At 48.0% G+C, this 72,089-nt stretch overlaps 1 pseudogene; it reads left to right on the forward strand.

Moving 5' to 3' along the window:
• The first annotated feature begins 39,186 nt into the window (after positions 1–39,186).
• Positions 39,187–41,701, forward strand: LOC131096526 (serine/threonine-protein kinase pim-1-like; annotated as a pseudogene).
• The last annotated feature ends 30,388 nt before the right edge of the window (positions 41,702–72,089 follow it).

Raw genomic sequence — 72,089 nt, forward strand, 5'->3', positions numbered from 1 at the left:
GCCAGAGAGGCACATTCCATGTTTCACCAAAATGCAAAGGGCCTCCATAGAGAATTTCAGATATCTATGGACAAGGCACGGGCAATAGTCAAAGCCTGTCCCATATGTAGTCATCATAATGGGGGCTGCGGGTTAGGTCTGAGAGTTAACCCAAGAGGGTTGAGTACAAATGAGACCTGGCAAATGGATGTCACACGTGTTGCTGAGTTTGGTAGGATGAAGTATGTGCATGTTACTATTGACACCTATAGTCATTTTATATGGGCCGCAGCACAGACTGGTGAGAAAGCCGGGCAAGTGGAGAGGCATCTCAGCAGCTGCTTTGGTGTAATGGAAGTGCCACGGTGTATTAAGAGAGATAACGGGCCTGCCTGCCGCAGCAAAAAAATAAAGTAGTTCATGCAAATGTGGGGGATAGAACATGTGACAGGCTTTCCTAATTCCCCAACAGGGCAAGCAATCATAGAAAGAGCTAATTGTACCTTGAAAAGATATCTAGGTAAATACAAGGATATTAGAGAACCACAAGAAAGACTCTTAAAGTGTTTATTTGTTTTAAATCACTTGTGTGTTTTTGGGGAAAGCACCGTTCCTGGTGTAATTCGCCGCTATGTACAGGAGAAAGAAAAAGGAGGACGTATGGGTAAAATACAGAGATCCCAAAACAGGACAATGGCAAGGTCCTGCTAAGGTGTTATATTGGGGCAGAGGATATCTTTGTGTCTCTACCCCTACAGGATCCTTATGGGTACCTGCTGAATGGACCTGAGCAGCTGTGTTAGATGGAACCACCAGAACTCGAGCAACTGAGCACAGAAGACCGTCAGCGAGTAGAGACGAAGCTGTTGATCATCCTTCGACCAATACTTCTTAAGCTGAAAGGACAGTGTAGTTTGGCTATCGACCGAGCGGTTGATCAGTGTAAATCCTTAGATTATATACTAAGCCTGCTTCCAGCGCTTTCTACATTTCAATTTAGAGGGCCTAGGAACCTACTTGTACTGATTGTCATAATAGACAGTGTGCTGCATGGGTATTGTTTTTCTGTGGGGGCTGTCAGCAAACTAAGTGGATACATCAGACTCAATTACCTGACTTGTGGTGCAGGATCTGTGGATTTTATTGGCAGTTGGGCTCCTGGCAAGCAGAACTTCAGGCCTTTACAGGATTGCCTGGCTACCAAGGGTTACAGTTGTATGAATCACCAGAACAGAAAATTATTGCATGGTTTAGGTGGGAAACCCAGCATTTAGTTAAACATGCTTTGAGACAGTCCAAGTTGCATATTTTACAGACTAAGTGTGGTAGGGGTATTCCCCTTTCACAAAAAAGTATAATAGGTCCATTTTCTGCAGATCAAGGTCCCAACCAAGCGTGGGACAATTGTCTGAGAGACCTAAAGAGGTTAAATCTGGGCAGATCAAGGAGAAAGAAGGGGAAAGGAAAGAAGAGACATTCTTAACGACTTGTGAGAAACATGTTTATCTCCCAAATGTCTGGGTGGTTCAAAGCAGCGCCTGGGGAGACCAGGGTGATGTGGCACATTTATGCTGTTACCTTACTAATCCTCACCCTCTTAGCAGACAGTGCAGATGCTGCCAGAAAAGTGAAAGCTCATCATGCATGCGCCCCACCTCAGCCTAAGACTAACATTTGGGTCACCCTGGCAAACTTAACTAACCAGGAGGCTATTTGCCTGTCATTATCTTGTCCTGGCAATCCATTTACAACTTGCTTGGTTGGGCTACCAGCAGATCCCTGGCCATGTCCCTCAGGTGTATACCCACCTGCAAAACTGACAATCCCAGGACAAGTGTAGATAATTGGGACCAATGGGTTTCTCACTTCCCCATAGCACCACAGGAACCCCAAGAATTGGAGCTGCTAGGTTCAGCGATGGCAGACGCATGCATTAATTTTAACCATAGAAGCAAGCTTTTCAGCCAAGAACCATTCCATTATTGTAACTTCCAGCATGGCTGTGTATCGTAATGCAACAGCTTGGTGCAATTATACCACAGGGACAGTGTCAATCTCATCAAATGACCCTATTCAAGTGCCAGCAGGTTACTTCTTAATATGTGGGGACCATGCTTGGCCTGGTGTCCCATCAATGCTGTGTGGGGGGACATGTACAATAGGATGGCTGTCTCTGCTTACACCCAATACGTCCATGATATTAAACATGAGCCGCCACCGTTATCGACATAAGAGAATGATCCATGCATTTACTGCTGACTGTAAGGACAATGTAAAATTTTGGTCCCCAGGGGCCATAATTGCAGCATCCTTTCTGACTCCAGGGGTGGCAGCTGCAGGTGCCCATGGTGCCCTAAATAAGTTGGGATGCTGGCTTGCAAAGCAAACCAATGCCACCTCTTTGGCACTTTCTAGCCTTTTGCTTGATGTTGATTCTATTTGTCATGCAATGCTTCAAAATAGAGCTGCGATTGACTTTCTTTTACTTGCACAAGGCCAGGGCTGTGAAGAATTTGAGGGCATGTGTTGTATGAATCTTTCTGACCATTCGCAGTCCATCCATGCCCAGCTCGCTTAATTGCGAAGGTTAACTGGAAACTTACAGGTAGAATCAGGTTTCGGTATTGATGGATGGCTCTCATCGTTAGGCCTGGGGTCATGGTTACGTTTTGTTGTAAAGTTAGCATTATAGTGGGCATTATAGCTCTGTTAGTAGTGTTAATTTTGCCGTGTTTTTGCATGTGCTTACAGTACATGGTGCAAAGGATGATATCTGCTGCATTTAATCAGACTATGCTTGTCCAACAGAAAAATGGGGGAAGTGTGGAGAGCTTTGTGGACAGTTGGTTAGCTGAAAAAGGTCACATCAACATAATGCTGCTGGTTAAGCTTGAAGGGGACAAGTATAGGAGTCAGCAGTCAGTGTCCAATAACAGGCAAGGACATTGTGCCCTTGGTGCAACAACAGGATAGGGAAGAAGATCTTAGGCAGAAATATGAAGAATAGTTTCAATAAAATATCCACCAGAATGCAGAAGTAGGCGTAGCTGGCTGATAAGTAACTAACCAATAGTGAGCTCGCCTTTGCAATATGTATGAGCCTCATTAACACCGACATAAAGATGTGTACCTATCAAGAAAGTTTGAGATTTGCTGATCACTCATATTGCGTGCCGCATTTCTCCCGCCGATCCCAACAAGGAACTGCTAAGATCAGAAATGTTTTGAGGCAGAGCATGTTTATGTTGGGTTTGGGTGTCTCTGCAATAAAGAAAGCAGGGAAAAAACCCTTGGAACAATGAAGCAGAGTAAAAGTGGAAAATTTGGATGTTCAATTTGTTCCCTACAGCTATCAGCCAGCTGAATTAGGGGGTCATCTACTGGGTAATGCAAAGCTTCTTTTACTTCCACCGCCTGGTGTCATTTTTTGTGTCCCAGTACTTGGTTTGATGTGAAGAGAATTAAACAAAATCCCACACAACAAGCTGCAACTCAGAACTCAGTGGGAATTACAGAAATAAAGGCCTTGAAAAGTAGCTTTGGAAAGGGTCTCCTTCCTAGACAGTGTGAAATGCTCAGGCTTGGCCCAGCTGGGCTTAGGGCCGGCTGCCCTTGGGAAGGGAATGGAAGGGGATGGAGTTGGGCTGGGGTTTTGCAGCCATGGAAACGAGAACCATGGTGAGCGTGTCACAAAGGGGCAGCCCCACGCTGGGCTGGTGCAGGTTGTGCTGGACACGGCCCCAGTGGCAGCAGACGCGTCTGGCTCTGCCTCTCTGTGCCGAGCGCCAGCGATTGAAGTCACCTGGCCTTGTCCAAAAGCTGGGACTGAGCTCCCGGCGCTGACTGCTCTGAGAGCGTTCCCAAAGTCAAACCCAGACACTTCTGCCAGGCAGAAGCACGGGTTCAAACATGGATTTTACTGGAAAAGGAAAGACCCCTGAAGGAAAAGGTGAGGATAGGAAGGAGCTAAAAGGCCGGAGTCAAATGGAAAAAAAAATCCCCCCAGATTTCAGAGAAAACTGGTGCATGGTGGTCAGTGCTGTCTCTGTGTCAGAGTAGGTGGCTAACAGCTACAGGTGATCCTGCAAGGACGCCCATGTCATCACAACATTCTGTCATTAGTTTACTCAGTTTTCTCCATTTTGACAGTAGCCAAATCACTCATACAGTCAGCCAGAACAGGGACTGTGGCCACAGCTGACCACAGATTGGACATGGTCATGAGATGGAAGTCCTCTTGCTTTCTTTGCCATCTTAGTGAGCATTGGGCCTCACTACAGATAAATTTCCCATTCTTCCTCTGTTCGCTGATCGAGTCCAACACTGAAGGTGGGATTATGGTGCTATAGAAGCACCAATAAGGCCTGCCTGCTTGCTGAGAGGTCTTTGGGGTTTTCAGAAATAACAGTCACAGCTGTGTGGGTTTTTTTCTGTGGATTAACAGCCCAGACTTAAGAAAGAATCTTTATTCCCCTCTTATCATTGGACCCTTCTATCTTTCCCTTCAGACTTGCTAACTCAATACTGCTCAGAGGAATTAAATGCAGGCTAATTCCATAAGAAATAAAATAAAATTTCTCAAGAATTAAAAATTATTCCCCTTGTGTGCCACACCCATAAGATGTGTTGGTGATAAAGGTGGGAGTTCACTTAACTCACTTCTTCCCTTTAAGCATGGCTCAGCCTCGCATAGAGGTGAGATTGGATGTGAGCTATTCTCTGGTGGGAGGAAGGGTCTTGTGGCAGCCTGGAGAGGCTGTGCACATTGCCAGGGAACAGCTGTGCCCTGCATGTGCCCCTGCAATGAGCTGTGCTGCTGCCAGTGCCCCTGGAGCTGTAGGGCTGCTGAGCTATGGGGCAGGCAGAGGAGCAGGAGGGTGCATGTGCAACTGAACCATTCCTGGGGAGCACAGGGCTCTGGGCTCCCTGCTGTCCCAGGGCAGCCCAGAGGCCAGGCTGTGCCTGTGCCAGCTCTGGGCAAACGGCTCAGGGTTTTGCCCTGGCCTGCCTCAAGTGTCTGCCAGCAGGAGAATGTTTAGCTGTGCAACTGTTTAGAAGTTTGCAGAAAATGTCCCATGAAATATGGAGCTTCAGATGCTTTAGGTTTGCATGGAGGCCTCTGTTAAACTTTGTGTCTCCATTTTGCAGATCTGGCTGGTTACAGTCTTACCGAGAAGTTTTCTCCGGACACTTCCGATGTTCCCTCACCCACAAAGTCCTTGTCTTCCATCCAGAAGAGCTCTCTTTCCTCCAAGCTCAGGAAGAAGCTGCCGCCTGTATGGAGAGTGTTTGAAGAATAGGATTGACGTGTTAGGCTTGATAGTTACAGATGTACATATGTTCTGATCTTTAAATGTAGTTTTGAATTGATGTCTTTTGATTCTGTCTTTAAGTTTTGATGACATATTTTTAATTGTATATATTTTATTTTGATGATGAAAAAAAAGTAAAAAATTAATAACATTTAAATAAACCAGGAGGAGAATGTGAGACCAGGACCTGCTAGCCTAGAGATTATGGGAGTGCAGCTCACTTGATGTGCCAATGTCTTACTACAACCTTTCCTCATTGGGCCTCTCCTCTTCCTCTTTGGCCATGTTTTCTTTGTGTCGTTTGTGCTGCTCTTTGTTACTTGGCATTACAACAGTCACCTGTTGACCTGTTTGGAAATAATGGATCCAAAAGATTCTGTATAGTCAATAGTTTTCTACCTAGGTGTGTTCTGTGCTCACCAACGGCCTGAGCAAAGAAACCAAGAGAAGTGCGCCCAAATCCCAAAGCTTTGCTCCTTTACAACCTCCCACAGATCTGGATCACAGGTGTCTTCAATCACAATTCCATAGGTAAGAAGAAGTCATGTATTTCACTGGGAAATGATGCACTGCTTTGGCAAGGTCACCTGTATGTATATTTATCCGGGACAGCAGTGCAGCTGTGTTGTTTGCACCTTGTTTGCAGAAGGATGAGTGCCCTGGGAGGCCAATAACAAGTGACAAGGGTTCCTCAAATCTGCACTGCAGCCTGGCTGCCATTCAGCCCAGAGCTAGGGGATCATTTGTTCCCATGGACCAGTGCTTGCCAGTGGAATGAATTCCTGCACAGCTGGAAGAAGCAAATCTGGATTCAGCTCCAGCTCTTGGTGGGCTGCATTATCATTGACAATGCTGCCTTTCCAGAAATTATTCTGCAGTTTCCTTTCATAGTCATTTGAAGCTTTGAAATTTTACATTTCAATTTGCTTTGCCTTAGGGAAAAACACTTCTGGGCCCAGTGCAAGCTGTAACCTTTTGACAGCGAAGTCCCCATGGTTGCCAGCTTCTGATGTTACACAAAGTCACCTGGCTGCATGTGTTTGCTTAGCTCTGTGTCTAGTCCCAGCCTAGCAAAGCCCAGGCAGGGTGGAACGTTGCAGGGAAAACTGGTCCATGAGCTTATGGGGTTGCCATCAGCAGCAGAGTGAATGTGCCCTTTGGGGATTCCTCTGGAGACAAAATTAGGGACCTACTCCATGCCACAATATTCTCTTAGATCTTTCTAAAATATCCTAGAAAAGGCCGTGAAACTTCACATCTCCTTGCACACCCACTGTTTGAACAGGGGCATTTTTGTCCCTCCTCAAAGTCATTGCTCTTGCACATCAGAAACATGAACATCCACCAACAGGAATGATGCATGGTCCTGCTGCTGCTGCTGCAGAGCGCTGGGCAGGGCAGACCTGGGTATTACCAATATGAGCACTTAATTTCCATTTCATGCTCCTTCAAGCTGTCCAGATCTCAGGGCTCTTTGTTTCAAAGCAGCCACTGCACCATCTCTAGGGAAGAACAGGAACTGGGAAACAGCGACTGCCAGCCTTGCAGGGGTGTGGGGGAAAACCTAAAGTGTCTGCATCAAAAGATGAATGGGAAGAGTGTAATTACCAAAGCAAACGCTTTGTTAGGATAGCAGGAGAAGTTCTTTACTGCATGCTTGCATGAAGATCATTTGGGATCTCCTTTTTGTGTCTCATGCAGAAAAGGAGCTCTTAATAATACCATGCTACTTAAACCAGATTGGGTTGCAGCTCTGTAGTGGTTCACAATGAAGCAGACTGCCTGCTGTGTCACTGCCAGCCCTGCTGAGCCTGCGAGGGACTGTAGTGTATCCCATGCCTGTTTTGCCTCCAAGCAGAGCTTGGTTTTCCTCATTAGTGTGGAGTAAATACAAGAGTAATAAAATGGACAATTAGATTGGCCACTTTGGAGGATATGCTCATGCTTTCGCATGTCAGTCCTGCACCTCATGCTCCCAAGTCTTGTTACTCATCAAAAAGTATTTTAACAAAAAAACCTCAGCTCTCATGTTACATCTGAATAAAATTGCACAAGATCATCGAGAATTCTGCTGGCACGAACAAGACAAGAGCCTCTTGACACTCACTTGCAGCTGTCCTGGATTTCTGCAGCCCTTTCTGAAAAGCTGCTGCAGACAGAGTGCTTGGAGTTGGTTTGGGCCTTTATGAAAGATCTGTGGAGCAGTGTGCAGGGCTCTCCTGGCAGGAAACTGTTTGTCCAAGCCCAGGGACACGGTGCCGGCAGGAGCGGAGCGGCCCCGCTCCCAGCCTGAGAGTCTGTGAGCTGAGCCATGCCAGGGAGAAAAGGCAGCGAGGGGCTCCAGCCCAGCTGCTTCACTGCCCTGCCCGCTCCATGGAGCTCTGCCGTGGGAGAAAGCCGACACCGGACGAGCCCCCGAGCTTCCATCAGCTGCTGGAACTGCTCCATGACAGCTCCTGTTGTTCTGAGAGAGACTCCGGCGCCTTCTTGTGACGCATGTCATGGGGGGATTCTGTTTGATAATAAACTGTTGGGGGTTTTCCACTTTCATCTCTCAGTAAAAATTTCCTATTGCTGGAAATTAGTTGTTGGAACCCTTTCGAGGAGACGACTTATTGCACAATATCCTGTTTGAAGCTGTCTGAAACTGTGTGAGACAGATGGCTTCACACAGGAGCATCCCCAAGGCTGCTGAGGGGAAGGCACAGAGGAAGACAAACCCAGTATTTCTGAGGGAAACTCCTTTACACCAAACCAACCTGAGTTGTCAAACAGCAGATCTGATGTTTCGAGACATGGGCCAAAGGGGAAACCTTTCAGTGTGTTTGGTCCAGGCTGGGCTATGCTCGAGGCAAAGGTGTGTCAGTGTGTTGGATAATACTCTTTTCTTGACCTAGAGATGGTGACACTGAGAGGTGTTTTAAAAACTTTTATTCCATTTTCAGTCTCATGAGAAGGGTGAGACAATACAGATGTTATAATTCACGCCATCACAATCAGAAGCCAACTATTTTCTAATTATAATACATTATAGGCATTTCTCGGTCTATCAGCCTTTTTGCCATGCCATGTTGTAGATGCCTTAAAGCCAATTATTTGAAGCTACTCCTCGTGGGTCCCACTACAATGCATCTTTCATAGCTCTGTTTTTCCAAAGTCTTATTTGCAAGGTGTGGTGGTTTGACCAGGAAGAAGTGGGAATTCTGGGATGTTGTGGTCAAACCAATGGGTGCTTGGATTTTGATATTGGCACCTGGTGTAGCCAGTGGGCTTTTGGACACACCTCTGAGAACACACAGGGGTTAAAAGCAGAGCTTCAGCCCTGGGAGGTTCTCTTGGGACTTCGAGGAACGGAGGTCGGATCTGTCCTCCGTCCAGCCGCTGCTGCTGGGCAGGGGAGGGGCAGCCATGCGGTAGGCCTGGGCCTGGACAGAGATGGGAGGTGAGGAGGCCTTGGAGGATGGAAGGGTGGAGAGCCCCAAGAGACATCGGGCAGCCATTCCCCCCCGCCCCCCCCCCGCCTCCCCTTGGAGACAGACAGAGAGAGAGAGAGTGCAGCCTGTGTCGTTAACTTGAAATTCAGTAAATATGTGCTGGCAGCAGGCAGCCCGGCTGAGGAGATGGGGGGGGGGGGGGGGTGCAGCCAGGAGTCCAGCCACTTGGAGGAGTTTTTAACCCTTTTTTGGACATTGAAAGCCTTACAGAACATTAACCCTTCCTAGACGAGTGATAAGAGTGGACGAGGACGAAGGAAATGAACGAGTGATGGAGGTCTGGACCAGAGAGATAGAGAGAGTGAGAGATGTTGAAAGAATGGAGAAGATGGAGTGGCATTTTATGCTGGACTCTTTTGTGTAGCCATGGACAGAGCCATGTTTCCGTGTGATACAGAGACTGAGTCCAGGGGGAAAAATGTCCCAGTGCCAAAGAAGATTCAGTGTGGGTACCCCTCGGCCCCAGGGGTATATAAAATATGGGGGGGATAGATGTCCCAAAGGTGGGAAGGTGAGATACTGTGCTTTTCTGGAACTGGACAAAGCATCCTTAAAAAGACAACCCTGGAAGCAGTCCTGATCCCTTTTCGGTGGTGAGAGCACCGGAACAAGGACGGAAAAGGCCACTACGACACATGGAAGGACTCCCTCTCCTCTTGAGGAACTGAAAGTTTGAGCAATCTAAAGGGTGGTGTTGGACCCAGAACTGGTGATTTTGGAGGATGTATTGTATTGGGAATTTAGGGGGGAGGAGGGGGAGAGTGTTTTTTGTGAGGTTTTCATTTTCCTCATGGTTTTTTTTTCTTTTGTGTGTAGTTTAGTAATTGTTTGTGTGTAGTTTAGTTAATAAATTTTTCTTTATGTTTAAGCTGGAGCCTGCTTTGCTTATTCCTGGTCACATCTCACAGCAGACACCGGGGAGAAGGTGTACTCATGGGGGCTCTGGCTTTGCCAGGCCAAAACCATAAAACAAGGCCATCTTTTGAAACTTTTATCTAGCTCCATTTCTCTCTCAACAATATCTGTCCTATTCCATGGAAATTTTTAAGTTACCATTTCTTGTCTCAAGATTTATATACAGATTCATACTGTGTGGGCCTTCTATTAGGCTCTAAAAACTTCCTACAAAACCATTCCCCACATCAGTGCACTTGGCTCCTTCTCTCCTCATTGTGCCTGGCAAGCACAGGAGCCCAGAGCTCCTGCAGAACCCATCCCAGCACTCAGTGGGTGTCGACGGAAGGAGACCAGGACATCAATTAGATCATCACAGGCCCAATTTTATTGATCAGTATGGCGGGTTAAATACAGTTCATAATGAGCTTCATACATATTGCAAAAGTTGAGCTCAGGATTGGTCAGTTACATATCAGCACCTACGCCTACTTCTGCATTCCTATGGTTCTACTTTTGATACTTTCTACATATTCTCAGGATATATTCAGGAATGATCTCTACTCCCTATCCTCATGTTGCAGCAAGGTCACTGCTAACCTCTCCTTTCAGCTTGCTGACTGCTGACTTTCCTCCTTCAGCTTAACCAGCGGCATTATGTCAGTATGGCCTTTCTCAGCTAACCAATTATTAATAATACTCTCCACATTTCCCCTGTTTTCTTCTTGAGCAAGGAGATTAGTTTGCCATGTTTTTGCTATTATACGGCTGACCATGTTTTGAATACAGTTAAAGATACAAGGCAAAATAAGCAAAAACAGTAAAATTACACCCAGAAGTCCTATAGCATAGATCACAAGGTTCCTCAGTCATGGTCCAAGTCCTAAGCCTTTAAGCCATTCATCAATTCCTAAACCTTCTTCTGTTTTGCGGAGAAAAGAAGAAACCTCACAACTTTATAAAAGTTGTAAAGCTCGGTATGCTTTTATTACGACGCGCGCCGGACGCAAGTCCCCCAACAAGGCATGCGTACCTCTGAAGACCTCAGGTCGTCCTTTATCCCCCTCCCAAATGCATATGCATACAGTTTCACAATAAGTTCATACATATTCATTCCGCGTGACATTTAGCACTAGTTCTTCTTTATCAGAGGAATTCCTAGGTCTGGGGCAGATCGACCTTGCAGTAATTTCTGTTTTTCTTTCTCTGTCTCCTTGCTGTCTCTGGAATGCGGCCTTTCCTTCAGCTTTGGCCCTACAGACCTCTCACCTCTCCCAGGCACTTCACCTAATTCAGAATGGATCCCCACTCCGTCTCATTCCCCCCTTTCCTAGGAAATAAGTAAATTCTTTTACTTAATGAAAACCTTCACAACAGTAAGTGTCTTTTAGTGCTTCACCGTGTGCTTTTGACAAAGATGTTAGTACAGCTATTTGTTGTAGCATTCTCCAGTACCAAATTAACAATATAATAGATAGTCCTAAACTTATCCCAACTAATATTAGTAAGACTACAATGGGGTGACACAACTTATTAAAGATTCCATTCGCATTTGGTGATCACCCAAAGATCACATCCAATAATCTTAACAAAATTACATATACAGAGATTATAATGGTTTCTACTAGACACAATAACATCATTGCTATCAATTTGTACAGCAGCACAAGCAGTTCTCAAGCATACCCCCTTTTCCAGTATATACGAGCACAGTTTTCTGGTCAGTGACTGGATGGACTTTGAAGTGACAAATACTCTGTTCAGTGTCCAAACACACATCCTGAGCATTAATAGCATTGCTTTCGCAAATGAATCCCATCTGTTCTCTAGTAATGCAGGATTCTAAGTTTACTATCTGCCACTTTCCATTCATCTTTCGTGCCCACACTCCATGTTCTGAAGGATAGAGTATTGTTTTTTCATTATTTGATCCTAGAGCAATGATGGGATGGACAACATAAACAGTGGCATTATGTATGGTAAGCACAAAGGCAGTTGCCACATTAGAAACAGGATCATAGGTGAAATTCACCATAGTCTGCCAGGTTTGAAACTTCCTTTCAACATCAATTGCATTATCCCACACAATTTCTTGAATTTCAGCTGGAAAATTACCTTCACCCCTTTCCCATATGATCAGAACTGCTGTTGCTTGTATCTATCACTGTGCTTGTATACAACTGAAAGCTAAAGACACATTATCTTCAACTATACTAAGTGCTTCTACTATCAACTTGTGGTCTTGGTCCCCGGCCTTTTCATACTTCCTTACTTTGGCAGTACTTTTGAAATCTGTCACTGGCTAGTTCCCAATGCCAATAGAGATTACTGTAAAGGCTGCTTCAATTTTGTTAGGCCACCTGCTGCAGTGGCCAGTTTATTCACCAGTATTTCTGAATCAATTCCATTTAAAACTCCTAATCTTGTCCCTAATATGCCAGTTAGATGTTTGTTATGGGGAACAGGAACTGCTTTCTGTTTATGACCATCCCTCCCTGCCAGAGGGATGTGCTGGGCTCACACTGCCAATTCAGACACACTTCACAAGTGTATCTGACAGAGGTTTAGGTCATATTTGAGGCAGATGTTTGTTCTGAAATGTAGAGACCTCAGGAATCTCCTTCCCCCTCCAGAGCACCTGATTTCCCAGATGTGTGGCAAGCAGGAATGTCTCTCCTGGTCTACGAAACCTCATCCACCTTGCCCCTAGCTTCAGGTCCAAGCCTCAAGTAAATAATGAAGGGGAAGTCTAAGAGAAGAGCCTAAATTCATTGCAGTGCCTCAGAAGAAACTGGGATCAGGTTTCTGCTACTTGAAACACTCAGCACAAAAGTGATGCTTAAAATCCTACATCCTGTTGCTGAGCTCTGAGGGGGGTCTCTCTCTACCTCTTTTAAGCAGAATCCAACTGCCTCAGACTGGGACAATCACTGATCCAAATCTCAGTAGGAAAAGGGATAGCTATAAATAAAGAAAATCACCTTCCTTGCTTGGGTTAATTCACCACCTGCAGTTCAGCACCCTTTACCAGCCATTGCCTGGGTGTTCAGCCAACCGGCTTGGAAAATGACTTAAGGAGCTGTTGTTCAGTCACACTCTTTACTACGTTAGGTTCAAGTTTGGAGTTTGGGTAGAGTCTGAACTAGTATGGGGTGTATAAGGCCCTGCTGTGGTAAAAAGTGCAGAGTCCACTTTGAATTCAAATGAAAATCTGATAGTAATTCGAGCTCAAAGGCAGGTCACTTCTACAGGCTGTATCAAGGTGAAATTACACCAACAGTCTGATTCACTTAGGTTACCACAGACTTCCTGGTGTTCATATACACAGGGGAGGTTCAGACACTAATTACATCTGGTCTCTCATAAGCTACCCTATTGATGACCTGGCACCCTACTTTGATTTCTTCTCCTCTGATTCCTTGAAGAGTCCACAGTTCCTGTTCTTGCCATTCTTGCTCCTCACATACCTGATTCTCGTGGATTACTACAGTAGATATGTTTAAATCTTTTATCTCAGAAGGTTTTCCTATGGATCCAGTATACTGATTAAATGCCAGGGACCAAGGCCATTTAGCATTACTTTGAACAGAGGTACTCTCAAGTTCTGAAACTTCAGTTATGATTACACACAAAACAATTCTACAAACGAAAATATGAGCTACTCCCGACCGCAATATACTCAGTTTGCCCGAGTAAGTTTTAATCTCAGTTCATTGTCTCCTGGCGTCACTCCTTAAGGGGTTTCTGGGCCTTCTTCACCCGAGAGTGATGGATCCAGGCATTCTGCTCCTTGATTTTGATTGCAGTGAAGGTGATGAGAAGTACTCGCAGTGGTCTGTCCCACTGTGGTTCCGAAGTCTTCTCTGTAAGAGACTTAACATATACATCAACCCCAGGCTATCTAACTCCCTGCTCCGAGTTCCAGCCACATGTTTCTCAATTACTCTGAGCTGTTTGCTTAATGCCATCATGTAGGTGAACATTCTGGACATTCCCTTCGTATTCTATATGGTCTTCTATAAGGCATTCCAAAAGGACTCAGCATTCCTTTAGCTCAAGGTTTAGTTTGAATTTGCAATAGTGCTACTGGAAGAGCTTGGGCTAGGGTAGATTAACTTCTTGCCCCAGTCTTATGATTTGCTGCTTAATCAAATGATTCATTCTCTCCACCTGGCCGCTTGATTGGGGTGGTATGGGGTGCGAAGTTCCTGATCTATGCCCAGATGGCTACTAATCTGTTGCACTATTTTGGAAATGAAATGTGATTCTTTATCTGAGGATATCGTGGCTGGAACTCTGAAGTGTGGTATTATTCCTTATAAAAATAATCTGGTCACCTCTTGAGCTTTGACAGTTCTGGTGGGGAATGTTTCTGGCCATCCTGAAAATGTATCTATCAATATCAGTAAATACTGATACCCCCCTTTCCTTGGGAGTTCTGAAAAGTTAATTTGCCACTGCTGTACAGGCTCATGGCCTCTCCCAGTCTGACCGAGTTTTGGCCGGGGGGTATTTTGGGGTTAGTCTGGAGGCAAGGATCACATTGTCGGCTTACCTGAGTGATAGTGGCATATAAATTCCTGACAACGATACAACGATTGTTTCAATCAGATGTGTGTTCTAGAAAGCCTGTGGAAATTACTGCTTCAAAGTCAACACTTCATTTCAATGCACTCTGTATCACTCGCAGCCTCGGTCATTTTGAGAAAGGAGCCAAACTCTATAAAAGGCTTTTAAGTAGTTAGGCCCTAGTGTGTTTTCTAGTGCCCTTCCTTCACTAGTAACCACGAAAATGGGAAGGGATTCCTAGCTCTCTTTCAATGGTAGTCCATCCCTTGCAGTTGTACGTCTCTTTTGGTTAGTATTATTGTATTATGGCTTACCTTCGAGGAAAATCTGTACCTCACCCTTTGCTGCTTTCTTTGCCTCTCCATCTGCCAGCTCATTTCTTTCCTCCAATTTTAAGCTCACTCTCTAGTGTGCCTTAATATGCCTTTTCAGGTAGCTGAAATTCAGCTGGATTGTCTCTTCTTTCCCTGTGAGGTCAGCAGTCCCTTCTCTTTCCAGATGGCTCCATGTGCATGTATGACTCCAAATGCATTCCTTGGGTCTATGTAGATGGTTATTCTCCTCCCTTTTGTCCTTTCCAGGGCACAGGTCAGGGCAATTATCTCAGCCTTCTGCACAGAGGTCCCTGTTGGTAAGGGTCCAGACTCGATTACCTCTCTGCAGGTAGTCACCGTGAACTTTGCAATGTTGCTTTCCTGTCAGTGAACCAGGTCTCTGCATCGTCTGGAGGAGTGTCCCTTAAGTCTGGGCGGCGGGAGTAGGTAGCTTCGGTGGTCTCTAGGCAACTATGGTGTCCACTGAGAAAAGAAGCTGAGTTGACAATATTAGTCACCACTATCTCTACATCGTCTTGCTCTACCATGATGGCCTGGTATTTCAGAAACCTCTGTGGTGAGAGCCGGTGGCCACCCTTTACTTCCAGTGCTGCAGACACTGTGTGGGAGACTAGCACAGTCATTTTTTGTCCCAGGGTAAACTTGCATGCCTCTTGAATATTCAGCACAACTGCTGCTACAGCTCTGAGGCAACCTGGCCATCCTTTGGCTGTTGCATCTAATTGCTTAGAGAAGTAAGCAACTGCCCTTCAGTAAGGGCCCAAGTCCTGAGCCAATATTCCCTGGGCAATTCCTTGCATGGGAAAAATAGAAAGAATGGTTTACTTACATCTGGAAGTTTCAAAGCTGGAGCTGACATGAGGGCTCTCTCTCTAGCTGGCGAAAGGCCCATGTGGTGTCTTGTGTCCACTGGAGATCTCTGTTTCCATTGGCAATAAGAGCATAGAGGGGTCTGGCGAGCAGTCCATAATTATAAACCCACAGCTGGCACTACCCTGCCATGCCTAAGAGGGTTCGGAGTTCTTTCATTGTCTGGGGTTTCAGGGTTTGGCATAGGGCTTCCCTGCCTTAAAGTCTGCTGCTCAGCACTCACTTCTTACCCCAGGCAGATTACTTTCTGTTTCACTACCTGTGCCTTTTCTTTGAGACTCTGCATCCTTGGAGTTCTAGGAAATTCAAAAGGCTTACCGTCCAGGCTTCTCTCGCTTCCCTCATCCGAGTGGCTACTAGAAGATCGTCCACGTACTGCAACAGCCTCCTTTCCTCTTGTGGAGCTTCCTGGGACTCTGGGTCTTTGCAAGCTGTTCTCCAATCGGAGTGGGGAATCTTGAAGCCTTCAGGCACATGGACCATGTGAGCTGTGTTTGAATGCAAAAATTTCCTGGCTGGCTTCGTGGATAGGGAGGCAAAAGAAGGCATCTCTTAGGCCTAAAACAGTGAACCAGGTTAGCTCAGGTGTTAAACAAGTCAGTAAGGTATATGGATTTGCTACCACAGGGTATAAATTCTGTGTTATCTTATTGACAGCCCTTAATCCAATACTATCAGTTATTGGGCTGATTCCTTCCTTATTTTCCTTTTGAGAGTTCTCACTAGTTGTGTTCTTTCCTTAAACTTGATGCTCATGGGGGAGCATCTTTCACTCTCCCTGGTACAGCAGAGGCCCATACCCTTGAAAACACTTGTTTACTTATTCTAATATCTCCTTACTAATGTCTTTCTTAATTTCAGGGTCTGTTAATGTTAAGTCTAACATCTTTATATCATTTGCCTCCAGAGTAACCTTTCTCATTTGAGAATGTTTAGCAAATTGAGCAAATTGTACAAAAGCTTTTAGGTACACATAGTACACATATTACTTTAAAGGTTTGCACAAGGATGCCTTCTCAGACTGGCCAGTTGTTCAGTTGTTCCCCACACTGCAACATAAACATTCTCCACAGGTACTAAAGTTTTATTTAAAACTGAATATATGGCTCTTGTGTCAACAAAAATTCTTCCCTTTTGGGGAGGTCATCTTTACCCTTCCTCCCTTACCTTGGGAGGAGCCTTTAGCAAATCATATGTACTCATTTTGTGAACTGTGATTGCTTTGCATTTCAGCACGATAATCCTTGCCTGATTTCATACGTTGCTATCTTATGCTGCATGCTGAACAACATGTTTGATTTGCGTTCTCTTTGCCTTGTTTTCTTTTTTCAAGAAATCTGGGTGATTTCTTAAAACACAAAGACATTTCAGCATACAAAACTCTATCCCATTTATCCTCCTATTTTAAAAAAGTACTAACAGCAATGAAGTATTATAAATCTTTTTATTTTCTGAGCTGCTCCTACTGGCAGCCTTCTCCCAGTGAGCCCCTCCCAAAAGGGGCTAATTTAGGAACCTTTTTGCTCTGGTCAGTTCTCATTATTTATTTCTCCTTGCCCTATCTCGCTTCCACTCAAACCTTTTTACAGACCTTCACAGTAGTTTCTCAACTTTCCTCCTATACACACAGCTCCAGGTGGCAGGTATGAGATGTGGTTCCCACACACAAGTTCTAAGACCTTAGGTTCTGAATCCGCTTGACCAGAAACCTCTAATTTACATGTGCCCTGACACTTATTAGAACAGCAAAACCAGTGTTTCTCATAAACACCGCACTGCAATAATAACTGCACATCCAGCTTTTGCTCACAGGCCATTCCCATGTTCCCTGGGGAGACGGCCAGAGCTGTCCCTGTGCCCAGGGGATAGCCACTGTCACATCACACAGCATGCTAATCAAAAACGTGATATAGACACTATATTCTGATCAAACAAAATATCAGTCTTTTCTAGTTCTCTTCTTGCACAATCTAATTAAGCCCTGTGTCTACGTACACTTGTTTTACTGCTTTGCAAAAAGGCTGTGCTAGTCACAGCCAAAACTCTGACACAAACACTCGCACCCGCACCCCCCCTTTATCTCAAATTTGCTAGAGCCAAGGCTTGAATTGCTGTGAGGGGGGGGGAATTCTTGGAATTCCTTTAACTCTATCGTAGTTAAGCATAAATCACCGTACTATAGTTCTCCTATGTAAAATGCCACTCTTGTTGCAACAAAATCTTAAAATCTCCACAAACACTACTATACAATCTGAGAATAAAATTACCACAATGCAGCGGAAGAAAATCACCACACAAAACCACTGGGAAAGGGCATATCTCTCAAAGTGCTCGCTTTTCTCAACACAACACAGCATACCATAATTCAGCATTTACTCACATCAATTTTCTTGGACACAATCAAAATCAAACATCCAAGGCAAAGGAACTCCCTGAGCTCATACTCATACTCACGGTTAAAATGTACCAGATCTACACAAATCACTACATTTAAACACGATAAATACCATCACTGACATTCTTCCACTCGCTTCTCTGCGAGGCACTTCTGTCCCTGCCCCCGCAGCCTGCTGCAGCCGGCGCCTCAGGCCTCACTCGGCTGCTTCAAACACGGGTAGTACTGACCCCCCCGCATTGTAGATTTATTCTCTTTTATACACCATACACTTATACACTTGCACAATTAGAAACACAGTACACCGACCACACAATGCACACATTAACCATACAGCAACACAATGTCCGGACATCACACACACACAAACAAAGCACACACGGGCTCAACAGTTCTGCTCTATCAGAACTATGGACCCCCAACACACATATACGGGTTCACCCGGCTCACCCCCAGAGCCTCTAGCGGTTCTGCTCTATCAGAACTATGAACCCCCAACACACATACACGGGTTCACCCGGCTCACCCCCAGAGCCGCTTGCGGTCTGCTCTATCAGAACTATGAACCCCCAACACACATACACGGGTTCACCCGGCTCACCCCAAGAGCCGCTTGCGGTCTGCTCTATCAGAACGATGAACCCCGTCTCTAATACAGCTACTCTATCAGCTATACCCAGACATCTCTGGGTGGTTTACTCCTTTGCTCTCCTTTCTCTCCCCCGGGGGCCCCTCAGTACATACCGTATCTTCCTCCGCAGGCCAGCAGGTCGTTGTCTGTCCTCGCAGGTGGCAAGTTGAGATGAGCGGAGCCCCACCAGGAAAAAATCCTAGGGTGCGCCTTGGGGGTCCGTCTATCCCCCCTGCCCCTGCGGGGACAGAGAACTCCTGACTTGGCTCGCCATAATGTTTCGCGGAGAAAAGAAGAAACCTCACAACTTTATAAAAGTTGTAAAGCCCGGTATGCTTTTATTACGATGCGTGCCGGACGCAAGTCCCCCAACAAGGCATGCGTACCTCTGAAGACCTCAGGTCGTCTTTTATCCCCCTCCCAAATGCATATGCATACAGTTTCACAATAAGTTCATACATATTCATTCCGCGTGACATTTAGCACTAGTTCTTCTTTATCAGAGGAATTCCTAGGTCTGGGGCAGATCGACCTTGCAGTAATTTCTGTTTTTCTTTCTCTGTCTCCTTGCTGTCTCTGGAATGCGGCCTTTCCTTCAGCTTTGGCCCTACAGACCTCTCACCTCTCCCAGGCACTTCACCTAATTCAGAATGGATCCCCACTCCGTCTCACTTCTTCCTTATGTTTGTGAAGTCCCTGTTGCAATTCTTTTATCTTAGTGTGAATGGACACCGAATGAGCAGACAGATTCATGCAACACATTCCCTCGAATTCTTCACATCCATGCCCTTGTGCTAAGATCAAAAAATCTACAGCAGCTCTATTTTGCAAAACAGCATGGTTGACACTTTGAACATCTGCAGTTAACATGTCTAGAATTTGTGATGTCTTGTTCAGCTCATCCTTTGTCCAGCATCCTAATTGTTTTGCTAAATTCATGGCTTTATTGGCAGATCCTCCTGGCAAGATAGTTGAAACTACCACTTGTTTGAATGCACCCCAAAACTGTGGATCTCCTATCTGACTGCAGTCTAAGTCATGTATGCTAGGTCTTTTCCTGTTTGAATTTTGACTCAGCTGCATTAGCAAGGATACATTAGGGTGAAACAATGACAATTTTCCCAAATAACAGGGTCCACCCTGTGGTTTAGCTGGTATACCATTCCATGCCCTGTCTCCACAAATCAAAAATATTCCTGTGGGTAATTTCATTGGTGCTGTGATATTTGTGCCGTTACATTGACTGTAATGCTGTGGGGAGAATTTACTCACATTCAGGGATGAATCTAGGGTGGCCCATGTTTCTTTAGGTTGGTTTAAATTCTGAGCATCTGAAAATTTGAAGCTAAACCATCCGCCAGCTGTAGTGTTAGACATACTGGCATTTGTACTTCCAAAAAGATCCAATTCCTCAGGAGGAGAATGCAAAGAGGGGTTAAGTGATTGGATTAGTAAGCATTGACGATAGCCATCACTCTGACCTGCAGTATACCCTTGTTGCACTGGCAATGTGATGTTTGACATGTTAGACATACATAAGGTTTGATTGTTTATCAAACTGCAAAATTCTCCAGGAGACCACACCGGAAGTCCCACCAGGCATGTTTGAAATGGGTTAGTGACTCCTCCAAGACTAAGACAAAGTGATGATTGGTTAGTTTGATTAGCAAGTGTCACCCATAAATTTTCCCTTCGTTGACTAAAGTGTGTTATTCCTACTGCTTCACTTGCTACAGCATTGAACAGTATAACAAGAACAAACCTCATTTTTCTTTCTGCTTGCTTTGCTTCTCCTTTCTTTCCTTTTGCTTGCTTTGTTTTTCCTTTCTTCGCTGTCTTTTCCCTGGTTTGCTAGATTGTCTATTGTAAGGCTGAGTCAATTTTTGAATATACTGATCTAATTCTAAATCGGCATCCTTGCTCACAAGTATAGCATGAAATAAGTTTGAAGGCAAATCAGCTTTACAGCGAGCTGCTATGATGGGTGAGGCTTTATTAATGAAGCCCTAAAGCAGATAGCCTTCCAGAAGTAATGGGTTAAAACATGGAATGAGAAGCATGTAAAGAAGGGCCTAGCACTAGAACACACGGAGAAAGCACAGCACTAGGAAAACAGAGCAACAAATTAGATAAGAGGTAGAGCATCATGACAGGGGAAGAGATAGGTATAGGAGAAACTAATGGGCTAAGCAGGTTTAGAGCCAGTAATGTCGAAACGACCCTAAGGGTTTTGCCAAGCCACGGGATCTAAGCCAAATACACCGGGAATTGACCAAATTAGGAAAGGAGTTCAAAAGTTTAAAGAGGAAGACTCATCGGAAAGACCCCGTCTAGGATGAAGGCAACAGGAACGACCACCTGAAGATTCCCCAAAAGAGATGTCTCCACCTACGCTCCGCCCACGCCCCGCCTACATCACGCCCCATATGAATATGCATGATTATGTATCTGATCTGATGTAATCCTATACCCAAAATTGTATATAAGGCTTGCTTTTGCTATGTGAACTCAGAAATCCATTTTGTGATTTCTCCGACGCGTCGTTAATAAAATACCTCCTGCTTAATTGACTTAAGCTGAGTCTGATTAAGCAGTCACTCTGCCTGTTTGGGGCAAAATTCGGCATCATTTCTGGCGAGCCAGCCAGGAGAAATGGCACCAGACAGGAGATCCGAGCCTTAAGGGTCCTCTCCCGAGCCGGGTCCGGGGCCGGGGTCTTCTGGGCGCCCCTGACGGCTTTTCGTCGGGAGAAGCTCCTTCCCTGGACCGGTGCTCTCAGATGGACGCTGGCTGCATCTCCTGCTCAATTAAGAGGTATTTTAATTGCCTATTGGCTTTAAGAGGTATTTGAATTGTTTGTTGGTTTTAGGATAAAGCGCTTTGTTTGAGAAACGAGGGTCAGACGTGACCGCTCGCAGGGTAAGCGGAGGGACGCCTCGGTAAAAAATCCCTGATTTTACGGGTTAAAGTCCCGTAGATACGGGTTAAAGTCCCGTAAATGCGGGTTAAAGTCCCGTAGATGCAGGTTAAAGTCCTGCTACTGGGTTAGAGTCCCAGAAATAGAGATGCAAGTTAAAGTCCTGCTACTGGGTTAGAGTCCCAGAAATAGAGATGCAGGTTAAAGTCCTGCTACTGGGTTAGAGTCCCAGAAATAGAGATGCAGGTTAAAGTCCTGCTACTGGGTTAGAGTCCCAGCTACTGGGTTAGAGTCCCAGCATTTGGTTTTGTGAACGTAAAAAGAAAAAATAAAAAAGGAAACAAAAAGAGAAAAAAAAAAAAAAAAAAAAAAAGCAAGGAAAAGAGAAAACGCAGGTTAAAGTCCTGCTGGAAAGTGTATTTGTTTATCTTGGTACCTTTGGTCTGTTTTTACTGTGTGGGCAACTGTTTTCAATATTGTATTTAATGTTATAATACTGTGGATTAAGGGTTAAAAACTAAGATTGCTCTCTGAGAGGTCTGTCAGCCAGTGATCCTTTTGCGTCTGTTCTATGTGTCTGTTGCAAAATTTTACAGGAAACACCTTGCCGCTCTCTCTGTACTTTTTTAGAAGAGAATAAGTTGATAAACATCTGGAAGAAAATTGTTACCCCCTGCAATTGTTATACTGTCTACGGTTACGATTGCATGAATCTGGCAAACCGGTATCTCACGGTCTGTAAGCGACCTTCCGTGACCAAGCCTGGTAAAACAGTCTGTTCTGATATAGACCATAAGGTAGGAATTATTTCATAAAGGTGTGTGGGTATGGCTGAGAGTGAATGAGACGCAGGTAGTATCGCTGCGAAGCGAGAGGGAGACTGATCTAGTTAAACAGACACAGGGAATAGCCATGGGAGGTCAACAGAGTAAGGACGTAAATATGAAAACCCCCTTAGGATGTATCTTAAAGCACTGGAAAGACTTGAGAAAGATTCCAGGGGGAAACATAAGTAAAAAGACACTCCTTAAATATTGTAGTAGAAATAAGAAAAAGAAGGGTGTGAGACCTACCTGTTTTTATTGTCATAAAAGGGGCACCTGCAAAAAAAAAAAAAAATTGCAAAAAGAAACAGCAAGATGAGAAAATTTCTCAGGAGAGTCAGAGAGGGCAAGAGTTTTGTCTAACAAAGAGGATCGAATTACACCTAGAAGAGCCCTTGATAATAAAGCTAAGTGTAGGTCCTCAGAGTGAAGAATTTGTATTTTTAGTAAATACAGGAGTTTCTCGGTCAACAGTGACAAAATTACCCCAAGAATGTGGAGTAAGTTGTGAGCAAGTTTCAGTAATCAGAATTACAGGAGAAGCTTTCCCTGTTCCTATAATAAAAGGGGTGAAAAATTGAAACAAATGACAAATTTAGAGTAAATAATTTATTGTTGATACCAGAGGCCGAAGAGAATGTTAGGCAGAGATCTAATAATAGCTCTAAATTTACAGATAAAACCCTGTGAAGGAAAACTTGAAATTTATTCTTTACCTAAAGAAGATGATCTAGAAATTAATGACATGGGTTGGCATTCAGGTGAAGTGGAAAAGTTTAGAGTGAAGGAGTCTAGTCCCTTTAGTCCCTCCTGGTCAGCGCAAGCTTGTAGATTTTAAAAGGACAAAAAGAGACTATTTATACAGACTCCAAACATGCTTTTAGTGTAGTACATACTTTTAGAGAAATTTAGAAGGAAAGGAGACTTATAAACACTCAAAAGAAAAAGTTAATATATAGAGAGATAGTTCATATAAAGGAACACCAGAGGGGGGAGGGATATTAAAGTCAGAGAAATAATTTGGCTAATAAAGAAACAAAAAGCAACCTTAAAAAAGAGAGATATTGAAATCATGACCTCACAAAAAAAATAGAAATTCAGCAAGAGACTCTTTCCCTTCCGCTAGTAGAATTGGCAGCTATAAGGAAATTAAGAGCAACATTTAAGGAAGAGAAGTGAGTTTTTTTTCCTGATGATAGAATTATGATGCCAAAGCCAGAGGCACATTAAATCTTAGATAACTTGTATAGACGGACATATTAGGAAACAAGAGCCTTTGTGATCATTTTTTTAAATTTTTTTTGGATGTATGAAGATATTTGAAATTTAAAAAAAAAAAAAAAAAAAAAAAAAAAAAAAAAAAAAAAAGCAAATTACCCAGGGGTGTCTCACCTGTTAAAAAGTAAATAAGAAAGTGCTTAAAAACCCTCCCTCTAGAGAATGCAAAACAGCCTAGCGGCTATTTCAAAAGATCCAGGTTGATTTTGTAGATTTGTTTAAAGTAGGTCGGTGGAAATATTTGTTATTTATAGTAGATCAATTAACTCAGTGGGATAAAGCACAGTTTAAACAGTACTTTTGATTAATACGAGAGCAACTTTTTCAGTTTTAAATCAGGAATTGGTACCTAAAAGTGATGGATTTATACAATTTGTAGGAGCAACAAGCCAACCAGAAAAGCCTTACTTTCTGAAACCCATTAAATACAGTATTAAGAAACAGATGAAATTCATCAGTTCTTATATTTACCAAATTCACCAAAGCCCTTCTCAATAAGGACAAATTAGAATTTCAAGTAAACGAGGAACAACTGATTACAGCTCTAAGCCTAACAATCAGTTGTGTGGAACCTTTACCTGAGAATCACAATTATTACAATTTCAAGCAAATCCTGAGCGAGACTTACCCATTAGTCTGAGCTACTACTCGAGCGGCAGATAAAACAGCTGTTAATTTAGCAGTAACCTAGAACTCGCTCTTTGGAGTTTTAAAGGAATAGAGAATAGAGAGAGAAACGGAGCAAAATGCAGACAAAAAGTCAAGGCTGATACCTAACGGGGGAGAGCGGGCTGAAGTAGAAGGGGGCTCTGATGGAGAACTTGGTGAAGAAAGTTCAGATGCCATGGGAGTTACCTGGCGTGCTGCCAAGGCTTCTGGGAAAGCTGCCAAGGCCTTGGGGAAAGCTCCTTATCAGTCTCTTCTTCTTACTTCTCACTCCTTTAGCTAACAGGCCCACCGCTAGCCCCTTTCACAATCCCCCCTGAAATCAAATAAGCAGCACCGATTGTTGTTGAACTTAAAATTGGGGCAGAATCAGTGGTAAGAAAACAATACCCTCTGAAGATAGGAGAAAGGAGGGGATTGATCCCATAATCAAAAGGTTTTTAGAACTGGGGTTATTGATAGAATACGAATCAGATTTTAATACACCAATCCTGCCAGTAAAGAAACCTAATGGAGCTTATAGACTAGTTTAGGATCTGAGAGCAGTAAACGAAATAACCAAGACATTACATCCGGATGGAGCAATTCTCCCACGATTTTTGGGAATTAGTTAGCCAAAGAATTAGAACAGTGGAGAAGGCCGCTGGGAGATGGCACCCTTCTGCAATACGTAGACGACCTCCTAATAGCAACAGTGACAGAAGAAGAATGCATTGAATGGACTATTTCCTTGTTAAACTTTCTGGGATATTGAGTCTCTCAACAGAAAGCACAGCTGGTGCAAAAAGAAGTGGTGTACCTGGGATACGAAGTCTCCAGAAGACAGCGATCCCTGAGAGCAGCTAGAAAAGAGGCCATCTGTCAGATGCCTAAACCAGAGACAATGAGAGATCTGTGCACCTTTTTGGGGATGACAAGTTGGTGTCGGCTATGGATCTACCAGTATACTCGCTAAACCACTGTATGATTTTTTGAAGGAAACTAAGGACGTTCTAGTTTGGACTCCTGAGGCAGAAGGGGCCTTCAAGAAGTTGAAGCTGGAGCTAATGAGAACACCGGCCTTAGGTCTCCCAGATGTATCAAAACCATTCTGGCTGTTCTCCCATGAACAACAAGGGATGGCCCTGGGAGTCCTAGCACAGCAGTTGGGAACGCACAAAAGAGCTGTGGCCTACTTCTCCAAGCGATTAGATGAAGTAAGTAAAAGATGGCCAGGCTGTCTGAGGGCAGTGGCCGCAGTGATAATTAACATAGAAGAGGCCAGGAAGCTTACGCTGGGCCAAAAAGTGACTGTGTTAGTATTTCATACTGTATCGGCCGTGCTAGAACAGAAAGGCAACCATTGGTTGTCGCCTTCCAGATTCCTAAAATACCAGGCCATCTTGGCTGAATCACATGACATAACCATTCAGGTAACTAACATTGTGAACCCAGCTTCATTTCTAGAAGAGAGAGCCCCAGCAGAACCCATCGAACACGACTGCCTAGAAACAATTGAAGCCGTCTACTTCAGTCACCCAGATCTCAAAGAAGAGCTGCTCGAAGATGCGAACAACTGGTTCTCAGATGGCAGCAGCTTCGTGAAACAAAGAGTAAGAATGGCTGGCTATGCAGTCACTACTACAGAAAAGGTAATTGAGTCAAACCCCCTGCCTGCAGAGACTTCAGCCCAAAAGGCAGAGCTGATAGCTCTGACCCGAGCCCTGGAATTAGCAGAGAACATGCAAATTAATATATGGACAGACTCTAAATATGCCTTTTCTGTCGTACATGCTCATGGAGCCATCTGGAAAGAAAGAGGACTGTTGACTACACAAGGAAAAACAGTCAAACATGCAGAAGAGGTTCTGCGACTGCTGGAGGCGGTCCAACTCCCAACACAGGTGGCCATAATGCATTGCAAGGGGCATTTGAAAGGTAATACTATTCCAGAAATAGGGAAGCGGAAATAGCGGCCCTAATACCAGGGGAGCTGGATATCAATATCCAGCCAGATTACCAAGAATCAGATCATAGGTAGATTCAAAGGAATAAAGGAAAAATACTAAAAAATGGTTGGGGTCAATTAGAGACAGGACAGTTAGTGATACCAGGAAACGTGATGTGGCAGTTTGTGAAGGCAGAACATGAGAAGGCCCATTGGGGCCTAGATTCGCTTTACCAATATTTGCAGACCAGAATAGCAGGACCAAAATTATTTACTACTATAAAACACGTTACGTCCCAGTGTGAGCGGTGTCTGAAGAACAACCCGAATACAGGAACCAAAGTACACCAAGGAGCCATAAACCGAGGTAAATTCCCAGGTGAGGTATGGCAAATTGATTTTTCTGAACTCCCAAGAAAAGGGGGGTTTCGGTACTTGTTGGTATTAACTGACACATTTTCTGGGTGGCCTGAAGCATTCCCCTATAAGACAAATAAAGAAAGAGAGGTAACTAGAGTACTGTTGCATGAAATTATTCCACGGTTTGGGGTACCGAAGAGCATTTCTTCGGATAGGGGTACACATTTCTGTGCAAAAATAGTGAGAGCAATAAGTAGAGCATTACAAATCAAATGGCAATTACACACGCCTTACCGTCCACAGGCCAGTGGGCAAGTGGAAAAAATGAATCATCTTATCAAACAGCAAATTGCCAAAATATGCCAGGAGACTAATTTGCAGTAGTATCAAGCTTTGCCTATTGCTCTTCTGAGGCTGAGTCAAACCAAGATCAAAAGAAAGGTTAAGCCCATTTAAAATTTTGTATGGTAGACCTTATGCTATGCAAGTTGTAAATGGGTACGCCATAGACCAAATCGGTAATCAATACATTTATGATTATGTAATTACGGTGGGGAAACAGTTTGATAAAAATGCTACTGTGATGATCGAGTACCAACCTAAGCAACCTGATTGTAAATTGCATCCGTTTAACCCCGGTGATTGGGTGTATGTTAAGAACCTTTTAGGAAAACCCCTACAAGAAAAGTAAGAAGGACCTTTCCAAGTGCTGCTGACTACCTTCACCGCGGTTCGGAGTCGACGTCCCTGGATCCCCGGCTGGCCCGTGATCCGCGGATGCACAAAGTCAGCGAAGGCGCCCATCCCGGCCCCTCCCTGACTGGGGCCAAGCTAGATTTGCACCACACCCACGCCGGAGTGAAGGTCAAGCAGAAAGGGCTGGATGATGATAAAGAGGACTCGGAGAGGGAGCTAAGGGAACGAGCTTTCCTCATTCCCTTGGAGCCTCTGCCGGGCATCACAGTACGGGATCCCCGCTCCCAGCTGCGGCAGTTTAGCCACATTAAGATAGATGTGACCCTGATGAAACCCAACTTTGCCAAGCACATTGGGTGGGACTAATTGGATTTCTTTGTAGAAGTTGTGATAGAAAATTTTGGAACGTACAAAGTTGTTTACTAGACCTCCAATGTTATGAGTGTAGCTACAAAGAAGCAAGGGAAAACGACCACTATTTGGCCTTAGAGAAATTCGCCAACAGACCCATTTTAGAGGCTAGAGAATTGTTTGAAGCTCCCGAACAAATTGTATTAAGGTGGTGCCATTGGAAAGTACACCGCTGGTTACAATATTGTTTGAAACTTGTTAGTGGATGTCTAAGGTTTTATCAACCCGTTGCTATTCTTCTGTCCCACGACATCCACTAACAAGTGACCAAATTGGACCCTTAGAGATTTAGACACTGAACTAGAAAAGGTTATTTTACAGGTAGAACAAATTCACATCAAGCAACGAGAGCGCCAAAAGAAGCAAAATTGACAGCTAGACATCATGACCCCGACTCCACCTCAAACCTTTACAAATAGGAGTGGACGTCAAGATTCTCAAAGCAATGCTTGCACACCTTGAAGTAAAGAAATTGGTGCAAAAGGTGAATCAAACAACTAAACGAATAGTATGGCAGATAGAACACAATTCAAAAAGAATAAAGAATGTCCTGTCTGAAGTAAAACAAATAGGCCAGCATCACTGGTAGGACATCTTTACGAGATATTCCCCAACAGCTACACAGATCTTCCATTACCTAGTGCACCCAATGCTAATAGTAATTGTAGCTTTGTTATTACTAACTCTTACAAACATTTGTTTGTGGTAGAGACTAAAGAGCATAATGAAAAAGACCCAAATGATTTGGGCAATGGTACGAGCCTATCAGCGTCCTGTAGGACCAGAACTTGACGAAAGAATTCGTAAGTTACAAGAAAAAGGGGGGAAATGAAGCCCTAAAGCAGATAGCCTTCCAGAAGTAATGGGTTAAAACATGGAATGAGAAGCATGTAAAGAAGGGCCTAGCACTAGAACACACGGAGAAAGCACAGCACTAGGAAAACAGAGCAACAAATTAGATAAGAGGTAGAGCATCATGACAGGGGAAGAGATAGGTATAGGAGAAACTAATGGGCTAAGCAGGTTTAGAGCCAGTAATGTCGAAACGACCCTAAGGGTTTTGCCAAGCCACGGGATCTAAGCCAAATACACCGGGAATTGACCAAATTAGGAAAGGAGTTCAAAAGTTTAAAGAGGAAGACTCATCGGAAAGACCCCGTCTAGGATGAAGGCAACAGGAACGACCACCTGAAGATTCCCCAAAAGAGATGTCTCCACCTACGCTCCGCCCACGCCCCGCCTACATCACGCCCCATATGAATATGCATGATTATGTATCTGATCTGATGTAATCCTATACCCAAAATTGTATATAAGGCTTGCTTTTGCTATGTGAACTCAGAAATCCATTTTGTGATTTCTCCGACGCGTCGTTAATAAAATACCTCCTGCTTAATTGACTTAAGCTGAGTCTGATTAAGCAGTCACTCTGCCTGTTTGGGGCAAAATTCGGCATCATTAATTTCAAATATTCTAAGGTTTTCCTGCAACTTCCACCTAAGATATGCTATAACCACTTGTTCTGCACTCTCAAAAAGCTGTAATCCTGTCCTTCCTGGCAGGCCAGTACTTTGTTCAAGAGCTCTAACCCAGAAAAAATTTCGAATCCACCTTCCAGAACAAGGTGCACACCATAAATATCCTAGTGACCTCTGTGAATACCAATAAATCTGATTCCAATCTGCACAATGCAAAGCTACCCATGCATAGCACTTATCATTATCCCTTTTGCAAACATAACAAGGAAGTGAATATAAGTAAGGACCAGTATAAAAGTCTGTTTCTTCAACCCAATGCAACCAATTCAATGGTGGTGATCGCAAAGCCTCTTCAGCTTTTTTACTATATGAGGCTAATCGTTCAAGTTCTTTCTTTAATACAAGGCGTATCTTATTTTGTAACCGTAGTTCTTGTTCGTTATCTTTTTCAACAACTATATCCTCCCAAGGGTCCCACAACTGTAAATTGTCCTAATCATAGAAAATTAATTATCAATCACTGATATCCTTACTCAAATGAGACCGTTCCCTTTTTGCCTTCTTTTTCTTATCTGTCTTCAATCTTGCTGCTCCTGATTTTACTGGTCCTGCCACTTGCAAACTCAATTTTTGCAACTTGTCAATGCAGCAATCTAATGCTCTATCAGGATTCCCTTTGAAGGGTCCTACAATTGAATGCTGTGTTAAAGGCACTAATTTCCTACACCTTATAGAAACTATATGTGATTTACTTTGAACCTTAATTCTATTCACAATACATTGTACCTCCCATCGATAATAAGCAAGAATTTTCTGTTCAGGAGACTCATAAAGATTTAAAGCTATATATGCGTTTTGCCCTGTTTGTCTCCTTAATTCATCTTGCCAGCTTTTGCCCCATGTTTGCTCGTGTTCACAAGTGTGACACCACAAATCCCACAATAATGATTGTTCTATCCAAAATGTTCTTTCACAACCTCCACAATGTAGGGCTATCCAGGCAGCACAATGTGGATTGTGATAGTCAAGGCAATGTTCTTTCGCTGGATTTGTTAAGCGAAAAGTTGATAATGAGTCAATAAAACCAATCAGCTCCTGGGCTGTCCGATAGTGACGTGTCAGTGCTCTGTCCACCGCTTCCGAGTACCCCTTCAATTGTAACAGTAACGGTCGTAGGACTAGAAGCAGTTTCTTCCCCAGTCGCTCCCTGTCCTCCTCCGTAAGGCGATCCACCAGAGGCTGCATCAAAAACAGGTTTAGTCCACTTAGCAGGCACCCACAAAGGCCCTGTAGGTGAGGAAACACAAAGATACCCTCGACCCCAATATAATACTTTTGCAGGTTTTTCCCATAATCCTGTACTTGGGTTCTTATACTTAACCCAGACCTCTGCTTCCTTAGTATTTTCCTGACCTGACCTTGGATGATGTTTCATTGCAGGAGGGGTATCATCTTCCCCAAAAATGCATAAATGGTTAATCACATACAAAACCTTAGCCAAACATGCTTGTGGATCTGCCAAATCTTGATGTTTTTCAATATACTGCTTAAGGGTACTGTTTGCTCTTTCCACTATTGCCTGTCCAGTAGGAGAGTGTGGAATACCTGTCACGTGCTTAACAGACCACTGATTCAAAAATTTCAAAACCCTAGCACTTACATAAGCTGGACCATTATCAGTTTTGATACTCTTTGGAACTCCCATAACAGCAAAACAACTTAACAGGTGTCTGATAACATGTATAGCTTTTTCTCCTGCCTGAGCAGTAGCCCATATGTAATGACTATATGTATCTATGGTGACGTGCACATGCTTGACTTTACCAAATCTAGCTATGTGTGTAACATCCATTTGCCATTTCTCATTTATTTCTAAACCTCAAGGATTAACCCCGATGCCTAGACCTATTCCACCATTATGATAACTACATGTTGGACATGCTCTGACAATGGCCTTGGCTTCTGACAAACTCCGCTCAAAGTGTTTTGCTAATCCTCTTGCATTTTGATGATATCTACTATGTGCTTCTCTGGCCAATGTGTGCTTGTCAATAGGACAAGAATTATCAATGGGTAGGGTAACCAATTTATCTGCACGTTCATTCCTTTCTCCTAAACCTTCAGACCATTTATGACTCCTAATATGAATCACAGAATATGCTGCATTTCTCTCTCGTAAAGACTTCCTTAACTGTATCAGTAACTCATACAATCGTTTATTGTTCACTTCCTTAATTGCTGCTTCCTCTATTCGTTTGACTACTCCTGCAACATACATAGAGTCTGTGACCACATTAAAGGCTCCTGTAAGTTGGACACTGCCTATACTACTGCTAATAATTCCAAAGTTTGTAAGCTATCTGCAGGATCTGCTGTGAGGAGTTGATGCTTCCATTGTCCCTTTTCTTGCCAGGTAACAGCAGCACGCCTTGATTTCTTTCCTGCATCAGTAAAAGCTGTAATAGCTCCTTCTATGGGGCGTTCTTCTCTCAAAGGTCGAGTGATCCAGTTCCATTCTGTCATCCATTGCAAAACTCTAGGCACTAATTTACTAGTCTCTACTTTAGCAGGTGACATCAATAATGCTTCTTGAAAATCCCTCAAATTAATCAAGTACCAGTCCAAGGTTTCTTTTTCCATAGGCAATCTAATAGTAGCAGGTTCTCTACCATCCACTTCAAGAATTCTGAGACGCCCCTTTTTGATTAATGCAGCCAATTGTTCAATTTTTGAAGATATTGTTTTCTTATGTTGTAGTGATGGTGATAACCATTCCAACACCCGTATCTCCCTTGTTTTCTTTTACAACTGAGAGAGAGCACCAAGCAAGTGGCAAGGACTATTCTAGATAGTAAGATCAATGGGGTGATCGAGTTGTCGACGAGACACATACCCTTGTTGTACACAGTTACTAATTTGCTGCAAAGCAAGATGATGTTCCTTTGTCAGGTGTACAGGAGTAGTAGGGTCCACGCCCTTTAATAAAGGCCGTAAGGTTTCTAATAAATGATTTGGTATTCCCACAATGGGCTTCAGCCACTGTAAGTCTCCCAGCAACTTCTGTGCATCATGTAGAGTTTTAATATCCAATTGTAATTCCAATTTTTGTGGTATTACTATTTGATACGTCAGAGTCCATCCCAAATATTTCCAGGGCCTTGTAGTCTGAATTTTCTCTGTAGCAATAACAAGTGAATATGCAGCAAGAGTATTTTTAATGGTGTTAATCTGTAAAGAGGAGAATGGCTGTTGCTATGCAAACAAAATATCGTCCATGCAATGATATATTATAGTTGCTGGCCATTTACGACGCAGTGGCTGTAATGCAGCATCAACATAAAGCTGACATAAAGTGGGGGAGTTGCGCATGCCTTGCGGAAGAGACGTCCATTCAAATCTTTTATCCGGTTCTCCATGATTTATTGCTGGTAAAGTAAAAGCAAATCTCTTCATATCATCAGGATGCAGGCCAATAGTGAAAAAACAATCCTTCAGGTCAATAATTAAAAGTGGCCAGTGTTCTGGAATCATAGCTGGATTTGGAAGACCAGGCTGTAAGGCCCCCATTGGTTCCATTTGGTTATTTACAGCCCTCAAATCATGTATCAAATGATATTTCCCTGATTTCTTTTTGATTACAAAAATAGGTGTATTCCAAGGGCTTGTGGACAGTCGCAGGTGTCCCTTTGTATATTGCTCCTGTACCAATTCATGAGCATGCATAAGACTCTCCCCTTTTAATGGCCATTGTTTAACCATCACCGGTGTATCCGTTTTCCAGGTGAGTGGAATGGGGAAAGGCCAAGCAATGGCATATACCCCAAAGGGTGCTGATTAGTTAACACCACTCCCAATTGTGTTAAAATGTCCCTTCCAATTAAGCAGGAAACTGTAGGAGGCAGTTGAACAATTGAAAACACAGCAGATATTTGTTGATTCTCAATGCACACAGACAAAGACGGTGATCTGCTTGCCAATGTAAATCCTCCTACTCCTGTGAGCATGTTTGATGATGGAAATAGGGGCCAATGTTGTGGCCACGCTTCTGGAGAAATGATGCTGGTATCTGCTCCTGTATCCAATAATATATGAAGGGTCATGCTTTGATGTCCATAAGTAATTTCAACCTTTTGCTTTGGTCTATTTTGTAAATCCACAGTTAAAAGTGTAACACCAGTAGAGCCAAAACCTTTTTCATCCCATGTTTGCCCAGTAAATGATTGTATTCCCGATGTCATTTGTGATAGTGGTACCAATTGTGCAATGTGTTGTCCTTTTGTAATTTTAATCGGAGGATAAAGGGTGTAAACCATAATTTGTATTTCCCCTGTAAAGTCCACATCGATAACACCAGGCAAAACAAATAACCCCAAGATAGTTGTAGAAGAACGTCCCAGCAATAATGCTCCACATGTTTGTCCATTTAAGATAAGAGGACCCTTTACTCCAGTGGGTATCCTCTCAGGCCGGTTCGTCATTAGTGTGACGTCTACTGCTGCTGCTAAGTCCAAACCGAGGCTCCCTGTTGTTGTGGGTTGCAGACAGGAGGTGGCAGCGATGTCACGGCAGCAGCTGGTGTCTCCGATGTCACGGCGGCAACTTGTGTCTGGGCACGGCCCCCATGATGCGCGCTCCGTGGATGGTTTCCCGACCGGCGCCTACAAGCCGTAGTGTTGTGGGAGCTGGATCGGCAGTGTTGACACCATATGCCAGTTGCTCGGCACGTTCGGCGTGTGTGTCCTTCGTTGCTGCATCGGTAACACTTGATGAATGGTTTTGAACCTCCTTGCGTGAATGCCAGTGAGCCACTTCGGAGAGGAGCAAGAGCAGCTAACACCTGATTCTGAGTGGACTCTGCTTGCTTTTGTAACCCTAATCCTAATTCCTTTAAGGCTTCTGCTATAAACGCCTGTGAAGCTGTTGGCATTAATGCCATTCACTCTAATGCTTCCTCAATAGTCCAATTTGCCCCTAAAGTAGCTAATACTCTTTGGGTTGCTGGATTGCTATTTTGCAAGGCACACTGCTTCAATAGCGCCCCCTTCATATAGTCTGCAACGCCTGCACGATCTATAGCAGTAGCTGCTCTATCGATAAAATTTCCAAACAATTCTTCCCTACCTTGTTTAATACCCATATAAGCCGGTAACCCTCCTGGCTCTTTAACCATATCTATTGCAGCACGCACTAACTGCATAGACTCTCTAAGCTTATCTGCTCCCGATATCATATGTGCCTCTGTACGCAAATATGCCCCTAGGCCCATCAGCTCCTCTACTGTCACTCCATGTAATGGGTCTCCCTGGGCTCGTCGTACAGCAACTGACTCATTTACCAAAGCCTTCCAATGTGCGTTAAACAATAACTGCTGATGCTGAGTGAATATCAATCGAACTATTCCTCTTAAATCATTAGGACATAAAACCTGAGTATTAAAAAGATAATCTAGCATTTGCCTAACATGTTCACTTTTTACTCCAAACTGACTAACCGTAGAACGTTGCTGAGTTAGCAGCTTACAATCTAAGGGAGTATATTCTGCTATATTATGCGTAAGGTTCCCCTGTGCATTATACTGTGGTGTGTATGTGACTGGACATGCAAGACTAGAAGCTATTTCCACCGCCTCACCATCCCCCATTTGCATTACTTCTTTTGCCAAAGCAGCCCAAGCTTCCCTCCTCTGTTTAGCCATCTCCCCCCATGGATCACGGTGTGCCCCTGGGATGGGATCTGACTCTTTAAGGGTGCTATGCTGCTGGCACTTCGGTACAGACAGCGAGCTTTCGCACGGGGAAGGCAGTGAAGCAGAGGCTGGCTCACGCGGAGGAAGCGGCCCCCCCGCCGGAGCTGACAGTGAAACCGGAGCCGACTCGAGCGGAGCCGGCTCGCACGGGTGAATCGGCCCCCCCGCTGAAGCTGTAACCGGAGCCGACTCACTCGGGGGAAGCGGTGGAGGCAAAGCTGGCGGCAGAGGTGAAGCTTGCTTGCTCCCACCCCCACCATCTGACCCACCTGAAGTTGGTGGTGGAGGCAAAGCTGGTTTGCTCTTACCCCCACCATCCGACTCGCCCTCCCCCTTTGACAGGAAAGGTGCAGAGGGTTCCACTGTGCCTATAGGAAAATCCTCCACACCACTTTGCTGGGGATCCTTAGGCATAAGTATCTTAGTTACAGAAGGTGCCAGGGGATCATCCTTACGACCATACCCTATATTCCTCTCATGAGCTTCTGTAGCCCTTTCTGCTGCCTTTCTCTCAGATACCTGCTGAAGTAACGTGTTATACACCACCCGCCATAACTTCCCTAATTTCTCTGCTGACTTATCATCATCTAACACTGTATCCCACAGTATTTCCCCAAACTTCTTCCACTCTGCTAGCTCATTAACTGTATGAGGGTTAGAAAAGATACCCTTAGCATGGCCATAGGCTAATAACCCTGGTAATTCCTTTTTTAAATCTATCCCTTTTATTCCTCGCCGTTCTAAATACGCGGTGAATAAATCATATGCCGCTTGCCTATCCATACCTGTTAATCAGCGCGCGCTGTTGCAGCTCTCCAGGCTCTGGCGGCACGTATTGGCTTGAGTCACCATTGTGAACCTCAAGGGTGCTTCAAATTCCGGCACCATCCCAGCTGCAAGGACCCAAACCCAACTTCCTCGACCGTGGCGTAATCCCCTTTTTCTTTTAATCCGAGAAAAAAGGACAGAGATTCGGCGTTGCCCGCATTCTCCACCATTTGTCGATGGAAGGAGACCAGGACATCAATTAGATCATCACAGACCCAATTTTGATCAGTACGGCGGGTTAAATACAGTTCATAATGAGCTTCATACATATTGCAAAAGTTGAGCTCAGGATTGGTCAGTTACATATCAGCACCTACGCCTACTTCTGCATTCCTATGGTTCTACTTTTGATACTTTCTACATATTCTCAGGATATATTCAGGAATGATCTCTACTCCCTATCCTCATGTTGCAGCACGGTCACTGCTGACCTCTCCTTTCAGCTTGCTGACTGCTGACTTTCCTCCTTCAGCTTAACCAGCGGCATTATGTCAGTATGGCCTTTCTCAGCTAACCAATTATTAATAATACTCTCCACAAGTGGGAGCAAACTTGTGTCCAGTCCGCACCTGGAGCTGTGGTGCCCAGCCTTCCACCACATTGGAATGAGGAACTGTTCCTGCTCTTTCAGAAGGAGCTAAGGAGCTTTGGCCTTCAGATCATCTGTCTGCAGGCTCCTGCAGTGCCTGGTGCTGCTCCCTTGCCAGAGGCACCCCAGGCCAGGGGGGCACATCTGGGCTGCTGTGTCTGGCTCTGGGGCTTCCTGTTCTGGGCACTGAGGAGGAGCTGCAGAGCCTCTGCAGGACTGACAGGATGGGCTTTGGGGCTGCCAGGAGAAGCTGAGGGACCTGGGGCTGGGCTGCTGGAGCTTCTGAAAAGGAGGCCCAGGGCTCCTCCTGCAACTGCTTCAAGGGTGGTTTCAGAGAATCCCAGAATCAGCAAGGGTGGAACAGGTCATGGAGATCATCAAGTCTAACCTATGCCCTGACACTGCCTTGTCTCCCCTGAGCCTCCTCTCCTCCAGGATAAACAACCCCAGCTCTCTCAGCCACTCCCCACAGCTCTTGTGCTCCAGACCCCTCCCCAGCCTTGTTGCCCTTCTCTGGACATGCTCCAGCCCCTCCATATCCTTCCTAAATTGGGGGCACCAGAACTACAAACAGCACTTGAGGTGCTGCCCAACCAGTGCTGAGCACAGGGGAAGAATCCCTGCCCTGCTCCTGCTGGCCACACCATTCCTGAGCCCGGCCAGGAGCCATTGGCCTTCTTGCCCACCTGGGCACACTGCTGGCTCATGTCCAGCCTGCTGTCCATCAGTCCCTGCAGGTCCCTTTCTGCCTGGCTGCTGTCCAGCCCCTCTGGCACCTTGTTGAGGGAGGGAGGTAGGGAGGGAACAGGTCCAGATCCAATCCTTCCTGAAACGTGGTGTTTGCTGGCACTGCCAGTTCCCAGATTTTGATATTTCCCTATTCTAGCACAGCCCAAGTGCAGCAACTTGCTGGCAAAGAAAGTCAAAACCAAGCAAAGACCTGGTACCTACAGCAACCCGATCTCGGGTTTGCTGACACCGCCAGTACCCAGATCGGGAATGTTTCAGATGCCTGCACACCCTAATTCCAGCAGTTTACTGGCACAGAAAATTAGCATCTAGCAATTTCTCACTGCCAGCAAAACCTGGCTGCAAAAAATGCAGCAATTTTCTGGAAAGAAGGCCAGAACCCAGCAGCTTCCCGGCACTGCCACCAGCACCGCCCAGGTCTGCTGTTTACCTGGCAAGTGCCCAGATCTGGAAATTTCCCAGGGCTGGCACAGCCCAAGTCCAGAAATTTGCTGGCACAGAAAGCCAAAATCTGGCAATTTCCTGATGCCAATACAGGTGCCCAGACCTGGTGTTTGCTGCCACTGACAGTGCTTACATCTGGAAATTTCCCTCTTCTGACACAGCCCAAATGCAGCAATTTGCTGGCACAGAAATCCAAAACCTGTGGCAGTTTCCTGCTGCTGGGTCTGGCACCACCCCTACATTTTGTGTTTCTTGTAACCAGAACCCAGATTTGGAAATTTCTCAGTGCCAGCTGAGCCCAAATCTGGCAGATTTCTCTCGTTGGCAATGACACCACCCAGATCTGGTGTTTGCTGGCAGCACCAGTGCCCAGATCTGAAAACTTCCTGGTGCTGGCACAGCCCAAGTCCAGTGATTTGCTGACACAGAAAGCCAAAATTTGGAAATCTGCAGGTTCTGGCACCAGCATCATCCAGCTCTGGTGTTTGCTGGGACCGCCAGTTCCCAGATTTGGAAATTTCCTGATGCCTTCACAGCCCAGGTCTAGCAATTTGGTTTTAGGTAGCTTAGGAAGCGAAGTTCCTCAGACTGTGGCTTTCCTTTTTCTTAGAACTGTTTATACCTGCTCTGGACTGAAAACCCAGAAAAACACCAGCAGCAGCTCACACCTGTGGCCCACCAAGCTCTGGGACACTGCATTCCAGCACCAGAGGGACTTAGAAGAGACCGAGTGAGCCAACTACAACTCACAAAAAGGACTTTCTGAATTTGCCATCTCTTCACCACTGTCAGAGGTTTTATTTAATATTATTCATTTTTCATGCTTGTGAATACTTTACTTGTTAAATAAACTGGCGTTTTTTTCACTTTTCTCCAGGGAAGTCTTTTCCTGAACTAGTAGGGGTAGGGGCTGCTTGAACTTGCTTTCTAGACGGACCCCTTTTGGAGATTTCCTCCCAAAATTTGCCCTAAGCCAGTACAGTCATCATGAAAACTTCACCAGTGGCGTAATTTCCCGGTGGCAAATCTTGTGACAGAAGCTTGACCTTGTTCTCCATGAGAGATTCTTGGGAAGAGCAGACAGGAGAAGATTCCTGGAAAACTGAAACGGCTTTCCAGAAGGGAAATGAAAATGAAAGAAACAATCCAAGATGTTTTCCTCTATTTATTTCTATGCTCCCCTTTTCTATGTTGCATCCCAGTAATTCCAGATGCACCTCACCTCTAAGATTGGTGACTTAGGGATTTTTAGACACTCTAAAATACCATGAGCCACACACAGTTTTCCTTCCCATGTTTTTACAGGAAAGCAACTCTGGAGGTGTGAGTGCAGTGCTTGGGTCAGGTAGGAATCCTACCCCAAGGGAAGGTGGCCCGACAGTGTCTGACCCTCAGCAAGGACAATGCACAGCAGCAGGCGAGGGGATCGCTGTGCCAGTGCGCAGGAGCCAGGGCTCCACATCCGGGCTCAAGGCTGCAAAGTTCCCATGTTTGGGCAGATGGAGGGGCTGTCCCCGGGGCGCGCGGGGTTCGAGGGGCTCAAATGTGGGGCTCGTGGGGCTCGTGGGGAACGGACACGGGGACAAACAGCTCCGGTGCTTCAGTTGCAGCAGCGGCAGCAGCGGCGGTAGCAGTAGCAGCGGCAGCAGAAGCAGCAGCAGCAAAGTGATATTTTGAATAATCTCTTTCTTTCTCTTCTCTCTTTCTTTCTCTCTCTCTCCCTTTCCCACTGTCGGGCACCCTTCTCTCGGGGTCCCTTGCCCGGCGTCTCTCTCCTCTCCCTGCCTCCCTCTCCCCTGCCGGGCCGGGCCATGCCCCCGGCCCACCCCCGGCCCTGGACGGGGCTGCCCCGTGCCCGGCCCCGGCCGTCCCGCCGCCGTCTCGCCTCCGCCCGGCTCTGGCGGTGGCGCTGCTGGGCGAGCATCAGTGCCTGGGGTGGGGGCGGCATCGCCGCCCTTTGCCATCCGCCTGGCCCGAGTCCGGCCCCAGACCCGACGCAGGGTCCAGTCCCAACCCCGGCCCTGGCCTCAGCCCCGGCCCCAGCCCGGGCCCGTGCCCCTCCCGGGGCCCGTGGAGGACACACGCGGTGCGGCGGCTCCCGCCGCCTCCGCTGCAGCTTCCACAGCCTGAGCTCCGCTGCTCGGCAGCGCAGCCGAGGGCCCCGAGCCTCCTGTGCCGCGTTCCGAAGAGCGAACGCCTGGGCATGGCTGGCCTGGGGCGGGTGAGGGGCACTCGGGGGTTGTTGCTGGCCCCAGGCTGAGCGCTGACAGCTGCTTCCCACCCACAGGGACGGCGCAGGAGGCCCGGCAGGAGCAGTACCGGCTCGGATCGCTGCTGGGGCGGGGCGGCTTCGGCATAGTCTTTGCAGCCACGCGGCTCTCGGACGGCGCCCCGGTGAGCGGCAGGGCTGGCGGCGGGCGCAGGAGGAGGGGATGGAGGAGGAGGAGGGGGGCAGAGGGCAGAGGATGGGGCTCGCAGTGTGGGCGGCGAGCTCACCCTGCTGCTGCCCTTGGCTTGCAGGTGGCCATCAAAAGGGTGCCACAGAACTGCGTCCGGCACTGGGGCGAGCTGGTGAGTGAGTGGGGCCAGCAGCCGGGGCTGCCGGCCGGGGATGAGCCAGGACCCGGCACGGTGGGGGCCGCCAGGATGCCCGAGGGAGAGTGGGCGTGGGCCTAGCGCAGGGCGAAGAGCATCCCGGGCTGGCTGAGGGCTTCCCCAGGCCTGGCACGGCATCGTGCCCCACTGACGGCATCGTGCTCCTCCCGCAGCCCGACGGCACCGGCGCACCCCTAGAGATCGTGCTGCTGGCCAAGGTGTCCACTGGCTTCCCCGGTGTGGTCCAGCTGCTGGAGTGGCTCGAGCTCCTCAACTGCATCATGATGGTGCTGGAGCGGCCAGAGCAGTGTCAGGACCTGCAGCGTTTCATTCGGGCACGGCGGTTCCTGCCCGAGGAGGTGGCACGGGAGCTGTTCCGCCAGGTGCTGGAGGCCGTGCGGCACTGCACCAGCTGCAGGGTCCTGCACAGGGACATCAAGCCAGAGAACATCCTGGTTGACCTGGACACCGGGCAGGCCAAACTGATTGACTTTGGCTGTGGCACCTACTTGCAGGACACAGTCTACACTCACTTTGCAGGTGAGCCTACCCAGGGCTGTGCTCCCGCTTCTGACATCTCATGGCCCAACATCCCCCAGCCCAAGCTGGCTGTGGCAGCGGGAGTTCTCCCTTTTGCTGCCAGTCAGGGCACTGAATCTTCAGCTGAGTTACTTTCGAGCGGGACTGGGTGGGCAGCCATCTTCCAGCCCTGCTGGCAGCCTCTGCCAGCCACTCTGCCCAGGACTGGGGCTGGGCTGGGGCAGCCAGCCCGACCAAAACTGCCGTGGGTGGGGGTAGCAGAGAGGGAGGGCGGAACCTGTGCCCCAGCCACTTTGGTGTGCAGACGAGAGGAAGGGCTTGGACTGCTCCACTCGCCCTGTTTGCCTTGGCTTCATAATATTTTTGGGGCAATGCAGGCAGGGAGGATAAGGGCAGGTTTTTTCCCCAGCATGGAGTGGGTTTTTCCTTTGTATGTCATGGTCGGGCCTAGCCAGGGCTGCCCTCTTCCAGCACCAGAGGCTTCTTTTCCAACCCTAACTTTGTGCACAAGTCCCAGATGCTGGCGAGAGGGCAGTGGTCACCCTGTGTGCCCCTGATGCAGCCCCCGCACACCCAGGGATGCTGGGGCCAGGCTCTGGGAGTAGCAGCATCCCCCTGATGAATTCCATCTGTATTCCATAGGAACACTGTCATACAGCCCCCGGAATGGAATGACTTTGGCTGGTACCATGGCGAGGCAGCAACAGTCTGGTCCCTGGGCATCCTGCTGCACCAGATGGTCTGCGGGGAGCACCCTTTCAGGAGGGGCCAGAACCTCAGCAGGGGCCAGCTCCCACTGCCACAAAGGCTCTCTCAAGGTGGATCCTCTTCTCTGGGCACGGGGGGAATCCCAGTGCTGGGAGCCAGCAGCGGGGTCGTGGGCATCCCACTCTGGCAGCTGCTGAGGAGGTGGCACATGTCCTGCTCTCCTCCAAAACAGGGAATGGATGGGAAAGTTTAGGCCCAGCTCTGAGCACATCCAGCATGGCCTGGGCACAGGAATAGTGGGGTAAAGCAGACAGGAGCCTTCTCTGGCCGACCGGCAGTTTCTGCTTTCTCTCCCCAGAGTGCAAAAACCTGATCAGGTGGTGTTTATCTGTGAACTCCTTGGACAGACCCACACTGGAGGACCTGTTCTGTGATCCTTGGATGTGGGATATTCCTCTGGCATAGAAGAAGGGAGAGAGCCACAGGCACACTTTGATCCAGGGCCCTGGTAAGTTCCTGCTCCACACATGCCTTGGCAATGAGAAGCAAAGGAACCCAGAGCTTTTTCTGCTGCCTGTGTCACTGCACCAGGGTCATGGGATGGGAACACGCAGCCCTTGTGCTGGAGCTGAGCTACTCTGCCCAGCACTGGTGGCCGCCATCCCAGCTGGTTTTGCTTGTCCTGGTTCCCTGACAGCTGGGGCCCTGGGCAGAGCCCTGAGAGCCTGGTCTGCTCCCAGGGAGGGAGAAGGAGCCCCTGGAGAAGCTGTACCGGGTGGGGATGCTGCTTCTGCTGCTGCTGCTGCTGCAGGAGACAGCGAGGGTGACATCAGGGATAACAAGCTCTTCCTCAGCCTGGCCACTGGAGGCTGAAGGTGATGCACTTTGATTCTGGCACCTTCTTCAAAGCCAAAGTCCACAGGGAATTTGCAGATGAGTCCCCATCTGGGGAAATTCTGACAGATTTGGGCATGACCCAGCGTGGCAGGGAACCAAAGGCTCCCCCTTTGCTGGTGCAGATGCAACTCATTCTTCAGTCGCTGCCCAGCTGCTTTTGGCAGGGCTGGGAGGATGGGCTGGGGTGGGTACGAAATGGGCTCCACTCTCCGTGTCCCAGAAGGAATTGCATGGACTGTGTTCTTCTCTCCAAGTCATCTCGTTCAGCATGAGCAGCTCAGCACCAGAAGCTGAAGGAGCTGAAGCCTCCGGCCACAGGAGCTGGGCAAGAGGGAACTTTTGGATCAAAGTAATGCTGCTAAAATAGCCCCAGCTGAATGCAGTGGATAGAATCATGGACTCACAGAATCCTTTCTGTTGGAAAAGCCCTCTGAGATCACCCAGTGCAGCCGGTCACCCAGCAGTGCCAAGCCCAGCACTAAAGCACATCCCTGAAGTGCCAAGGCCTGGACACCAGCCCTGAGTGAGGCCTGGACAGCAGGCCCTGAGCCAAAGATGGCCTCTGGATGAACCTTCCAAGCAAAGGTTATCTTTGTATCTGCTCCCTGATGAAATATGCATGGTCATTAGCACTGAGATAGATTTAGCCTCTCATTAGTGAAACATGTATTGACCTTTGTGTATTTAGAAGCCAGACAAGGCCATGAAATCTGACATGTGGCCTTGTTTGGGGCTGTATGGTCAAAGTCAGCTCCCTTGGTTCCTCCTTGAGCCCTGGCCAGGCTTTGGGAGGGACCCAAGAGGAGGATGAAAGCAGATGTTGCCACACTAGCAGTGCTGTCAGTTTGTTCCTTCAGCACTGTCAGAGCTGGGCCCTCTCCCAGCGGGGTTGGACCCTCACCTGGGGCTGGAGGCACCCGCAGGAATTCCCAGTGCCCAGGAGTGGCTCTGCAGCCCTTGGCTGTGACAGCTTCCCCAGCTGCTGTGTGAATCTAGGGGATGGTAAAGGCTGAGGGTAAATGCTGCTGGATCTTTCTTAATCACTGCAGGCAATCTTTGGTGGGGATGGTTGGATGCATTGCTGAGCTGCTCCTTTTGTGATTCTTTGCTACTCTGAACTGCAGGAAATTACACTGATTCCTTCAGTTGGAGTCTGTATCTTTGGTTCTGACCCTGCCCACTGGTAAAACAAAACTGGCATAGTCTGGCCAGATGTCAACAAAATGTCACTTGTTCAGTGTAAATGTGTGGAATCAGTCCCATCAGAAATTCCCAGCTGGGAAGCCCTTCCCTGGAGTTCCCTGGCTCTGGACTGGGCAGAGGTCGGAGCCCCATGGGAGCAGTGGGGCAGTTGGGTAAAAGAAGCTTAACCCCTGGATGGCTTCAAATGCATCCAAAAATTGCACATGGAAAAGGAAAAGACCTTGTGGGTTTGGGCAGACAAAGATGAATTTGTTGTGAGTACATAGGAAACAGCACCTTCAGAAGAAACAATTTTGGTTGGAATGCTCCCACATGGAGCAAGAGGAGAAGGTTTCAATCTTGAGCTGATATGCATTTGTGCAAATGAAATATCTATATACATAATAATTATATATGTATTTATAGTATAATAGGACCTCAATATATCTATTTATATAAATTCATTTATGTCTGTATCTATCTATATTTCTATATCACTATCTATCTATAAAATTATATAATAATGTGAAATAGTGCTGACAGTAGTAATTTGGTATCTTTGGCTGCTCAGGGATGTAACACTAAATACCCTACAGAACAGGACTGGCCAGGACCCTCATGTCAGTGGTCAACTTTTTGAGATTGTATACAATGAAAAAGGGAGAAAGGGAGAAAATTGGCTATTTTTGCAGGGATTGCTGATACTGTGATGCAGAGTGCTTTGTCTGCTCCTGTGAAAAATACAGTGATTTTGTCTTCAGGGTTTTTCATGTACCAGATTATGCACAAGCTGCAGGATTAAGTGCACGGGTAAAGGGGTTGTTAAAAGAGCAGTTGGAAAAATGAGGAGATGGGAACCTTTGTCCATGGAGAACCCATCTTCCAGATGTGCTCCATGCCCTTCACAATGGCCCACGGGGGAAATGGAAACCCCCTGGCTTTGCACGGCTGCCCCCAATTTGCAAATCCAACCCTGGGCAGTGAGACTTGGGCTGCCTGGGAAATTGTTCTGGCTGTGATGGTCCGTGGCAGGGCCAGCCCAGAGGCTGCAGGGCTGGGCCTTCATGCATTGGAATTAATTAGGATAAATTCAAAGCAAATGACAGCTATCAGTACTGAAACAGGAATTCAGATTCCTCCAGGACACTTTGCTTTGGTAACGGCTCCCTTGGAGCTTGGCCTTGCAAAGTGTTCCTGTCATGGCAGGAGGAAATGATGCAGAATATCAAGGAGAAATTACAGTAATTCTGTAAACAATAGTGACCAGGATTGGATTAGTCAACCCTGTGACAGGGTAGCACAATTATTGATACTGCATTTTTAGGAATGATTGTGAAAAAAGGAGATCCACCTCCAATCACCACTGTTTGTGCAAATAAAGGGTTTGGGTGCAGCAGTCCTAATAATGAAGCCAGAGTGTGGGTCCTGAGGCCAAAAGGTCCTCCCAAGGTAGCTGAAGGAGCAGCTCCTAGGAAAGACAACTCTGAGTCCTGAAACCTGGGCAGGAACAAAGGGAATGTGTCCCTGCAGCCAAAGATTCTGTGTGAGAACAAGTAGATCTGGCAGGATATGTTTTACACATCCTGCCACACCAGATCTCCCTGTTTGCCCCAAGGGCCCCTTTGGAAAATGCTCTGATCCACGGGGCTCCGTGTGAAGGCTGTTGTGACACTGAGGGACTTGCACAGGAATTCCATCCAGGAGCCTGGGTGCCCCTCAGGGACTGGGACCCGGCCCCTTCCAGCCAGAGGGGAAAGGGCCCCCCAAGCCTTGTTAGCCACAGACAGCATGGTAAAGCTGAACAGCAAAGGGTCTCGGGGCATTATTCTGGAATTAAAAAGGTGCCAGCTCCATGGACAACAGAATTCTTGTTCCTAACTCAAATGAGATTGAGAAAAAAAATGAAGAACGGTGTCACTAAAGTACTGCTGATGTCTGTAAGGTGTACCTAGATAGTCAGCCAGAATCTTTGTCTGCCACAAACACTTCCGGTGTTTCACCAAGGGATTGGTCATCAAAATATAATGATGGCTTATGATGGATTGCTGAGCTTCTTTTGTAATTCATTGCTAATAATGATGTGCTTTGCTGAGCTTATCCTTTTGTCAATCTTTGCAGCTGTGCATGATATAAATGACACAATTCCTTAAGTTGGTGTCTGTGTCTTTGGTAGTGACCTTGCCCACTGGTGAAATAGGGCCCCCTCTTGCCTAAGTGTTCCCTGGGAAGGCAAAAACCCTCCCTCCAAAATTCACCCCTTCCTCCTTGTTCCCCCCTTCATACCCTGAGCATGATGTGCTCTGCTCTGGGCTATGCCCGGGGTCAGTTGGGGTCCCCTGTCCTGGCTGTGTCCCCTGCCCAGCTCCCCCACAGCCCCAGCCCCTCCCCAGCGTGGCTGGACGAGGGGCAGGACAGGCCTTGGCTGTGCTGCAGCTCAGCAAGAACAAAACCATCTCTGCGTGCTCGGCCCTGTGCTCAGCACCCCGCCCAGCAGTGTCTCAGTGCCAGGGGCTGTGCCCTCAGTCCCTGCCAGGGGTTTCCATGGCAACTGCCAGGCCAGGTGCCCCAGGTGTCCCCCCAGTGCCGGTTGCCATGGAAACAGTGCCCAGCCCTGCCCCTTTCTGTCTGGCTGACCTGGCCTTTGGCCCTGGCAGTGCCATTGGCTGCTGGTTCCTGGTGCCTGAGCGGCCAGCGCGGCACAGGGCAGGTGGCCATGGGACAGCCCCCAGCAAGGGATCCCCTCTGGCTCTGGGCACTGACACCAGCCCTGAGCAAGGGCCCAGAGCAGCTTTCCATGGCCACCAACCACCACAACGGGGCCGGGCATTGGTTGCCATGGCACCAAACCAAGGAACGGGTCCCCGTGTCTGTTGCCATGGCACCTGGCGGCACCAACGAGTGTCACTGCAATTGTACCTGGAACAGCCCTGGCAGCGCTTTGTCCCAGAGTTGCCATGGCTGCCGAGGACAGCAACAGCTCTGCAGGCAATTGGCCATGTAACCTGGCTTCAGAAATGGCTCCTTGGGCTGGTTTCCAAGGAAACCTGAACTGATGGATATTGCCATGGCACCCAAACCCAGCAGTGGGGTCATTGCAGTGTCCATGGCAACAGTCCCTTGCAAAGGCACCACTGCATGTTGGGATGATGATCCACCCTCAGAGCTGGCCCAGGGCAGGTCTGGAGTGCTCCTGGTGGCAGCTTGGGCTTGGCACACACTTGAGGAGGATGTCTGTTTGCAGTGGGGAAACTCAGGAGTTTTAGATTGCTTCAAAAATCAAAGAAGGAAAATCCCTCTTTGGCTGTGTGCAGCCACTTCTCCAAGCAAAGCAGGTTCCAGGTGAGTGAGGAGTGACATGATGGGCTTGGGGAATGTGGAGCAAGGTTGCCTACACTGGCTCAGAGCTCAAGGCACCACTTCTCTGAGTAGGCCAGGGCTCCTTAGGAGAGTCCCTGGATCAATATCAGTCACTGAATGCTGCAATCATCTCTTGTGTAATAGGAACAGCAATAAAAGACACCCTTTAAAATAGGACTACATATTTCCTGGAAGCTCTTTGAACTATTTCTCCATAACTGTCAAAGGAAAACCTCCTAATGAACTACACTGGAGCAGAGGGAAATCAAGGCAGAGCCAGGGTTTGTCAGGACGTGCTTGATCCTCATGAGCCTCACTGTGCATTTGGAGCTGAGCCCTTGAACCTCAGGGCCTGGGAGGAGATTGCACAAACCTTGCCAGGAGTCAAAGGCAGAGGAAACACCCCAAGTGTCTCCAGGCATTCATGGCTCCCTTGAGGTCGCTCTCCAAAACAGGCTCCTTATGGACTCTTTGGAGGAGAGAATTGGTGGCCAGGATGGCACAAAAGCCTCTCAGACAGTGTGGAAAGGAAAATCCAAAGCACCTTCAACACCTTGAGTCTCAAAGCATTAATGAGCCCCATTTTGTGTCAGTACAAAGCTCTCCAGGGACTAATTAACGCAGATAACTGAGGCCATGATTGCACAAACCTCTCCCAGAGTCTGTATCAAAAGGGAAACACCAAGTACCTTAAAAGAACTGAAGTACCTTGAAGCATTAATGAGCCCTACTGAGTGGTGTTACTGAGAAGGCCTCTGCAGGGACTAATTACAACACATAATTGGAGGCCATGACTGCACAAAGCTCTCAGAGATTCCAAGGCAAAAGCAAAACCCAAAGTCCTTTGAATAACCTGCAGTCCCTGGGAGCATTCAGGAGCCCCCAGGGCCATTCCTGAGCAAGGCTCCCCAGGGAATCCTTCCAGCAGATCATTGAGGCCAGTGGGATGTGGGCTCGGGGGGGATGCTGAGGGCAGGACAATGGGCTGACAGTGCCCAGCCTGGCTGGGGCTGTGCCAGGAGGCCTCAGTGCCTCAGGACAAGGTGTCTCCTCCCAACCCTTCGTGGCACAGACCCTGCTGCTGTGCTCCAGGGCACCAAGAACTGGCTTCTCATTGTCCCCACCTGCCATCAGTGCCTGCAGCTCTCTGCTCTTCCTGGGGCCTGGGGACACTTTCTCTGTCAGGTCCCTAACAGGGATCTCTTCAAAGTACAAGAAACGTCAGTGTTTCAATAGAACTGAGTTCTTGAGGGTTCTTGAGGGTTATGTAACATCACAGAGCTGGCTGTGACATCACAGAGTAGGGTGTGAGGCCATAGAGCAGTGTCAGCCATCATAGAGAGTGGCTCTGAGGCATCAGAGAGTGGGTTATGACATCACCTGCTGGCTGTGTAACATCATAGAGGAGGCTGTGACATCACAGACCTGATTGTGACATCACAGGGTGACTTTGTGACATCAGTCTTCTGCGATGTCAGAGCACTGCTGTATGAAATCACAGGGTGACATAGAGTTGACTCTGTGACATCACAGGGTCAGTGTGATATCACAGGGTCAGTGTGACTTTAGAGGGGCTGTGTGACATCACGGGGGCTGTGTGAGGTCACTGGCGAGGTCACTCTGCCCCAGGCCCCCTCACAGCTCCCCCCAGAACAGTCCAACACTGCTCGTGCACAGCGGGGTCCCCTGTCCCCCCGGGTCCCCCTGCCCCCGGCCCTGCAGCCTCCCCCAGAGGATGTTCCACGAGACCGACCCCAGAGCCTGACACGGGGACGGGGGGCCGGGCCCTGGGGGTGGGACAGGGGGACAGGGACCCCCCGGCAGCATCCCCGTGTCCCCCAGGGCCAGAGCCTGGGCCAGGGCTCCTTCACCCTGTTACGAACGAGGGCTTGAGAGCACTGAAAAAATCCCCAGCAAGGGATCAGCAAAAACCAGATTTAATATTAAGGGACAGCAGCACAAAGTTCCTTGGCAAGAGTCACTCTGCTCTTGGCTGGGCACTTCAGGCACACCAAGGAAACAAAGCAACAACAAAACCAAACAGAATCCAGGCAATCAAACCAGAAATGAACCTAGAACTGTCCCTGTGTGTGTGTGTGTGTGTGTGTGTGTGTGTGTGTGTGTGTGTGTGTGTGACACAAGGACAGCAAGGGCAAGGATAAAAGGAACATGGCCTGAAAGCTTAACAGAGCTCAAACTTAAAAGGACTTTACTAATACATTAACCTTAACTGATACTTTCAACCTCACAGTTTAGCAAAACAGCAGAGTATAACAGCATGTAACCTAACTTAAACCTATGACTTCGCAATTTAACAGAGGAATAACACTTAACAATACTGAACTTAACATATAACTTATACTAAAGGTAACTGCTTACCAAAAGAAAACCTCTCAGCAGCATTTGACTTCATTTAGGCCTTGTGATTTAACCTTCCCTGCAGGCCTGACTGACTCAGCTATCCAAGGCACTCAAACTCCTCAGAGAGCAGCATTTCTGCCACATTTCCCCAGCACAGGCATTCCTGTGTGCACACAGACACCAAGAGTCAGTGCAAGGCACCTGTGAGAAATTCCCCTGAGTGCAGGAAATGCTCACTGTGGATCCTTTGGCATCTCCCCAGTGGGTGAAGGGTTGAGCCTGGAGGAGTAGGGGGATTGGCCTAGGCTCCGTCGTTATTGGGGATCCCCGAGTGCAGCAAACGGGAGAGTTCCCGGCTGGGAGAGGCCCCACTCAGAGGGAGTCGCTGGCCCAGGAGAGCTCCAAGGGCTCCTTTTGGAGCATGGTTTGCAGGCCCCCAAGAGAGGGGCTTCAGTCCCAGCAATGGTTTATCCTGGCCACACTTGGCACCAACACCTTTCTTTGGCAGTGTGAGAACAGGCATGTTGTACCACTGAGGGAACAAAATCAGCTCCCAGGGCTGCTCCTAAAGGAACCAGGAGCTTGTTGGGCAGCAGCAGTGCCTGGAGCAGACAGTGTTTGTGATGAGCTGCAGAGGAGCTGAGCCCTGGGGCTGTTGGCCAAGGCCCAGGCCCAAGGAGCATTTCTCAGCTGGCAGGGCGGCCTGAGAAGGGGAGGGGGGAATGCAGCAGTACAGGGCCCATGGAATCAAAGGACCATTGTGACACTGTGGGACCTTGTGAGACCAAGGGACCACTGTGACACTGTGGGACCTCATGCAATCATGGAGACCACTGTGACATTGCTGAGCCTCATGGAACCAAGGGGACTGTCCTGACACTGTGTTGCTCTATGAAATGTAGGGTTCATTGTGACACTGAGAGGCGCCATCAAACCAAGGGTCCATTGTGACACTGCCGGGAGTCCTCAAACTGTGGAGACCATTATGACACTTTGGGGTGTCATGGAACCAAGGGGCCATTGTGACATTGCAAGACTCCATGGAGCCAAGGGTCCAAACTGTGACATTGCAGGGCCTCATGGAACCGTGGAGAGACCATTTGGACACTTCACAGCCTCATGGAATGAAGAAGACCATTGTGACACTGAGGGGCACCATGGAATCATGGAGACCATTGTGACACTTTGAGGCCCCATGGAATAACCAAAGCATTGTGTCACTGTGAGGCCTCATGGAACCAGTGAGACCACTGAGACCCTGGAGGTCGCAACAGAACCAAGAGGACCATTGTGATACTGTAAGGCCTCGTGAAACCAAGAGGCCTTTGTGACATTGTAGGGCTGCCTGGAACCAAAGGTCCAGTGTGACATTGCAGGCCCTCATGTCATCAATGGTCCACTGTGGATCCAAAGGAGACCATTGTGGCACGGCAAACCCTCAGGGTCCTAAGGTCCATTGTGACATTGCAGATCTCATGGAACAGAGGAGTCACGTGACATTGTGGGGCCTGGGAAACCATGGAGACCACTGTGACACTGCAAGGCCTCATGGAATCAGTGGGACCATTGTGAGACTTCAGGGCCTTGTGGAGCCGAGGGGACATTGTGACACTGCTGGACCCCATGGAAACAAGACACCAATATGTCACTGATATTTTTTCATAAAAATCCTTTCTTTGGGATTTTTCCTCTTCTGCGAATCTGAGGCCCCAGAAGAAGAATGTAAACAATTGTTATCTGCTGCTGTGGAATGTAGCAAGTGCACCTATGATTGGCCCATGTTCCATGTTTACAATTAACGGCCAATCAGGACCAAGCTCTCTGGGACAGATTCACAGAGAGCTCTCTTGTTTATCGCTATTCCTATTCTTTTCTTAGCTTAGCAGCTTCTGAACTTTTCTCTCAATTTGTTTTAGTATAGTCATAATGTATTGTATATAATGAATTAATAAATCCAGCTTTCTGATCATGAAGCCAAGATTCTCATCTATCTCTTCACCCCTGAGGAACCCTTGCAAAGCCATGTAACACCATTATGGCACTGTGGGGCCTCATGGATCCAAGGCACCATTGTGACACTATGGGGCCCCACAAAACCAGGGGAAGATGGAACAGGTCTTGCTGGTTTGGCCTCCCAGGGGCCACCTGACTGGTCCAGGTGACCTTAAAACATTAAGACTCTCTTGTCATCTGCTTCTGAAACACCGGTACTCCGTGCTTTCCTTCCCAATGGAAAAGAACTGTTCTTTTCCGCCAGGCACCCATGGCCAGAATTGGGATTTCACCTCCAAATTTCCCTATATCCAGAGATTGTTCCAGTAGGAATATTGCCAGGACAAGTCTAGCTGCCAGTGGTTTCATGAGGGTCACTTCCCATCTGTCCCCAAAATACTGGGGAAGGCCCCATGCTTTCCTTCCTGTGGAAAGAACTGTCCTGGTTCTCCGGGTGCCCATGGCCAAGACTGGCCTTCCACCTCCAAAATTCCTTCAGTTCAAAAATGCTTCCAGACAAAATCTGCCCTTATTGACAAGTCTGCCAGGCCTTGGCCTTGTGAGGCTCTCCGCTGCCTTCCAAACACTGGAGCCCTGTGATTTCCTTCCTGTGGAATAGAACTGTCCTCCTCCAGGCACCCATGGACAGAATTGGGATTTCACCTCCAACATTCCCTCTTGTGAGAGACTGGAGGAGATTGTTGGCTCAAAACATTTTTGCACAGGGGAGGAAGGGGCAGGTCCAGCCTTGCCCTGCCCTGGAACTCCAATGCTGCTGTGCCCTGGAACCCCAATCCCCCCAGAGCCTCTATCCCAGCCCAGCAGTGTCTGCCAGTCCCTGGCACAGCACAGGCAATGCTCCACAGCCACCTCTGCAGCCCCCAACCCAGCTCCTAAGGGACCAAATGAGCCCAAGTCCCACCTGGGGGAAGGGCCCAGGGAAACCAAGCTGACCACAAGGCAAGCACACATCTTGACCCTACCTCCACTTGGAATTTCCATCTGAGCACTCCTGGAATCCAGGACGTGGTAGCTGTGTGGGTGCTTCTGTATATGTTTTTTGTTTTTCTCTTTCTGTGTATATTTCTTCCATTTCTCTTCTCTTGCAAATCTTAAGTAACTTAAAACTACACAGGCTTAGAGTTTGTGAAGGTGAATGGTCCAATTTAAAGCTTTGATAAGTGGAGGTTTTTTTTTTTTCATTGAATGTCATATTAAACCATTTGCCAAGTTTCCATAATTTTCTAATATAACTAGTAAAAGCTGTCTTGTTCTTTTGAGCTCCTGATGATCTCTTGTCAGAATTTCTGCATTGCGTCCAACTCAGAGGAAACAAACAATTTCAATTTTTTTTAAATCTCTCATTGAGAAAGTTTTTTAGTGGATGGGAGTCAGGGCTTGAGTGTCCTGCTGGGCACAGCCCAGGCAGGGCTTTCCCAGCCACATTCCACACTCCATTGCCCAGCTGGAGCGGCTGCTGCCTCTGAGTTGTGCTGCCCCAGCCCCAGGGACGCTCTCCTTGTCTGCCCATTCCCCCACGGTCTCTGGGCAGAGATGGCCTCAGTGGGGGCTGCTGACATCCTCAGCAACTTGGAGGCTGCTGCTGAATTTTCCTACTCCAGAGGCTTGTTCAGCCTTCAGCTCTTGAGTGCAGGAATTCAGTGTCCCAGGGCTCATTGACATTGAGAACACCTTAACAAGCCAAGATTCAGGGAATAATTTAATTTCATTTTCCAAATCACTTGTTCAGCCTTCAGCTCTTCAGTTCAGGAATTCAGTGGCCCAGGGCTCATTAACATTCAGAACACCTTAACCAGCCAAGCCTCTGGGAATAATTTGATTTCAGTTTTCAAATCATCTGTGGTTAACTTGACCGATTTCAGTAGTGTGTTCAAATGGAATATATTCTATTTACAAAGATAATAAGCAAACTTTTTTTAGGTCCTTCTTCAGTTTTTTTCCTTTTCATAAATCAATATGTGTAGTCTCCAATTGACATTGAATCCAAGTACCTCCTCATGCAATCTGAATAAAGATGAAAATCAAGACCCTTCATGGCTGACAATCAATCAGACTCCGTCCCTACCCCCACCCCACCATTTCCCCCATCCAAGGCCTGGCACTCAGAGCAGCCTTGTGCAAATCTGAGCTCCCTCCAGCCCAGGCTGCACCTGCAGCTTTCAGCTCCTTGGCTCCAACTCCCACCTGCTTTCCTTGGAGAAAGTGCTGTCCGAGACACAGAGGGATGTTCATTTCTTGTCAGCCAACAAAGCCAAGGGGAGGCTCAGCTCCATCAAGTGCAAAAGTCGTTCCTCTGCTGGATATTAAATCCATGTTGCACAGCAGACAGTCTCAGAGCAATGGAAAACACTTTCTATGCCCAGCACAGATCTCAATGTCCCCCCATAACCTCCCTGTCCCAGTTCTGCCCAGATTTGCTCTTTGCACACATGAGTCACACACTGAAGTCAGGAGCTCCGTCCATGCCCAGAGGGAGGGAAAGAGAGAAATGGGATGAAGAGCTCTCCTGTGCAGAGCCAAGGCCCAAGTGCAGCCCCTGCAGTGGGAACCACAACTCATCAGGTTTGTGTCCTTTGGGGTCAGGGCCTAATGACACTCAGAGGCACAGAAAGGTTTCTTGCCAACAAACAGAAGTTGAACATTTGAACAGTTTAATAACCATCACAGCTCTTCCCTCAGCTCTCTGGGTTGTCCCAGCAGCATCTGACATGTCCACCATACCAAAGGGATTTCTGTACAAGAACAGTTTTAGACAGAAAAATAAGAAAACATAATTCTGTGATAGATATAAAGACAATTAGGATATTGACTAATGTGATATTTATTTGAACATCAGAAAATTGGGCAACTCCCTGGAGCTCAAGGCATGAAACCACTCAATTGAGAAGCACTTGAATGACCAGAGAGGAAATCTGGAGGAGGAAATTTGGGAGCTGTGGGAAAGTCATAGCTCCATCTGGTCTAGTGAAGAGATTACGTTAGACATGGCCATTTAACCAGGAGAGCTGGAAACATCTGATGGAAAAGAGACATTAAATTATAGACTGAATATTGGCAACACAAGTAGAGAGGAAGATCAGTACTGCTTCTTCTGCCATCAGTACACTTCCAGGTAATCCCTATTTCTGATGGGAAAAATTTTCTATTCCTTAAAAGCACTCAGATGACCCAGATAATAAAGATTTGCCTGTATATTATCAAACAAACCAGTATTAAAACCTGTGCCCCTTTTCAGGCAGACATCAGCTGTGTGCCCATGAACAGGCAGTGTCACTTGTGCCCTGACATGCCCAGCTGGGATTGGATCTCTCTAAGAGCACCAGAGGGAGAACAGAGCACCTTACAAGCTGCAGGTCCCTGACAGCCCCATAGGGCTCCTGTCCCATCAACATCTGCTCTGCTCCAGTTTGAAACAGGGCCCAGCATGGTGACGGGATCATCAGAGAGCTGAGGTGTGTGCTGTAATTCAATGCCCTCCCCATTCCACAGCAGCCCTGCATTTCCCTCCTGCAGCCTTGGTCTCCAGCACAGCCATGGAGGCTCTTTGGGCTTGGGACTGTTCCTGCAGCCCCCAAGGGCAGCTGAGATCTGCCTTTGGCACAGTCAGGCCTGGCCAGCTCAGGTCATGCTGAGCAATTTCTTGTGTGAGCCTGGCCTTGCTGTCAGCCCCAGCAGCGGCTGCATGGCCCCTTTATGGCCCTGTGCTGGCCAAGCCATGGTGGCCCAGCCCCTGTGCAGGCCCAGCCCAGGCCAGGAGCATTGTGGCTGGGAACAGCCCCTGTGCCGTGGTGCCCACAGCAGCCTTGGGTCTCTGTCCCCCATGGCCTCCCTGCTGGGCAGCCTCTGCCAGCTCCTGCAGAGCCCGTGGCACCTGTGGGGCTGCACAGACCGCCCTGCCCCGGGCTCTGCCAGCCTCTGGGCCAGCAGAGAGGCAGCCAGGGCTGGCCATGGCTGGGAACAGGCCCTGAGCCCCACAGGAGGATGGAGCTGAGCCACAGCCAAACTCAGCCCAGGCCAAAGCTGGGCTCTGCAGCCAGGGCTGCCAAAGGCTGGGCACAGAGGCTGGCACTGACAAATATCCTGGACCCCCTCTCTGCTCTGTCCATGCCACCAAGGGCACAGAGCAGCCTCCTCTCTGGGCCGCTTGCTGGTTTTCAATGCCTTGCACATGTGCTGGCCCTGTCCCACAAGGCCTGGCCTGAGTCCTGCCCCTGCACTCTCAGCCAGGCTGAGATGGACACTGATGGTTTCTGGGCCAGGCTCTCTGAGCCCGGCCCAGCTCCCTGCAAGCTCTGCCAGCTGCCCTGAGCTCTGGGCAGCACCAAGGGCCTCTCCCCAGCCCAGCCAGCTCTGGCCCCACAGCTCTGCTCAGGCCAGGCTGCTCTGGGCACTGCCCCATGGTCTCAGCCCCTGGCAAGGGCACAGCAGCAGCTGCAGCTGCCACAGGACTCAGCCCCAGCCATGGGGGAAGGTGCTTGGCCAAGGCCAAAGGAGGCTCCCTGGCTGCCCTGCTCCCCTCAGGCTGAGGTGCTGAGAGCTCTGCAGCCCCTGTTGCCATCTCATCTGCCCAGGGCAGCACAAGAGCCCCGGCCTTGGGGCCCTCAAGAGCTGCTCCTGCTCCAGGCCCAGGGCCCATGCCAAAGCTGGGGCAGCCACAAAGCTGTGCCCATTTCTGTTGATTGCTGCTCTAATGGGGATGGCTCCTCAGCCACCTGGAGGCTGCTTTTGAATTATACTAATCAAGAGACCTCTTCTTTCATTAGCTCTTCACTTCAGAATTCAGTGACAAACGCTCATAAACATTTGTTCAAAACACATGAACAAGAAAATCTCCTAGGAATAATTTGTTTTCAATTGTCCTATGGTTAGTTAGGAACATTTCAGAAGTATATTGAAAATCAATATATGGTATTAACAACAATGCAGAGAGAACTGTTTTGTCCTTTTTTCTTTTCTTCTTTATTGATTGATATCAGCAATCCCCAGTTGATATTGATCCCCAGCACCTTCTCATGCAGTCTGAATAGATATTAAAAACAAGATTCTTTATGGCTGACAATCAATAAAACTGTCTCCACCCCTCTCCACCATTTTCCTCATCCAGCCCCCGCCACTCCTATGGATCAGGAATGATATGGCCAGCAGGTGCAGGGCAGTGATTCTTTCCCTGTGCTCAGCACTGGTTGGGCAGAATCTCGAGTGCTGTGTCCAGTTCTGGGCCCCCTCAATTAGGAAGGACATGGACGTGCGGGAGCAGGTCCAGAGAAGGGCAAAAAGGCTGGGGAGGCATCTGGAACACAAGTCCTGTGAAAGGTGGCTGAGGGAGCTGGGGTTGTTTATCCTGGAGAAGAGGAGGCTCAGGGGAGACCACATCACTCTCTACAACTCCCTGACAGGAGGGTGCAGCCAGGTGGGGGTCGGTCTCTTTTCCCAGGGAACAGTGAGAGGACAAAAGGACACAGCCTTCAGCTGCACCAGGGGACTTTTAGGCTGGACATTAGGAAATATTCTTCGCAGAAAGGATGATTGGGCATTGAAACGGGCTGCCCAGGGATGTGGGTGAGTCACCATCCCTGGAGGTGTTTCAGGAAAGACTGGATGTGGCACTCAGTGCCATGGTCTGGGTGATAAGGTGGTGTTGGGACCCAGGTTGGACTTGCTGCTCTCCAAGGTCGTTTGCAGCCTGGTTGATTCTCTGTTGATTGTGACACTGCAGGGCCGTGGGGATGCAAGGGGCCATTGTGACACTGCGGGACTGGTGGCACCAAGAGGACCATGGGGACACTGTGTACGACATGGCAGCACAGAGCCAAGGGGCCCTGTGGGGCTGAATAGAAGCAAGGAGTCCATTATGACAGGCTGGGTCCTGCTGGAACCACAGATGTCATAGTTACAATGCAGGGCCTTGTGGAACCAAGGGGCCATTGTGCCACTGTGGAACAAAGGAGAGCATTGCTGCACTGCCAGACCTCATGGAACCAAGGACCCACTGTGACACTGCAGGGCCTTGGGGGTTCCATGGCACCATTGTGACACTGTGGGTCCCAAGGATCCAAGAGACTTTGGGACACCAAGGGGTCCCATGGAACCAAAGGGACATTGTGACTCTGGAAGGCCTCATGGAATCATGGAGACCATTGGGACACTCGAGGGCCTCATGGAACTGTAGTGAGACCAAGTTGCCTGGGATCGTTGACCTGCTGGAGGGTAGGAGGGCTCTGCACAGGGCCCTGGACAGTCTGGATCCAGGGCCCAAATCCAACAAGGTGAGGTTTAACAAGTCCAAGTGCCGGGTCCTGCACTTCGGCCACAACAATCCCTGCAGTACTACAGGCTGGGGACAGAGTGGCTGGAGAGCAGCCAGACAGAAAGGGACCTGCAGGGACTGAGGAACAGCAGGCTGGACATGAGCCAGCAGTGTGCCCAGGTGGCCAAGAAGGCCAATGGCTCCTAGCCCGGATCAGGAATGGTGTGGCCAGCAGGAGCAGGGCAGGGATTCTTCCCCTGTACTGGGCACTGGTTCGGCAGTGCTGTGTCCAGTTCTGGGCCCCCTACATTAGGAAGGACATGGAGGGGCTGGAGTGTGTCCAGAGAAGTGTAACAAGGCTGGGGAGGTGTCTGGAACATAAGAGGTTTGAGGAGTGGCTGAGGAAGCTACTGGGGTTTTTTATCCTGGAGGAGAGGAGGCCCAGGGGAGACAAGGTGGTGTCAGGGCACAGGTTGGACTTCATGATCTACAAGGTCTTTTCAACCCTTGCTGATTCTGGGATTCTCTGAAAGAACACTTGAAGCAGTCACAAGATGAGCCCTGGGCCTCCTCTTCAGAAGCTCCAGCAGTCCAGGTCCCTCAGCTTCTCCTGGCAGCCCCAAAGCCCATCCTGTCAGTCCTGCAGGGCCTCTGCAGCTCCTCCTCATTGCCAAGAACAGGGAGCCCCAGAGACAGACACAGCAGCCCAGATGTGCACCATGGCCTGGGGTGCCTCTGGCAAGGGAGCAGCACCAGGCACTGCAGGAGCCTGCAGACGATTCCTGCAGCACTTGCAGGATGATCCTGCTCCCCAAGGGACATTCCCATGGTGCCAAGTCAGGAACTGCAACAGGAAGTGGGGCCAGAGAGGAAAGGACAAACAGGGATGGGCTGTTTGCAGGGGAGGGGACAGGGAGGGGTAATAGGAAGGAATCTGGATCCGGGAAGAGGAGAGAAAGCAAAGGTGAAGCAAAGGAAATGCTGAGGGCAGTTTACGGGTGGCTGCCAGGCAGCCCTGGTTGTGAGCAGCAGCGTCTGCAGTGGCACAGGAAACTCCCAGCTGATTGGAATAAGTTTTCTGGCTGACTGCAGAGGCCAGGACAAAGCTGAGTGGTTTCCCTGGTGTCCCCCAGCCCTTGCTGGCCCCAGGGGCTGATGGCATTTGTGCTCCCTCAGGTTCATGTCCCCACACCAACAGCATGGGGTGCTCCCCCTGCTCTGTGCAATGCAAACAGGGGCTGCTGAGCCAGTGCTGCCGTGTCTGTGCCTGCAAGGATGGGGCACCTGTGTGAGCTGCGGGAGAGGCCAGGGCTGCAGAGGGGGGATGTTGTTGGCAGCTCCATGAGGATGCTCTGGGACGCTGCCCTGGGCTGTCCAGCGCACTGGGGATGGATCAGCCCCTGCTCTGCTGCTCCTTCCCGACTGCCCCAGGGACCTTGCAGAGCCCCAGCCATGCTGTTTGCCCCCAGCCTGCCCATGGCCAGCCTGGGGCTGCTCATGGGGGTTTTCTGTGCTGAGCATTGGCCTGGCCATGTTCTTGAGAGAGCCTGGGCAAGGAGCCTGGAGTCCCCAGGGCCTGGGCTGAGGCGTCAGCGCTGCCCCAGCACTGCCACCCCCAGGGCTGTGCCCGGCCCGAAGAGCACTCAGGACCTACAGCAACACCAGGGCCACCAGGGCAGCGGGGCAGGGCCACGGCAGCAGCACTGGCAACACCAAGTGCTGCTGCTGCTGGGCACAGCTGCTGGGCCAGCCCTCATCTGCTCCCAGGTCTGCACACAGACATTGCTGCTGCAGCTCCAGAGAAGGCAACGAAAGGGCATCTGCAGAAAACTTTGCTGGGACATCCTTTGGTTCCTTTAAAGCCACCAAGAGTTCAGCCACTCATTGACACTGTCTGTGGCCACGGGGAATGTGGCGAGATAAAAATGAGAAATGGCACAAATAATGACATTTCTTTGAGGACAAGATTAAAAAATGAAGGAAAGGAAAACAACAAACCACAACCAACAAGAAGATTTAAATATAAATTTTATTACAAGGCATTTGCCGAAATTGGCCAGCAGTTTAATATTCCTGAAACCATCCAGTCATGAGTCTCCTCACTGCAGCCTTGCAGCCTTGAGCTCCTTGTTCCTCAGGCTGTAGATGATGGGGTTCAGGGCTGGAGGCACCACCGAGTACAGAACTGACAGGGCTATATCTAGAGATGGGGAGGAGATGGAGGAGGGCTTAAGGTAGGCAAATATAACACTGCTGAGGAACAGAGAGACCACGGCCAGGTGAGGGAGGCAGGTGGAAAAGGCTTTGTGCGGTCCCTGCTCAGAGGGGTTCTTTAACACAGCCCTGAAGATCTGCACATAGGAGAAAACAGTGAACACCAACCAGGCTAATGCTAAACAGCCACTGAGAGTCATGTGCCCCAGTTCCCTGAGATTGGACTGTGAGCAGGCAAGCTTGAGGATCTTAGAGATTTCACAGAAGAACTGGCCCAGAGCATTGCCATGGCACAGGGGCAGGGAAAATATAGTGACTGTGAGCATAAGAGCATTGAGAAAGGCACTGGCCCAAGCAGCTGCTGCCACGTGGGCACAAGCACTGCTGCCCAGGAGGGTCCCGTAGTGCAGGGGTTTGCAGATGGACACGTAGCGGTTGTAGCACATGATGGTCAGCAGATAAAATTCTACTGAGATTAAGAACAGCAAGAAATGGAGCTGAGCAGCACATCCAGTGTAGGAGATGTTCCTGGTGTCCCAGAGGGAATTGTGCATGGCTTTGGGGACAGTGGTGCAGATGGAGCCCAGGTCGCTGAGGGCCAGGTTGAGCAGGAAGAAGAACATGGGTGTGTGCAGCTGGTGGCCACAGGCTACGGTGCTGATGATGAGGCCGTTGCCCAGGAGGGCAGCCAGGGAGATGCCCAGCAAGAGGCAGAAGTGCAGGAGCTGCAGCTGCCATGTGTCTGCTAATGCCAGCAGGAGGAAGTGCCTGATGGAGCTGCTGTTGGAGGTTTGTTCTGCCTTGGCATGGGGTTCTGTAAAAAAAGTAATCATGGAATAATTGGGCTTGGAGTGGACTTTAAATATCCCAGCACAGTCTGGGGGCACTTTCCCCCCACTGCCTGCCCAGGGCTCTGCTGCCTGGAGCTGTTCCTGCCAGCAGCTGCTTCCCTGTGCCCAGGCCTGGGCCCTGCCAGTGCTGCCAGAGCCCAGCCCAGCCCTGGGGGCTCAGCTCTGCCCTGCAGACCCCTCCAAGCTCTGGCATTGCCCAGGGGCAGCTCTGGCTCTGCAGGCTCTAATGGAAACGTCAGAGCAACCCTGAGGACGCTGGAAAAGTGACACTGATGCTCCATCTAAAGGGTCCTGTGGTGATTTGTGTCTTTGCCTGGTTTATTAAGATCTGAGAATTTTTTTTTACCATCCTGGACTGACAGATGAATATCTATGTGTGATTTCCCATCCAGGAAACCCAGAGCAGTAAATTACAAAAGCAGTATTGTCCCTTTTATGCAGCCCTTGCCTTGTTGTATTCCCTGCATAATCTACTTGGAAATGTTCTGCAGTTAAATGCCATGCTGTGAGCGGTCCTGAACAATGCAGCATCCTCACCACACCATGAGAGCCATCCCAAGCCTTAGCAGCTGTCTCCTCCCACCCAGATCTTTTCCCCCAGTGCTGGGAGCAGCTGCCAGGGCTGACTGAGAGCTGTCCCTGGCAGGCAGCAGAGTCCCTGCCCCAGCACAGTGCCCTGGGCTGCAGGACCTTGCTCTGCAGGACAGCCCTGGGCACCCCTGGCTGCTCTGCACAAGAGGCAGAGAATGTACTCACAGAGTCTGTAAGCATTGGGATGTTCCAGCTTTAGTAGATGGCTCCAGAACCTACAGCTGCATTGTCCTGCAGCCAGAGGTTCCTGTGCCAGGGGCTGGCATTGATTGTGCCCCAGGCACTTCTCAGCACCTTTCCGGCCCTGACTGATTGAAGCTCTCTGTGCCTCTGTGCTGTGCCCAGGGTGGCTGCAGGCAGTGCCCCAGCCCTGTTGGGCTGGCAGAAAAGCTGCTCATCAAGAGAAATGTGCTTTTGAAGCTTTGCTTGGTTACCAGGAGCTGCCTCTGTGCCAGGAGCCCAGCCCAGCTCAGCAGCACAGACACAGCATGAGGACTTATATTAATGAGCCTCTGGGGCTTTATGCTCAGGCCCTGAACATCAGTCCCTGAGAGGGAGCTGAAGAAACCTCTCCAGAACTCCAACTCAGAATCCAACTCCAAAGTTTCTTGGACTTTAATGGGTCCCAGTGAGGAACAAAACTGAGAAAGTGTCCCCAGGCCCCAGGCACAGCAGAGAACTGGAGGCAGTGATGACAGATGGGGAAAAAGAGAAGCCAAGCCTTGGTGCCCTGGGGCACAGCAGGGTCTGTGCCACCAAAGGTTGGGAGGAGACACCTTCTTCTGAGGCACTGGGGCTTTCTGGCACAGCCCCAGCCAGGCTGGGCACTGTTAGCCCCTTGTCCTGCCCTCAGCATCCCCCACTAGTCCACATCCCAGGGGCCTCAAGGATCTGCTGGAAGGGGTCCCTGGGGAGCCTTGCTCAGGAATGGCCCTGGAGGCTCCTTCATGCTCCCTGCAGGGACTGCAGGTGTTTCAAAGGACTTTGGGTTTGGCTTTTGCCCTGGAGTCTCTGAGAGGTTTGTGCAACCCTGGCCTCCAATTATCTGCTGTAATTAGTCCCTGGAGAGGCTTAGTCAGTAACAACACTCAGTGGGGCTCATTAATGCCTCAGGGTACTCAAGTTATTTTAAGGTACTCGGTGTTTCCCTTTTGATACAGACTCTGGGAGAGGTTTTTGCAATCATGGCTCCAATTATCTGCTTTAATGAGTCCCTAGCAAGCTTTGTATTGATACTCAGTGGGGCTCATTAATGCCTTGAGGTACTCAAGGTTTTTAAGATACTTTATTGATTTAAGAATACTTTTAGGTACTTTTAAGGTGTTTCCTTCCCACACTGAGTCTCTGAGAGGTTGTTGTATCATCCTGGCTGCCAATTCTCTCCTCCAAGGCTCCATGAGGAGCCTGTGTTGGGTATCTTCCCCCTTTCTATTTTACAGCAAGGATGGAACTGAAAGAATTTTGTAAGACTTTCTAAAAGCATCCAAACAAACATGGGACATTTAACAATACAACAACAACAACCACTAAGAGAATGAATAGTCCTCTTTCAGCTAGACATCATCCAACTCTTCAATTACTTGGATTGGAAGAGGTTATTGAACCAGTCTTTGTTTTCCACTTGAAGCTTCTTGAACACTTCCTTCACCTGAATGCCCTTGTGGATTGACTGGCCATGGCTGGAGAGGTTCATGCATTACATGCCCTCAGAGTCTACACTGCCATGACCATGTGCCCAGAGTAAAAACTCTATCTCTGTTCTGCACGGTGTCCTGTCTGGTGGTCTCTATGTCTGACAGCAGGCCACTCAATTTGAGGGAGGTAGCATTGGTTTGCTTACTTAACAGGCACCCAAGATGGTCTAATTGTCCTAAAGCTGTAGCTGCAGCCATCCAGAGTAGTCCAAATTGGGACTGCTACCATCCAATACCTGGATTAAATCTTTCAAAGCTATCTCTTTGAAATCATCCAATACTTCTCTGGAGGTACATGCTGCTTGATCATCTGGTAGACTGTGTTGTCCTTCTCCAGCTAGATGGTTGATGGTCAGTTCTGCCCTTGCCTCATTATTAGCATAGTCTGCTATTAATTGATTTAGTGTACATGATGAAGCGAAGGGAGTTGACCACATCCTTATTGATCAGCATCGAACTCTGATTTATTGATCCAGCTTACACACTTTTATAGTAGTCTTAATTAAGTTCATACATATTGCAAAACCCGAGCTCATTATTGGCTACAGATTACACACCAACCCCTCCTTTTGTTGTCAATACCTGTGGTTTCTTGTTGAGACTAACATTTGTTTTTCTCATTCTGTTGTTGACTTATTTATCATTCTCAAGGCCTCCATGTTTATCACCATGCTTTCTCATCACTACTCAAGGACAAGGTGTTTATTGTTGTTAAGGAACAAGCCTAAGAACTTGCTGCTTACAGGAAAACAAGCCTGAGAACTTTCTGCTTAAAGCTGCCTTTTACTTTTCAACCATCTGTATATGTTCATAGCCTTTTTTCCTTCAAGCCATGCCTGAACAAAATCCTCCAACAAATTCCCCGTTTTCTTTTTTGCACAAGGAGTTTAGTCTGCCAGGTTTTTTCTATCATTCTACTGACCATATCTTGAATACAATTAAAAATACAAGGTAAAATAAGCAAAAGCATTTAAAAGCACACTTAGTATCTCTATAAGGTTCCCCAGCCATGGTCCAAGCAATGGCTTTTACCCCAAAGGGTTAAAACCACCCCCAACTGAGCCATAATGTCCTGCCTTATCAGGCATTGCATGGTAGGTGGTAAGAAAGCTGTTAGCTGTTTTTCATTCATGTGAACCCGGAGAGGAGGCAAACGGCTAGGACTAATAATGCTAGAATCTGCTCTAGTATCGAGCAAGCCTGAAAATGATCCTTCCTGTCCTTGAAGTTCCACTTCCACCATTTTCTTGGGTCTCTCAGAAAGGTTCAAAGTCAGTAAGGTAAGTCCTCCGGTGGATTCAAAACCATCTTCCCCCCTCTCTTGTCTTTTTACAGTAGTCTGTAATCCCTTAGTCATTTGGCTCAAGTGGCACCAGCTGAGCAATTCTCAGTCCTTTGTTAATTTGGAGTGGTGGGAAAGGGGTATGCACTACAACCATTTAGTCCACACCAATGACGCCAAGCAAAACAAATAATCCCAACGCAGATGATCTTCCGAACAGCAAAGCACCCAGCTTGACCCTGTATAACATAGGTCCGTGAATCCCTGTCGGGATTTTCCGTGGGTGCGGGGTCATCAGCATAACTCCTACGGCGGCTGCCGGTTCCAAGTCGAAGCTCCCTGTGGTGTCGGGTTGGAGACAGGAAAGGGTGCTGATGCTGCAGCAATGACTTGAGCCAGTGCGTGGTCACTGCGGTTCGTGCTTCCCGGTCTCTTCTTGCAGGCACTCGTATTGTGGGTGTGGGAATGGCATTTTTGGCCCCAGTTAGCTGTCAGAGGAAGTGCTGCTGACATTTGAAGTGGTGCAAGAGCAGATAACACCTGATTTTGAGAGGTCTTTGGCTGTTCTTTTCAACTTAGCCCTAATTGTTTGATTGCATCTACTACAAAGGCTTTTGCTCCTGTTGGCACCAAAGCCATCCTCTCTAATGCCTCCTCTATAGTCCAATTGGCACCCAGAGTATTAAGCACTCTCCTAGTAGCAGAATTACAATTTTGGAGAGCACACTCCTTGAGTAATGCCTCCCTAAGATATTCTGGTACCCCAGCCCTTTCGATTGCAGCAGCAGCCTTATCAATAAATGACCCGAATGGCTCTTCTGCCCCTTGCTTAATTCCCATATACATGGGTATCCCTCCTGGCTCTTTTACCCTCTCTACAGCAAGCCTGACCAACCTCACAGCCTCCCAGAATTTCTCTTGCCCTAGCAAAGCTTGTGCCTCAGTACGAAGAAAAGGTCCCAAGCCCATAAGCTCATTAACAGTTATGCCATGGAGAGGATCTCCCTGCTGCCTCTGTACCGCCACACACTCATTCACAAGCTCTTGCCAATTAGCATTAAATAACAATTGCTGATATTGAGTAAAAATCAATTTAGCTATCCCACGACAATCATTCACCAGAAGGAGGCTGGTATCAAAAATATAATCTAACATTGGTTTGGCTGGCTCACTTTTCACTCCAAACTGACTAACAGTAGACCTCAGCTGAGACAGCAATTTCCAATCAAGGGCTGTAAAAGTAGCCTGCATGCCCCCTCCCTCCTGCGGATGGAATACAACAGGACAAGCCAGCTTGGTAGCAGCTCTGATAACTTCCTTATCCCCATTTTTCATAGCGTCTCTGGAGAGGTTAGCCCAAGCCAACCTCCGCTCCCTTGCAATAGCCCCCGCTGGGTCGTTTTCCACCCCAGAGATCGGCTCATTGATTTTCGGGATATTATCGGGTGGTCTTGGCCATAGTTTGTGTTGTTCAGGGGGTGTGGAAGCCTCACAAGCGCTCTGTGTAGCCTTGCCTGAAGCAGAAGAGGGTGGTGAAGCAGGTAATAAGACCGTCCTCATTGCAGGGGCTAATAGTAATCCCCTGTCCTGATCATATCCCCTGTCCTGATCGTAATCTTTTTTACGCTCATGAGTGGCATTAGCCTGCTGGGCAGCCTTTTTCTCAGCCTGAAGCTTTAACATCTCATTGTGAACCACCCTCCATAATTTACCTAATTTCTTGGAAGTTTTATCACCCTCTAAAGTAGCCTCCCATAATAAATCACCGAATTTACGCCACTCCGTTTACTCGTGAACCATATGGGGGTTAATAAAAACTCCCCTATCATAACCGCAAGTCAAAAGCCCTGGTAAATCCTTCTGCAAATCTATCCCCTTAACCTGCCTTTTTTGTAAAAAGGCAGTAAATAAATCATATGTTGTTTGCCTTTCCATACCAAAATCATCAGCGCTGATTGCAGCCCTTCAAGGTCCGTGCAGCATGTATCGGCCAGGCTCGTCTATACAACACCCAGAGCACGGCGCATCTCAGCCTCTTTTTTATCTGCTTTTTTCTCTCTCTGCGCTTATCTGCCGTTCCGGCTGCTTCGGAACCCGAGCTGTGTCTTCACCCCTCTGTGGTGCGTCGTAAAATCACGATCGGGTGTCACCATTTGAGGAAGTGAAGGGAGTCGACCACATCCTTATTGATCAGCATCGAACTCCGATTTATTGATCCAGCTTACACACTTTTATAGTAGTCTTAATTAAGTTCATACATATTGCAAAACCCGAGCTCATTATTGGCTACAGATTACACACCAACCCCTCCTTTTGTTGTCAATACCTGTGGTTTCTTGTTGAGACTAACATTTGTTTTTCTCATCCTGTTGTTGACTTATTTATCATTCTCAAGGCCTCCATGTTTGTCACCATGCTTTCTCATCACTACTCAAGGACAAGGTGTTTACTGTTGTTAAAGGAACAAGCCTGAGAACTTGCTGCTTACAGGAAAACAAGCCTGAGAACTTTCTGCTTAAAGCTGCCTTTTACTTTTCAACCATCTGTATATGTTCATAGCCTTTTTTCCTTCAAGCCATGTCTGAACAAAATCCTCCAACATGTACACTTCCATCCACCTTCCCACAGGGTGTTTTCTGTAGGTGATAGCAACATGGTCATAATACATTTTAAATCTTAGGATTTAAAGATCCTAAGACGTGCTGTAAACATGGCACTCATTAGGCCATTAAAACAAGGTAAGTCCTTCCTGTGGTCTTTAGCTGCCCTACACATATCCTTGATTTTCTTGTAAACCAGTGGCTTATAGCTGGGATTCTGCCCCGTTCTTTCATATGGGCGCAACAAGGAGTTTCGAGACTATTTGCCAGTCTTTTTCCGTAACTGGAGGCATGGCCCAGAGTGGAGAGGATGATTGACAGTGGGGGCATGACCCGCCATTATGGGGTTGGAGTCCGGAGGTTTGTTCAGAGCGGAAGAGAAGGTTGTGGTAGCAAGAAGTGGGGGAGCCAAGATGGAGGGAGGATTGTCTAGCTCCCAAGCCACATTAGGGCTCCTTCCATCCTGAGTCTCCAGGGCATGTTGCTCCAAGACCGCATGGCCATTGCCATCTTGTACCATTGTGGAAGGTCTGAGAAAGGCAGGTTTGAGGGGAGGTCCCAAGTTAGGAATGACCAACAGATTGAGTTTTCAACACACTTCTTGCTGGCGAAGGGTCTCAAGGATGGTGCAGAAGATGGGGAGCATGCAGGGTGCAATGGGGTCCCTTTTGATTGAAAGGTTGTATAATGTTAATCCCACTGAGTCCCAAAATTCGGTGGTATTGATTTCGTAAGCTGAGGAATCTGGAAAATTTTTAATGATCCACCTCATGATTGATTTTAATTCATTATTTGAAAATATTATGCAATGATGAGTGAGAATTAAAGCATCCATATATGCTTCTTTCTACTTTGGACATCTGGCTGCCCATTTTTTTCTTTCTCTGCCTTATGGGGAAGAGCCACCAGAACACCCCAAATCAATTCTGGGACATGGGTGCATATTGTAAATACACAGTGGCAAAATGGGCATTAAATGTCTTGCATTTCCCCAAACCCACCTGCAATCCTATGCATGTGAAACCATTGTTGTCCCTGCAGATCCTGGGCAAGGTCCCTCGAAGCAACAATGAATCCGCTGGGCCTGGCACAATCCAAAATCCCGGGGAGCACTGGCCTATCCATCAGCTAACCCCAGCTGACACAGGGAGCCCTAAGTTTCATGGTCCCTGTTTGGGCACCAAAACTCACAGTGAGGGTGGCTGCGACAAACCTCTCTGGTTCTCCTGACTTCAGGGTAAGGGTGGCAAAAATGAAAAGGAGCAGGATCAATGATGTTGTTTAAAGGGAACTTTAATGACAGGGTGAAAAACAATAAACATGGAAAAGTCCATCAAAGTATGAGGGGCAGGATCCTAAAACCTGAGACAAAGGGGAAGCAACAACATGGACACTTGGGGCTAGAAAACTAGAACAATAAGAAACAAATAACCAATAAACCAATAGGGGAGTAGAACTTGGACAACTTAGCATAACAACACTAAAGGCTTATGGGGGAACTCTCAAGCTCACCCTAAGTTAAATGAATGATTCCTATGACTTGAAACTCACACCCAGTTCTTCTGAAGTAAAATCTGGCTGACTCTGAGTTACAGCTGGGTTAACTCTCACATTGCTGATTTGCACTGGGCCCCTGGGACCATGTGGCACAACAGAGCCACAATGATGTCTTTGCTTTCATGAGGCCCCAGTGTCACATTGGTCCCTTGGATCCATGGTGCTCTGCACTGTCACAATGGCCCCTTCATTTCACAAGGCTCCCAATGTCACATTGGTCTCCATAGGAAGGAAACTATGGAGGCCCCATGTTCCAGGAGCTGATGAACAGCAACCACCAGAGGCCAAGGCAAGCCTGATCTGTCTGTCCTGGCAGGTTTGCTTGGAGCAACCCTTAGATATTTGAAATTATGAATGTGGAGTCTTAATTTCAGACATTTGTGCCTGGAGAAGAGGGCTATTTTTCTTCCATAAAAATAAAAGCAGAGAGCCCTTTCCAGTGTTTGGAAAACAGGTGAGTGCTGCCCCTCAGGAGTCAAAGACCAGCCAGACTTGTCTGTCCTGGCAGCTTTTTTCTGGCAGTGATCCTTGGATACACAGAGATTTGGAGGTGGAATGGTAATTTTGACCAAGGATACCTGGAAAAGATGAACATTTGTTTTCCATACAAAGGAAAGCCCAGAGCCCCAGTGTTTCAGGGGCAGATGGGAGTGGCCTTCCACATTCCAAGGTCAGCCAGACTTGCCAGATAACCCCTAGAAGGCCAAGGCAGCCACACCTATTTCATGTTCCCTTCCTTCCACAGGGCCCTGCAGGGCCACAATGGTTCTCTTGCTTCCATGATGTCCTCAGGTGTCATAATGGCCCCTTGGTTAGGCAAGTCCTTAAGGATCTTAATGGTCTCCATGGTTCCACAAGGCTTCACCGTGTCATAATGGTCTATTGGTTCCATGAACCCCCTCTGTGTCACCATGGCCCCTTGGTTCCATTGGGGCCCAGTAATGCAACAATGATCCCCTTGTTTCCACAACTTCCCACAGTGTCTCAATGGCCCCTTCCTTCCATGAGACCCTGCAGGGTCACAGTGGACCCTTGGTTCTGTGGGGTGCCACAGTGTCACAATACTCTCTGTGATTCCATGGGGCCTTGCAATGTCACAGTGCTCTCCACGGATCCACGGGCCCTGCAGGATCGCAATAGCCCTTTGGCTCTACAAGGCCCTTAAATGCAACAATGGCCTCTTGGTTCCACAAAGCCCCGCTGCTTCACACTGGCCCCTTGGGACCATGTGGTCCAACAGAGCCACGAAGATGTCCTTGGGTCCATGAGGCCCCACAGTGCCACAGTGGCCCTATGGATCCTTGGTACCCACAATGTCACAATGACCCCCTTGGTTCCACAAGGGCCTGCAGTGTCACCATGGCCCATTGGTTCCACCATGCTCTGCAGTTTCACAAGGGCCTCCATAGGAAGGAAACAAGCGAGCCCCAGTGGTGCAGGGGCAGATGAGAGGCAGTCTCCAGAGGCCATGTCTAGCTGAATTTGACTGTATTAGCAGATTTTATATGGGAGTAACCCTTGGATATAGGGATATTTAGAGGTAGAATCCTCATTTCAGCCATGTGAGCCTAGACAAGAAAGGTAGTTCTTTCCCACAGGAAGAAAAGCACGGAGTCTCAGTGCTTCATGGTCAGATGGGAAGTGGCTGTTGACATACCAAATTCAGTGGGACCTGTCCAACAGCCCGCAGGAGGCAAACCAGGCCGACCTGTTCCATGTTCCCCTGATTTCATGGAGTCCCATACTGTCACAATGATCTCCTTGATTCCATGAGGTCTTGCAACGTCACAATGGCTTCTTGGTTTCATGAGGCCCAACAAAATCACAGTGGTCCTTTGGCTCCATGTGGCCCTGCTGTGCCACAATGGCTCTTTGTTTCTATGGGCCCCACTTTTGATCATTGACCCTTGCTTCTATAGGGCCCATGATTTGCACAATGGTCTCCTTGATTCCTTGATTACATGATTCCTGGATTACACAGTCTCACCATAGTTTACTTGGATCTCCATTTTCAGAAATGACCCATTGTTCCATGAGGTTCCACAGTGTCACTGTGGTCGCTGTCAGAGGCTGGATGATATCATTTTCCCGAGACACCTTGGGATGCTTGGAATGCCTGTGTGGGGCCAGGGCCAGGTCAGACCTTGGTTTGTGGTGGGACAGAGTCCTGCCCCCAGCCCTGACCTTGGAGAGTTATCAATCACAGAGCAGGGGTGGTGCTAACATAGCTCTGATTGGCCAGCTGTCAAGAAATCACAACCCAGGCACTACTATCCCAGCTCTGATGGGCCCAGCTGTCGACAGAGTAGAGCTGGTGCTACCCTGGGTCTGATTGGACAAGCAACGGGCAGTCCCACACCAGGGGCAGCCCATGAAGGCCCAGGTGGTTAAAAGTCAGAGCATGAGGCCAGCCCATGGTCTGCATCCTGCCGTCTTCTGGAGTTCCTCTGTTAGCGATGCTGGAACCCGAGCAGTTGGTACCCCTGAGTGTATCTTTCTATAGATCTTCTGTCTTTCTGTTGTTCTCTATTTCTTCTCTTTCTAATCCTATTTACCTGGAACATTTCTGGGTAACTTTAAAGATTTTAAGTTAAAGGATTTTAGGTTAAATGTGTGGGAATCCAGGGTACAGGGTATATTTCTCTGTCTGCTCTGAAGGATCCTGGCCCCCAGAGAAACACTGCCTTTCACCTTCGCCCATGGAGAGGACTCTCAAGACTTTGAGACAGATTAGAATTTACCCAAGTGTGAAATAGATTAGAGGTTAGTATAGTATGTCACTTGTGTGAGAAATTTAGGTTTTGGGATTTTTAGTATGTTGTAGATAGGAAGCAAGATGGAGGAATTGGGGTGTAGTCCCTGTCTTCTTCATCTACTCCATTTTCTACACTGTTGGTAGCAGAGGGTGATTGGTCAAGGAAAGCACAGTGCAGATGTTATGTGGACAGTCAAGGGATGAATTATTGGTTGATAACTAGAAAAAACGTAGGTTTTAAGAGTTAATTGGATGAGACAATGTTAAAAGAGCTTGAAACTGTACATTTTTGGGGCCATTTTGAGGTGTCTGTCCAGCGTGCTAAGCCTGATACGCACACCATCCAAACTTTAGATAAGATAACAATAAACAAGAAGCTGAAGACTGAAAAAGTCCTGTGCTTCTCCTTTTACCTGGCACGGAACTGCTAGTGGAGGGTTTCCCCCATCCAGGGAGCCCCCATAAGGGCGCAACATAAACCAAACATCAATAACTGATGTTATCGGAGTGGATTTTTGAGGAAACACTTGGCTGACAATGTTTGTTATAAGTTAGCTTTTTTCCATAAAATTGTTTGCTGAAGGGTGTTGTCTTAATTGCCAATCATGTGAAATGTGTTGATCAAAGGACCAGTGAGGTCCAGTGAGGACCAGTGAGGTCCACTCACAGAAAAGCAAGGTATAACAATATGATTTAAAAAACAGGTGGCTTTCAGCCCTTAGCCTTCTGTGTCATCTCTTATTCAACGGTGACGTTTGGGCATCTGTGAGGACTATTGGGATTCCTTTTTGCACCTCAAGACCCAACAGGAGCTTATCCAATAAACTTTGCCTGAAGCTCCCACTGTGCCCGTTACAGGAACCCCTGTGAGTGTCTGGGACATCCTGGATCTTTGGCAGCCTGGGGACTCCTGAGATGTCACCGTGGAGCCTCCGTGAGTGCCTGTGACAGATTGGTGCCTTTGCAGCCTAAGGTCCCCTGGGAAGACACCATGGCTGTGACTGCCTCTGACCACAGGGCTCTTTACCCTCTTTACCATCCCCAGAAAGCCATGGGAGGTCTCCATGGAGCCCCTGTCTGTGCCTGTGAAATTCCAGCTCTGGAACAGCCTGAAGACTCTTGGAAAGTCCCCATGGAACCCCTCTGAGGGCCTGTGACAAATATGATCCTTAGCAGGCAACCATCACCAGCCCCCTGTTACTATGGTCCATTTCCAGGGCAACTATCACCAGCCCCCTGTTGCTATAGTCAG

The sequence above is a fragment of the Melospiza georgiana genome, unplaced genomic scaffold (assembly GCF_028018845.1).
Source record: "Melospiza georgiana isolate bMelGeo1 unplaced genomic scaffold, bMelGeo1.pri scaffold_51, whole genome shotgun sequence".
Classification (NCBI taxonomy): Eukaryota; Metazoa; Chordata; class Aves; order Passeriformes; family Passerellidae; genus Melospiza; species Melospiza georgiana.